We start from the raw sequence: 71,429 nt of genomic DNA, 5'->3' as shown, positions 1-71,429 counted from the left end.
ACCTCAAACTTGGCGAAGAAGGAGCTGGCATACAGAAATGAGGATGTTTGGGGATTTTCTTCTATGAAAGGGCCCCTGAATTGTGTTACTGCCATATTAAAACACCATCTTCTTTGGCTTACCTTGGAAAGAAGTGGATGAACACCTAAGAGCCCAGCTGTGCGGGAACCCTAGGAGGTTGTGGTGGTTTCTGGGACAGGATGCTTCCCCACAATTTTGAATTCCAACTGCCCTGTGCAGATGGCAAAGCTTGCTTTCTTCCCAGTGTTGGAAACATTGGTCAGAGAAGCAGCACATTAAACCCATCCATCCCACACATTCCTATATCCTTATTCTGATCTGGTGAATTTTGGACGTGACAGAGTTTTCCAGGTAAACTTTCCTCCTGAGTGAAGATTGTCTTTTTTTTTTTTTGGTCTCCATAATTTTCAAAAGGGAAACTGCTAAAAGGCCATCGAAAGCAAATCCTTAAAATGGTGAATCTTTACAACTTCTCTTTAAGTTTAGAGGTTACTTCATGCCTCCTTTAATTTTTAAAATTATTTTCATTGTCACCTTTTCCAGACTTGTCAGGGCTTGAGAAGAAAAAAAATAAAGTTAAGTGAAATCAAAGTAAATGGAGTGATCTGAAAGGAACTGCTGTCAGCAATGATTTCCGGAGCAGCTGCTCTCCTGTCCGTCTCCTGGGAGTGGGGAGTTTGGCACTACCTTTATTCTGTCAGAGGGAAGTATAGGCACAGCCTCTGCTTGGCCCAGATCAGCTAAAAACTCAAAGCAACCACCCTTTCCAGATAACCAAAAGTAATAACTCGAATGGCATCTTGGTATAAGGAATTCCGCCCCCCCGCCCCCCCCCCGGTCTCCTCCAGCCCCCTGATCCACACTTCCTGGAAGATATTCCAGGTTCCCGGAGTAGGGACCAGAAAACTCGGGTCAATAACCTCTGACTTGGACATTCAGCAGATGGCGAAGAAGGACTGAGGTGATCAATGGGCAAATCAGAATGCTGATATCTCACTTATTTTTATCACTTAGGAAACTTTTTGATTAATATCCTTTTTCCTTCCCCGATTAAAAAAAATTAACCTTAAGTTCTGGGGAGGGACTCTACAGCAAGAGGAGAAAGATCAGAGGATGAGTAAGGAAAAAGCTGCACGCGCTCTCTCCCCGTGACCCCTCCCCATTACCCCCTTCCCAACACACAGACACACAAACTCTCACTCTCTCTCTCCCTCCGTGCTTCACCCAGGGTAAAAATAGCTGTCCAGGTTTTATTTATGCCGAAGCAGCAGTGAAGCGTGGGCCTCCCTGCAGTGTTCACTGCGTTGTAGCAGCTCACACTATCAGGTGACGCCTCAGACCTCGCATTCCGCACCACTCGTGGGTCAGATGCCCCCAGTGACCTCAGAAGTTTTTACTGTAATCATCAGTATCGTTCTGAAAGGAAAATCCCGGCTTTCCGAGTCCAGATTGCCGGGCGGGTCCCCCGCCCCGCGCAGGCCTCAGCGCCCGGGGCGCGGTTCCCTCCTCTGCGCAGGGAAGGCGCGGCCCCTTCGTGCAGCCCAGCACGTCCCGCGCGCCGAGGCTGGGGCAAGCTCTACTGCAATGGGAACAGTTTTCCCAGGGACCTTGGGAAAGGCTCTGGCCCTTCCCAACGAGGCCCAGGCACCTCCTGCGTGGGGTCCCTTTCGTTCCTGGCAAGATTATCACATCCCTAGCAGCCGCACAGATTTCCCCAGCGTGGGGTAGGGAGTCCCACCTACACCCAGCGAAGGCACTGGGGAGACCGAACATGCGCATGCGCAGAGAGGGGCCGCGTATGCTCCAAGCCCTGGTGCTCGGGCTGCAGATGTGGCGCATGAGTCAGTCCTGCAGCAATGGGGCTCCCAGCTGAGGGAGGACCCAGCTTTCTTAGCTCTCCTCTCCGTTCGGTTTCCTAGCAGCACGTCGGGGACATTGCACTATTGGAAGAGAGTCGCAGAATGCTAAAGGCACTAGCTCCTCAGAGGATTCCTGTTTTATCCCTCCATTTTACAGATGAGGAAATTGAGGTCCAAAAAAAGCAATAGGAAATAACCAATGCTGCATTTCTGTATTCTGGCAGCTGGGATCAGATTTGGCTTGTATTACCATGGTTCAGGCACTCCTTCAGTACACATTTATCAAGCACCTGGATACTGTGTACTAAATATTATATGTAGGGCACAAAAGATAACTATGAATACGTCAGTTGTATACCAATGACCACTGAGACGGACCTAGGTTTGATGTGATGATTTTCTGGACTACACTACTAGCTGGATGACCTTAATAGAACAATTAACCTATGCCCTATTTCCTGATCTGCAAACAGAAGATAAAAAAAGACCTACCTACTCTGGTCTCTGGGCTTAAATGAGGTAAAGTACACATTGCTTGAGCACGATGCCTGCACGTGGGGGTCACTCAAATACTCCAGTGTTTTGAGAAGTAGGAGCGCTAAGCACATCGCCGTTCATGAGACAATCACGGTACTCATTACCAGACAGAAGTCAGGCGGAAGGAGAGGGAAGGTACTTTCCCGTGTGCTGCACTTGTACACACTCACACGGGGTTGCATGACCTGGCAAGACAGGGAAAGGAGGAAACGGCCTCTGTTTATCTTTCCTTCAGCGGCTCCCACCCTTTCCCTCCCTCTCCCCTTCCTCCCCTCCCAACTCTCACTGTGACTCACCTTGGCTGCCAAGATACACCGGGACCTCTTATCAGGGTGAAATGTGTTCTGCAAGGTGGTATAATTTATGTTTTATTGCCTACTTTATCACAGGGTCCTCTCGCCTTTTTTTTTCTAGGCAGGACAGGCTCAAAAGGGGAGCAACAGGTTTAAGTAGATAAGAAGGAATGGTGGTTAAATGCTTCAGGTGTCAGGCTGGAGTAGTCCAGAATCACCGATCACCAGAGTCGAAGATCATCTGGTGATCCCTCACCAGATGATCCCTCAAAGATGATCCCTCGTGTTAATAAAGAAGTGAAAAACTGAGAAAGGTAAAATGTCATCAAGTGTTAGACTCAAGTGAAAGCCCCGGTTTTGAGTGTCCCCCCTGCTTCATTCATCCATCCTCTCACACGGCCTTGGGTGATACATTATGTCTGGCCAGACACAAGTTTCTGTATCAGTAAGCAGGGAATGGGGAAAGGAAAATGGCAATCCAGGAGGACTCCCAGGTTCTTCGTGCGGGTTCATGGATGGTGATAACATTTACTGTGAGAGCAATTCAAGGACTAGAAACTGGTCTGAGAGGGAGATGGCGAGTTCGAACATACCCTTTATGCCTGTGGGACTTCCGGGGAAGAGAGCTAAGAGGCAGTTAGCAACGTGGGAGCTAACGGTGGGAGAAAGGCCTGGGGGTGCCCTTGGGGGACGGTCAAAGTCGAGGTGGTCACTGAAGCCGGCATGGGGCTGAGATGGCCCAGAAAGAGCAGGCAGAATGAGAAGATCATGGAATGGATGAGAACCTGACCCCAACAGACACCAGCTTCTAAAGATCAAATAGGGATCTTAAGGAGTTGGGCAAAGAAGTGCAAAGAAAACCGGGGGGGGGGGGTGGCATGAAGCAATCCACATGAAGAGATCTCTAGTTAAGGAAGTGGTTGGAAGTGGAAAAGTGCTGCAGAAACGTCCAGCAAACAAGCACTGGAATGTGCCCGTTGAATTTGACAATGAGGAAGTCATTGATGACTCCTGTGACTTCAGTTTCGATGGGGACATGAGAGCAGAAACCAAGTCACACTGGGTTAGAAGTAAATAGAGTTCAGGAAGATGAGCCGCAGGGGTACAGGGCATAGCCCACCGCTTCAGGAGTTGGTTGGGCAGGGAAGGGGAAGTTACAGCTGAGAGGCTGTTTTTTCTCAGTCTTTTTACTATGGGAAACTGAAACATGCTTATAGAGAAGCAGGGAGGGTTAACAGGGAGACATAAGGCAGGCTCTCAGTATAATCTCCAAAGGGGTGAATGGAAAGAGAGGGCATTCTGACTCCAGATAACCTAAAGGAAAGATCCTTCCTTCCTTCTTTTAACCTCTACCATGTGAGAGGAGGCAGTGCACTCTAAGGTTTAGCAGTGGACTTGGGAATCTCTCCAAAACAAGCTTTGCAACTGGTATCAGGATCTAGCCACGGCAGCAATCTGACCATCACATACATTTAAGCAACCCCATTTGCATGTGGAGCTGTGCCCAATGCCACACAAACAACGTAAAATAGATGTCATTGTCATGTCAGTCAGGACTCCACATAGCAAGTCACTAAAAGCCAGCTGCAACCAGCCAAACCAAAAATAGAATCCATTGGTTTGCTAAACTGGGTAGACTGGCTTCAGGCATGGTTAGATTTCAGATGCTTAAAAGATGTTGTCAGGAATAATAGGGATAGTATTTTGACATTTCTTTTTTATTTATACTTTTCAATGACAGTTCACATACACTATTATATTAGTTTCAGGTGCACACCCCAGTGATTAGACATTACATAACTTAGTAAATGATCATCCTGATGAATCTCGCACCCATCTGACACCACACATAGTTATCAGACTATTGTTGACTATATTTCCTGAGCTGTACTTTACATCCCTGTGACTGTTCTGTAACAACCAACTTGTACTTCTTCATCCCTTCACCTTCTTCACTCATCCCCCCAAACCCCTTCCCATCTGGCCACGATCAAATTGTTCTCTGTATCCCTGAATCTGTTTCTGTCTGTTCATTTGTTTTGTTTCTTTAGATTCAATTGTTGACCGATAGGTACTTAGTGACATTTTGCTGTTTACATAATTTTTCTTCTTCTTCTTCAATAAGACCCTTAACATTTCATGTACTACTGGTTTGGCGGTGACTAACTTCTTTTGTTTTTCCTTTTATGGGAAGATCTTTATGCTTCTATTACCAATGATAGCTTTTCCAGGTAAAATAACCTGGGCTGTAAGTCCCCGCTTTTCATCACTTTGAATATTTCTTGCTAGTTCTTTCTGGCCTGCAAAGTTTCTGTTGAAAATTCACCTGATGGTGTTATGGCTACTCCCTTGAAGCTAAGTAACTGCTTTTCTCTTGCTACTCTTAAGATTCTTTGTCTTACGTTGGCAGGTGTGACTCAGTGGACTGAGTGTGGCCTGCAAAGCAAAGGGTCGCTGGTTTGATTCCCAGTCAGAGTACACTCCTGAGTTGTGGGCCAGGTCCCTAGTAGGGGGCATGTAAGAGGCAACCACACATTGATGTTTTTCTCTCTCTCTTTCTTCCTTTCCCTCTCTCTAAAAATAAATAAATAAAATCTTTTTTTAAAGACTCTTTGTCTTTAACCTTTGGCATTTTAATTATGATGTGTCTTAGTGTGGACCTCTCGGGGTTCATCCTATTTGAGACTTTATGTGGTTCTTGAATTTGTGTGTTTATTTCCTTCACCAAGTTAGGTAAGTGTTCTGTCGTTATATTCTCATATAGGGTTTCTTGCTCACTCTCTTCTTCTGGAATCCCTATGATGCAAATGTTGGTATGCTTGAAGTTATCCCAGAGGACCCTTACACTGCTTCCTTTTTTTGGATTTTTTTTCATTTTTGCGGTTCTGATTGGGTGTTTTCTGCTTCCTTATCTTCCCAATCTCTGAACTGATCCTCTGCTCCATGTATGCCACTGTGGATTCCCTGTTGATTCCCGGTAATGTATTCTTCATTTCAGTTAATGTAGTTTTCGTTTCTGGCTGGTTCTTTTTATGTTTTCTAGTTCTGTTTTTATGTTTCCTATCTCTTTGTTGAAGTTCTTACTAAGTTCACCTACTCTTCCCCTCAGTTTGTTGAGCAACATTCTTATAACCAGTGTTTTAAACTCTTCATTTAGCAGATTGCTTGTCTCCATCTTGTTTAGTTCTTTTTCTGGAGTTTTGTTCTGTTCTTTCATTTGGGACATGTTTCTTTGTGTCCTCATTTTGGCAGCCTCTCTGTGTTTGTTTCTATGTATTAGGTAGAGCTGCTATAGCTCACGGGCTTGGTAGAGTGACCTTATGTAGTAGGTGTTCTGTGGGGTCCAATGGCACAACCTCCCCGATCGCCCAAGCTTGGGTACTTGAGCTGCACCCCAGTGTGTGCTGTGTACATCATTCTGTTGTACTTGAGACCTGATTGCTGTTGGCACATCAATGGGAGGTATTTACCCCCAGGCCAATCAGCTTCAAGGACTGGCTCCAATCACCAGCCACTTACCTCTGAACACCGTGGAGAATCAGCCATGGAGGAGTCCAGCCCACAGAGCAGGACTTATGTTCATTAGGACGCTGTTGCCCACTGAGTCCACTCCTTGAATGTATTACTTGTGCAGGTGGTTGGGTGGTGGTGCTTCAACATGTTCTGAAGCTGTCCACTGGGCGCACTGCTCTGGGACCTCCTGGGAGGTACAGGCCAATGTCAGCCACCACCTGTGTTCTGCATGGGTCCGGCTGGCATAAGCTACAAAATGATCTGTTGATTGCTGATATTTGTGCTGGGGTTGGGGGTGCCAGGCAAGGTCAAGCTGTGAACCAAGGTCATCTGCTGCTAATGCCAGGTCTGGGCCACTTAGTGAAAGGTATGGGGAACACTAAGGCCAGATGCTACTTGTTTGAGAGAGTTTAGGAAAATCTGAGCATGAGCCAAGCCAGGCCATTTGTATGGAAAAGTCACTAGAAAAAGCTTATTTCGGACTGAAGGTTGGGGTGGGGGTAGATTAGAGAATCACAAGGGCAGGACAAACAATGTAAGCCATGTTGATGGAGTCTCAAATATGGTGTCTGTCTGCCAGCTCTGTTGGGGGAGGGCTCATCAAAGGAATAATGGCCTCCGCCAGCACTTCTGTCTGGGAGAAAGCTGTCTCCAAAGCTCTTGCCTTGATACCAGACTCCCCATATATTTTTGGTGCCTTTCAAGCTACTGCCCCAGTGCTGGAGCCCAGAAGAAGTGAGTCTGAGTAAATCGTGTACAAGCCCTTTAGGAGGAACTGCCCAGGTCTCCAGAAGCCTCTGTCTCACTCAGCCTCAATTGCTGCTGGATTTTACAGCAAGAACTTATAGGGACTTCTCTTCCTGGCACTGGAACCCGGGTCTGGGAAGCCTGGTGTGAGGCTGGGACCCCTTGCTCCTCACGGGGAGCCTCTACAGCTGAGATACCCCTCCTGATTTTTACCTCCACGAGTGGGTGTGGGACCAGCCTGTTCCGCATCTCCGCCCTTCCCACCAGTCTCAATGTCGCTTCTTCTTTAATTCCCAAGTTGTATGACTTCCTTTCAGCCAGATTTCAGGCAGTTCTAAATGATGGTTTTTCTGCAGTTTAGTTGTAATTTTGAGGTGGTTGTGGGAGGAGGCAAGAACCATGTTTACCTACTCTGCCATCGTGAGCAGAAGCCGAAATTTTCAGTGTGTTTTTCTCTTTTGCCCTTCGAAGTACATGAATTCAGTCTCCTCAAGCTGTTCGTCTGCCTAAAGTGAACTTGCACCTGAGCATTTATACGTACGCTGACCAGTGTGGATAAACAATGTTTTAAAATCATAAATCAAAGCAGGACTTTTCTCCTTTTAAACGCTCTCATCACAGTGATTAAGTTAATATTAATAATTGAATCCAAGGAATATACTCAACTTCACGTCCAGTCTGGTTTAAAGCTTAGTGCGCTGCCCAGAGAGTTCCATTTAGGAAATGCTCAGTCTCTTCTCTTGTGAGTGTGAAGACAGCCGTTTTAATTTTTCTCTGTGTATTATTTCCTCTTTTTAAAGTAAACCACCCTCTCCTAAATCCAAGAGAAACTAGGTAATCAGTATTTGCCCGCAAAAACACCTTTTTGTAATAAGTAAAAAGTTTATTGCAGGAGAAATGGTAAAGGCAGCATCAGCTTTCCTTCATGGACTTTTATTTTCAATATTATAAAACACTCCACGTAACTTTTTTTAAAAAGTCAGTCCTTCTGTAAAAACAGATATTTAAGGTCTTGGGAAAGGAAACAGAATCATCCATTTTACTCCAAGTGTTATGCTGTGTATTTTCGTCAATAGTATTATTCCATAAGGATACCTTGAAATTTATAGTATATAAAACTTAAATCTCAGAATTGAAAGAATCTTTGGAAGAAAAACGTCATTGGTCACAATAAGGAGAAACGAACTCATCACACCCCGGAGTCTGAGTCGCACCGTCATTCAGCAGGGGCCGGCTTTCCCTGTACGTGGGATCCAGACACTCGCTGAGTCGCCGCGTATTTTTCACACACTCTGTAGCTTCTCTGCACTGTGCTGGGCACCGGGGATGTGAAGGTGACTAAGGTGGACTCCTGTCTGGGAAGGAAGGAGACAGGTGGGCAGCAGGGAGGCACTGAGGGGTGCAGACCGCCGGGGGGCTTACAGCTGAACTGTCAATTTCTCAGTGGGGTGGATGGTTCAGAGGCAAGCCAGAATAATAATCTGCCTGAAGGCCTGGCATTTCTCACAGTGCCCAGAGCTGTGCTGGGGAAGCACTTGTAGACATTTTATTGCCCTGGCCAGGAAGAAAAGTTTGGAAATCCTCTTTGGCAGCCCTGAGGCAACCGGGCATTGTGACAGTTGAGAAATGCGAACTCCTGGTTTTCCCAACACCTCAGTACGTGTGCTCTGGCACTGCTTGCCAAGGCCCTGGGCCTTCCAGTCATTCATTGAACGGATAGTTATTGAGTACCAACCATGGGCAAGATGCTGCTCGAGCAAAGCAGACTAAACTCTCAGGGAGTATATCAGTATATCAAAGTGGTAATAAGTGTTATGGGGGAAAAAAGAAAGCAAAAAATGAGAGGACAGGGAATGTGGAGTTGGAGGGTGGGTTATGTGGCACAACATAGGGCCTTTCAAGAATCCCGCTTGGAGACCCGCCTTCCCCGGTTCCCGAGCACCTGCGGGTCCCAGCTGGAGGAGTATTAGGAGTCTGCCAAAGGAAGTGGCAGGGCACCCGGCGCCAGGGCTCCTGGGACACGGTTTGCTGGGGCCACGGCAGGCTGGTGTGCCTCCCCACTCCCCAGAGAGTCTTGTCATCTGCTGAGTGGAGCTAGTGCAGCCAGAGGCTGGGAGCTCGTGCCTGGGGAGGAAATGGAGTCATTTATTCTGGAGGTGAGGGGAAGGTTTGTTTGGATATAGTCAGGTCTCCTGGCAGCATCTGAGGGAGAAGGCTATTCAGGTCACTATGGAAAGCTTTGGCAAGGCCAGGACAGAAGGTCAAGGCCTTGGCCAGGAGAGCTGGGACCAGGGCTGGGCGTGAGTCCCCTCTGGAAATTAGAGTATCAATCAGGAAGGGAGCAGAGGCCAGGCCACTGGAGTGGGCTGGGACGGACAGCTGTATTGGGGTGGGCACACGAGAGCACATACCGCACCCCACTGGGCACCAGGCTACAGGGGCAGGGGTGGGGGCACAGAATAAAGAACTCAGGGCCAGGACTTTTAGGCTGGAGCAGAGGGTTGGTGCAGGGTGATCAGGTTGTAGGGGCTTTGGAAACTGACCTACTAGCATTGGCTTTGTGCTGTAGCAAAGACTTGCTTGTTGTGTCATCTGTATAAGCACCGTGGTGCTTTTAACCATGAGCCAAATGACACTAAGTAAATTGCAAGGCTATTGGGAGGGTGGCTAGGGATGGCGAAATGGCAAAGAATCCCCAGTTTTTTTATGACTGAAGCATAATTCCCAATAGAATCCAGGCAGAAAGTAACTTAAGCTGCTGGGGAGGAGGAAAGTACACACGGTAAACAGTGACCGGCACAGTGTGCCCTTCTGTGTGCACGCCAGGGTCAGAACAGCTTGTCATGTTACCACTTTGATCATGGGATTTGGATCAGAAAGAACTTGGGGTTTGGACTTCGCTCGGGGCTTGGCTCTTGTCTCTGTCACCTGTTGGCTGTGTGACCTTGGGGAAGTTACTTGACCCTCTGTGCCTTCGTTTCTTCATCCGTACAGTGGGATAGCGGGAGGGCACAAGCTGCAGTCGGTGCCGGGATGCAGTCACGTCTGCTGAGCTAGTGGGGAACCCCCCAGGGGCGGGGAGCCTGCGTTTCCTGAGGATCTGCGAGCAGCCATGCGCAGTGAGCTCACCAAGCGGCAAAGTGTCTGTGTGGAGAAAGGAGCTGTTCTGAGTACACTGTGGCTAATCTGTCCTTGCCCTCCCCCGTGTTGGATCTGTTCCCGGGCAGGGCTGTCACTGAACGTTAACAGGATTGTTTGCCAAAATACTCAAAAAGACACTTTGTTGCACGGTCACCATAAATGAGCATAACTGGAGAGAAAGACGTATTCTGCCCAGGGCAGCTTTGCCTTGCTGAGATGGCGGAGCAGGGACAGGGGCAGTGGCTGGCCCCTGGGCAGTGGCTCCGGTGAATTCATGTAAGACACCCCAGGGCTCCCCAAAAGTGCCGAGGGAGAGGAGCTTTGCTAGGATTAAGTTCTCGGGAGAGTTGATGGTAACAAACTAACATTGGGGGGATTCGTTTTGACATGGCTTCATTTGCTCCACACTATTCAGGAAATTTTGGTCAATGCCAGTCCAATGGGATCAGACAGGGTGACCCAGGCACAAGCCTGGACGTAGTGACTACCTCGTAAGTGTCTGATTCCCCTCAGAAGCCAGCTAGGGAACCCAGTGGAGCCCAGGACATGCCTGGTGTGTTTGGGGGATTGGACAGCATCCCCGTGGCAAAGATTTTTAATCCAAAAATAGTCTGACACATATCTTTTCATACTTACTATCTGTCAGTAAGGTATACGTGCTAAGAGAGATGTGAATTATCTTCTTTCTCAGTACTTTACAGTTTACAAATACTTTGATATTCATTTTATCCACATGAGCCTTTACAACAACCTGACAATGTGGGAGACCCATTTACAGACGAGAAGATTGAGTTTCAAAGAGGCTAAACAATTTATCCGCAGTATTGCAGCCAATAAGGTTGGAGCTGGACTCAAACCCGTTCTCTGTCTTTGGTGGGAAGCTGAGACCAAACAAATGCACTGAAACCTGAGTTTCCGATGAGAAGAGCCAGAGAAGAGGCCGGGGGAAGTCATCTGGGCCCGGAGCTGAGTCCAACCAGGGGACGGAAGGCTGGAGACAGGGTGTCAGGAAGGAGGCAGCAGGGGCGTGGGGAGCTCCCAGGGTCTCTCGCCTGTGCCCCTCGAGCTGCCCAGGCTCGTCACATTTCAGAGAATATTTGTGGGCCCTTTGAAGGAAAATGCAACTCACTTCCCTGCAGCACCCAAAAATCACGACAGAGGCTTTGCTCCTATTGCCTTCTGGGCCATACCTGTCACCGCTCCTGACTTTGGTGACTGCTGGTCTCAGGGTCTGTGTCCCACTCATGTCTGATTCCTCTTGGAGAATTATTTATGACATTCTGAAAGTACACGCAGCTACATACTGAAATGTGCCCTTTGTTAGCCAGAAATGGTGCTCATTTCAAATTGCGGGGGGGGGGGGGGGGGGGGGGCAGGGAAAACAAACATGAAAGACAAGAAAAGAAAGGAGCTTCTATGGGCAACGTTCTGTTCTGGCACCTTTCACACCCATGGTCTCTTTTCACATTCACTGCGCTGTAACGGGGAAGGTGACATCAGTTCCACGCTGGCAGTTCAGGAAAGAGGCGTTCAGAAAGGCGAAGCAACTTGGTCAAAACCACACAACCTAGGACTTGAATCCAGGTCTGATGTCAAGATTCCACTATTTATAATTTGTGGCATTCAGATGAAATTGAGAGGACACACACACATAGTTTAATCGACGGCCAAATGATTGGCCCCAATTTTTACTGATTCAAGTTTACAAACCATGCAGTTTCAAAACTACCAGCTTCAGAAGAGCCCTTGGATCACTGCCATGGTCAGCATCCGTGGGACCCCAGCAAGGACTGGATTTGTGACTGAGCTGCTGCCAGAGGACCCAGCATGGAGCTTTCTGGAAATGAGCTTTCACCTCTGACCCTGCCCTATTGAATATGAAGTCCACCTCGCACTGTACAGGGGACACGGAGGAGATTCCCAGGCGAGCCGGACTGATGTCCTCAAACTCTGTTCAGCACAAGCACCGCAGTTGGACACGCCCTATGTGCTTTCCTTTCTCTGGCAACCCCGGTTTTGACAGGAGAGCAAGAAATACACCTCGCCCTTGACAGGAGCAGCGGGTGACACAAACAGGTGCTGTGCTGGGTTCTGACAGCACCTGTTCTGTTCGATGCCGGTCCAGGTGAGTCACCACATTGTCAGCCAGGAAGATATTTTAAGACATGAGAAATCTAAGCCAGAACAGGAGAAAAAGGTGAAGGATGGATTATTGACAGTGGCTTTGATGGTGGCTGGTGTCACGGCGCTGGGAAAGTCATCTGAGGTTAGAGTGTCACTGTCCAGTGCTTGGCTAGAGTTTGTGACCCGGGAGGCTGGGGGCCACCCTGATGCAGGCGTGGCACACGCAGACCCCCACCCGAGCGGGCTCCCGCTGGTGGTTGGGGTGGGGGCCAACAAGCTGTAACTCATGTGGATGGATGGCAGACCTGTTCCCTCTAGATCAGCTTGCAGGGAGCCAGCCTGCCCCTGCCGGTCACCTACCTGCCATGACGTCACTGGAAGTTTCGGAGCAGAGCCATCACTTCCTGAACCGCCTCACCCTCTGCTGCCTGGTTCAGCATCTGGCCTTGGAAAATGCCCCCATCACCAGTCTCTTAAACATGATTCAAGGCTGGGTCTTATGCCATTCTGAGAGGCCGGGGGAACGTCAAGGTCTGCCAGAAGCTGGGGAGGGAGGCCAGTAGACGGCCCCGGGAAATGACTGGAACCCACTGTTCTAGGCCGCCTTCCGCAGCCTGGCATTGCCTGGGAGGACAGCCTCCTCGGCCAGCATCCACGCTGCAGAGCTCTGAGTATCAGAGCTCTGCACTGAAGGAGGGCTCTCGGCGCTGCCAGGATGCAGCTCCGAGCAGGGAAGTACTGTCCACTGTCACCCCCCAGGGGAAAACACCCCGGAGGATCCGCTCATACTTCCCACACACGGGGCCCTCTCCCCTCTCCTGCTCCTTTTTCCCTGGCCCTCGCCTGGGGGACTGCAGCCACTACAGGGCTGTGTCAGGGCTGAGGGGGCTGAGGGGGCTGAGGGGGTTGGTTACCTTGCTATCTGCCTAAATCCCCTTAACTAAATTACACCTGCAAATAAATATAAAAACAACCAAGCTCCAACTTGGGCCCTGCGGTCTCCTCCCCCAGATTCTGACTCAGAGGCTTGAGAGCAGGCTTGTTTTTATTAAGGTTCCAGGAAAATCAGTTGCAGGGGATCCTGGATCACACTTTGAAAACTGCTGGGTCAGAAATTAGCCCGTAATTGTATGGGATGCATCTGGTATGAGCGGTAATTCATTTAGTTTCTTGAAGTAGTGTAGTGGGCTGAATTGTGTCCTACCCCCCAAACTCACATGTGGAAGTCCTAACTGCCAGCACCTCCAGATGTGACTGTGTTTGGAGATAGAGCCTTTCAAGAAAGAACTAAGTGAAAATAAGGTCATCAGGGTCGGCCCTAGTCCTCTGTGACCGGTGTCCTTATAAGAAGAGGAAACTGAGACGCAGACACGCACAGAGGGAAGACCACGTGAAGACACAGTGAGAAGACAGCTATCTGCAAGCCAAGGACAGGGGCCTCAGAAAAAACATGCAGACACCTTGATCTTGGTCTTCCAACCTCAAGAACTGCAAGCAAATAAATTCCTGTTGTTTAAGCCTCTCAGTCTGTGGTGCTTTGTTATGACAGCCCTCGCAGATTACTGCAAATAGGAACTGATTTCCCCTGATAACCATCTCAGAAGGTGGAAAAGATTTCAATCGATTGTATAAACAAGGCTGGGTTGCAAAGCAAAAGGACATGAACCCCAGCCCTGGCGTCGCAGAGGTGGCTCAGCCCACTCAAAACACAGCTTCCACGTCAGACATTCCTGCATAAAGAGAGCAGAACTTTCTTTCCTAGCTTACCACCTGAGCGACTTTAGATAAGACAACTACTATTACTATTATTGTTATTATCATTATACTTAGCAAATATGTTCATAGTGCTTACTATGTGCCAGGTAATAGTCTAGCCACGGGGCAACCTCAGTACAACCATGTGATATTGATGCTGTGCAGGTCCATCATCCCTTACTGAAAACCGTCGGGGCCAGCGTGTTTGCTGTGTGGGAACTGGGGGATTTTATTAAAGACGACACAGAGCGTGTGCTGTAGACGGTGTCACGCCCTGCGGCATCTGCCACCGCGTCCTCCAGTCCTGCTAACGCCCCTGCAGCGGGGCGTGGACGCGGCACAGTAAAGACTGTCAGCGGCTTGTGTCAACGCAAGACAGTTTTCATGCCAAATGAGGTTATTTCAGGCCAGCTTGTGCTACCAAATGAGTTCTAAACACAATGTTCTGGGTATTTTGAGCTTTTAAGGTTTTAAAATGGTGGACCTACACTGATCCTGTTTTACAGATGAAGAAATTGAGGCGCAGGGAGGTCAAACAATGTACCCACATTCATTCACCCATAGATGAGAGGGCAGAGCTACCAACCCGAGCATTCTGGTTCTGGAAACTTCGGGTCTACCTGGCAAGGCCCCTCTGTACCGCCCACCTCTTGGGGCCTGACCCAGCCATAGAATGGGAATCACACAAAGGGTGCAGCCTTGCTAGGACCAGGTGCGATGTAGTTAGAGTTCCGTTAAGGGTTGAATTGTGTGCTTCCCCCCTCATTCATATGTTGAAGAACCCAGTACCTCAGAATGCAACTTTGTAGGGAAATAGGGTCATTGCACATACAATTAGTTAGATTAAGATGAGCTCATTAGCACGGGTCCTAATTCAATATGATTACTAGTGTCCTTATTGAAGAAAGAAGTCTGGGCGCAGAGACAAACATGGACCCGGGGAGAGCACCACATGGAGATGAAGGCAGAGAACAGGTGATGCGTCCACAAGCCAGGGGACACCCGGATGGCCGGCAAAGCATGGGAGGTTAGGAGAGAGGCCTGGGACCCTTCCTCTCACCCAGCCCTCAGAGGGAACCAACCCTGACCACACCTTTATCTTGAACTTCTGGCCCCTGAATCAGGAGACAAACTTCTGGCCACGAAGTTTGTGGCTCTTTGTTACTGCCACCCTGCAAATGAATGCCGGTTTCTTCCACATGTGCCAGATCTCGTGTGGCACACTCAGATTGCTAGCTAATCATATGTATTATCTGTATAATGGAGAATTCAGATTCTTCCTGGAAAAATAAACTCAGTGCATTAGATGATTTCTAAGGCCTCTTCCACTTTCCAGGTCTAATATTCCATGTTTATAACAGGAGGATCATTCAACTCTGCTTGTCACTTGCACCCATGGTCTAGCTCTTAAAGCATTTCTTTGCTGTTTTAAAGATGAGCTCATGTGAAAGTGGTCTTAATCAGCAAAGCAAAATAAAGCAAGAAACTTCCTTCCCTGTGTTGTGGGCTGCGTCCCTGTATATTAAAACCAAAACCATGTGGGCCCTAATTTGCCTTCTGATGTTCTCGTGTGTATTATGACCTCCATCACCAGGGGGGAGAGAAGGGGGTCGAGTCCCTTCCACTTGAGTCTTCAGGTCTGCTGAGTTTAACCCACAGTCCATGTTTGGGCTACAAATTCTGCAGAGAAAGGCAGAAATCTAAGTGAGAAGCTATTTGCTGTGTGTTAAGAGTGTATCACTGGAACCTTATTTGGGCCTGGAAGGTTTGGGTTCTTCAAGTGGAAATTTGTCTGCTTGCTGTCATTTCACTGAGCAGATAAGAGCAGCTCTGAGAGAATCCGAAAGGCTGTTGAACACTCTGTTCACAGAGCAAGGCACGGCTGGGCCAATGTAGGGGAAGTGGTAAAATGCTGAACTGTTTTCCTGGGGCTTTAGTTACGGATTCTCGACTGTCAAGCTGGTTGGGACCTTTAGGCCTCTGGCTTCCAGATTCTGTACATCAATTCAGAAAATGATTTGCTGCAGATGGGGTGTGGCCCCTAAGTCCCCATCTATGGAACCCGAACTTAATGTATGTTCACAGAAAGAGCTTCAGGTTGCCTTTCAACATCCATTTTGCAGCTGCTGTTTCCGAGGCTGCCCCTCCGCCTCTCCTGTCAGCCCCCGCCTTTTGTCTGGAAGGCTGTTCCCAGCTGCTTTCCTGGAAGCTCTTTTGCTCAAGCCAAGGGGCCTCCCTCATCCCCCGGTTACCCAGGCCCCAACCCAGAACAGGCGTGGCTTTAACACTTGCTGAAGGCTTCTCATCTTTGCTCCCTGTTTCTGGTTGTTCTCTCATCAGTTTTAGGAGAAGTATGTCTTTTCCTATCATGGATGCAGCTGGTGAAATTCTGCTGGGATGCAAAATTGGTTGCAGGGAGGAAGGTGTCGCTTTGGGGAACTCATGGTCAGCGATGTGATCCAAAGCCAGCCTAGGAGATGTAATTAAGCAAGAGGAAGTGTCTAAGAGACGGAGCTGCTCAGGAGTGGAGACCACATCCTTCGCTTTTGCATCCTCGGTGCTCCACCCAAAGCTTGGCAAATAGTAGATGCTCAATAAAATTATTTGTTAAATGAATAAATCTTGACTTTCTTTCTCTTTCAGAAAAGCCTCTGACATGGGTTAAATCCAGGAATCATGGCCACAAATAAGGCTGGCAAACTCTTCTGCTTCGTAATAGCTCTTGTCAGTCATGTCCAACAAAAAGGTTCCAAGGCCAAGAGGCAGAGGACAGGTCCAGGTCCAGCTCCGCCACAACCGGAGACCCCAGCATCTTCCGCCTCCCTGCACCTTGGTGTCCTCCTGGCACCATGAAGGCCACGATGCCTGCTCTGCCTGCCTCATGGGATGGCTGTGGGAACACGGCATGAGAATGGGTGTGAGAGGTCACTGGAAATGTCAAGGGCCGTGCTGAAGGTATTTTCGCTATTATTTTTACTATTACAGATACTTGCAGAGCTGAACTGCTCCTATTTATGTTTGACTTCCCCAGTCTCTCCTTCTCTACACGCTCATGTGCCAGGTTTACTTCCTACCCCAGCTAAAGGCACACTCATCCAGGTACACCTGCCAAGTGCCAGCCTCCTTGGAACTCAACCGTCTGCTTACTCCTCAAACATTTCTGCACCACAGGTGGCAAATGACAGATTAAGTCCTGGGAGATTGGCTGGCAAACAGTTGCTCTGAGATAGTTCTTGAAGCCACCAAGAGCAGAAATAGTAGAGTATTCTCCCCAGGGGACTGGGCTTCCCATGCCATCCTTCTGTCCAGAACAGGCCCGGAGTGGAGGCAACTTGTGGGCAGCAGCCATCCAGGGTCCAGCAGAACCCAGGCAGGAGCCTGGCCTCCTGACTTCCGCGCGGGGGCTTCCTCCACTCCCCACGCCTCTGCTTCTGGATGGATCGAGGCTGTGTTTAGGTGGTGCTTTGCCTCCTCTTGTTTTCTGTTGCTAAGGTAACTGCACGAGCAATAAAACGAAAACAACCCACAAGGTCTTGCTGCCTCCACCCTCATGGCCAGACGATTCCCATCTCTGCCGGAGAGCCATAGGCAGGCTGATCGACTCGGTGAAGCATGCGTTGTGGGGTCGGCCCCCCAAGGAGAAACGGCTGAGCTGTGTGGCAACCCGCACCCTCTGAACACCCTTCCCAGGCAGATACGATGTTGAAGGCGGGGTGGGATGAACAGGGCAGAGGATGAGGGACGGTCACCTGAACGTGCCAGGAGCCAGTATGTGACAAGGCTGACATTGTCAGAAGCCTGGGTTCTAGCTGCGGCGCCTTGTATTACACGGGGCATCTACAGAAGGAGAGGGCAAGGCGGGCAGGGGAGGGGGGCTCTCACCTCACCTCTGAGATCTGTGCCCCTAGCCCTCCTGCTCCCTTCCAAGATGAGCCCTTCCAAGCTTTCAGACAAGGACCTTCCTTAAGGAGCAGCGTGATCCCAGGGGGCTCCTCGAGGTCCACAGACAGGAGAGGGAGTCAGAGGGAGGGGAGGAGGGCTGGGCTGACCACTCCGCAGACGCGGTGTTCACTGCCAGCCCTCCCTCCTGCCGCAAGGCCCAGCTCAACAGTGACCTTGCTGAGTGATGCAGAAAACAACACTTTCTCCTCTCTCCTCGCCACGGATTCTCACCTGCACCTCCCCTGTGCACCCAGCACCTGTGTAACCATGTATTCACCTTCTAAGTAACCTTTATTACACAAATACTAATAGATGCAGGCCCACTGAAGAAAAATTAGAAACAAACACCTGTAAAGAAGAAAATAAAAACCACTCTTTAATCAGCCACCTGGCAATAGTCACTGTTGGCATTTGGGGGTTCTCTTTTCTCTGCCCGCTTTTGGCTATTCAAAGGCCAAGTCCAACTCTCACCTCCTCTCTGTGGATTCTCTCAGCCACACAATGCTTCCCATTCTCAGGAACTCCGTTTGCGCATCGCCAATAAGCGGACGAATAAACAAAGGAGTAAACAAATGGGTGAGGGGACTGAGGTGGAGAAAAACTTCTCCTACCCCAAGCCTGCCCCACAGGAGGAGCCAAGGAGGGAAGCGACATGATCAGCCCTCACCGGCAGGCACGCACAGCCTTCCCCCTCCTCCCCTGGGCAGCCCTCTCTGCTCCCCCCAGAGCACAGCCAGTGCCAGCGAGGGTGTGGGGCCCAGAGGATGGGCCAGACCTGGACGACGGTCATTAGTGGAAAGGCAGAGACTGAGGACGGATCCCTGCCGGGTGACTTGGAAATGTCACACAGCCATGGCTTAGGGGAAAAGAGGATTCCTAGAAACAGCCATGTCAAGGTCACCACACGTGTGCAAGGTTTTAGGCTCAGCAAGCAATCTGGCGGATACAAAGCCTCTTGTAAATGGGTTCTAAGAAATCTGATTTTAGCTGCGCCACTGACGGGGGAGTACGTCCCCAGAACGTGCCCCTCACTGGGTTGAAGATGATCATTGATTGATCTGGAGCGGAAACAGCAGGACGCCATCAAGTCTTGGAAGGCAGCCGGGCAAAGGCAGAGAATTAACAGATCGTTATTATTAATTCCAATCCCACAACTCCCTGAGGCCCTGCAGCAAATTGCGGGCTCTCTTAACAGAAGTTTAAGTGGAGGTAATGCTTTTTTTAAAAAATGAGGTACATCCTCATTCTTAACTACAAAGACTACCTCAAAAAAAATCACACGTATTCATCGATCACACACAGGTCCAGGAGGTGTTAGGTGCTTCAGGTTAAACCGAGGGAGTAGGGGGAAGGTTTGCACTCACTTACTCTTCCACCAGTGAGCCTCTGGGCGGGGGGTGGGGGGGGTGGGGGGTGGGCGGGGGCTGGTATGTTGAAAACCGGATGTCAGCGGCCCCCACTCCGCACTGATAGTGGTCTGTTGGGGCCTGTGGCTGCACAGCGCCTAGCGATGGCCCTGCATCATGAGCATCACAAGCCACTACCAAGAGAGAGGAAGTCTTGGTCCCTTGCACTGTTTTGCTTCTGACCGCTATGCTTTCCCTGCTCAACCTCAAAGCAGCATTTGGGTGCCAAGGGAAAGGGGCCGGAATACTGGAGTCCTCCAGACCCGGCTCAACCCCCACCTAACCCCTGCCAGTTGTGTGAGCTTGGGCAAGCCTCTCCAAGGCTTCAGTTTTCTTCTCCACTAACTGGACGCTCTCCCTACCCCGCAGAGAGGCTCTGCCAGGTAACGGAAGTACAATGACGTTCAATCCATAGTAGCCATTTAGCGCTGTCCAAACTAAATTCCACCCAAGCAGTGGAGTCGTGATTTTTTAAGCCACAAACTCACACATAGTTATTAAGGATCTATTTTAAGCAGGAAGATTGAGAGAAACCTTTTCCACCCCTTGTAGGAATGAGGATGCAGGCAGGGAGTGGATAGGCTCCGAGGCACTGTGCGACTCTCCGGCAGCTCAAGTATCCGAGATACAGGGAGTGAGAGATAAAATGTTCCTGGTGTCTGCAACTTTGGAGATAAAGGCCATGAGTGTGGGCAGATGGAGGCCCCGAGGAGACCCCCGGCCAAGACCCCAGGGCCACCTCACGGGTTCCCATCACAGGCTTCCTCTCCACACCCTGCTCTGTTCTCTCCCGTCCCATGAGTTTGCTTTTTGGCTCGTGCAGGTACTTGCCTTCCTGAGAGGCACTGAGGGCCCCGAGCATCTTCAGGTTATCTGTCCCCGGGCCCGGCTGCCTCCTCACCAGACTCTGACCTCACCTCGGCGTCAGTCTTATCAGGTGTGGACAGAATCGTCTCGTTCCTCTGGGTGCTCCAAGCCCAGGATCCTCCCCGTACCCGGGCGGAGGAGGGCCAGGCACCTCTGGGACTGAGCATGGCGGTCACCTGCCAAATCTGGAGTGACCACAGGCCTGGGGGAGCTGCAAGCACAGCCTTATGGCCCAGAGTCGGGGAGGAAGTGAGAGGTTTATGTAAGTGTTAAGGAGGAAGAGAGCAGACGCTGGGCCGGGCCAGGCAGGAGAGAGGGAGGAGGGTGACAGGGAAAGACAGCAGGTCCCCAGCCTGGATCCTCCAGGGCACAGCAAAGGACAGCAGGGCAGGATGAGGATTTGGTCTCCTGGGAACTTGTTTTCCCCCCTCGGAGCCCAGAGATCTAGCGGAGCACAGTCTTTCGAGAAGAGGGCCCGGCAGGGACTGGAGCAGACCGCGAGGGAGCTGGCCGGGCGTGGGGTGGGGGAGTGGGCCTGGCCTTAGCTCCGGGGCACCTGGCCCAGGTACCGCTGTGCGCCGACCCCTCTTCCGTAGCGGGCGGGGACGCTGGACCTCAGCTGCTGTTCTGGTCTGCTTAGGTCTGCCGGCGAGAGTGCTCCTGGGTGAATGGTCCGGGTGAGGTGCGGGCGTGTGTTCAGTGGGAGTTCATGCCACTCAGGCCCCTTCGTCTTCTGCCTCTGCCACTCGCTAGATGGCAGGGACTCCGGCCTCCACTGGCCTTGTGAGAGTCTGTCCGTGAAGATAACACACCAGAACTGTCCCAGAACCGTGGGTGCACAGGTCCTAGAAGCTTCGCACGTCAGTGTTTTTATACATCTGGGGCTTGGAAGGGAAGCAGGGGCAGAGCCCCCCACCCCCACGGAGCCCACGGAACTCCAGGCCGGTCCCGTGTGGTGAGGGCGGGGCGGGCTGGGCCAACCTGAGAGGGCTCAGGCCGGGACTGGTGACTTCAGTCTTGTCGGCAAAAAAAGACCGCTGTGGCCCAGAGAGAAGGGGAGCCTGAGGAACAGGAAGCATTTCCTTCCCTACAGGTTGCGTTCCGTGTGTGGAGTCACGGCACTGTTACCCTGTGAGCCACAGCGAGATTTCACCCTGCAGAAATCCTCATGCGTGTGTGGATGAGGGAGCCTGAGGTGGTCACTGCAGCGTTGCTGGGAATAGCAGAAGCCTGCACGCAGCCTACATGTTGTCGGTAAAAGACCGATGGAGTCGTCTGCAGTCTGTGCGAACAGGGACGCGCTATAAAGGAAGTTCCTCATGCCCTGCTAGGAAGTGGTCTCCAAAATACGTTGTTATGTCGAACACAACCAGGTTCAGAATTGTGTGTTGTCATTTGTTTAAAAAACAAGGAGTCGTAGATCAAATTCAAGAAGTTCATCATCACCAAGCCCTTATTATATGAAATGTTAAAGGGACTTACCAGAAAAAGAAGATAAAAAAGATGAACAGTGAAAGGACAGCAAACTCACAGTTATTAAGAACCACACCTAAAACAAAAGCAAACTAAGAGGACAGCTAGATCAGGAGCAGAACCATAGAAATGAAGATCACATGGAGGGTTAGCAACAGGGGAATGGGAGGAGAAGGGGGGAGAAGGTACAGAAAATAAGTAGCATAGAAGGTAGGTAGAAAATAGATGGGGGGAGGGCAAGAATAGTATGGGAAATATAGAATCTAAAGAACTTGAGACACGTGGTCATAAACTAAAGGGGGGAAGGTGGGGGAGGGGTGTGAAGGGTGGAGGGGAATGAAGGGGGGAATAGAACAACTGTAATGGCATAATTAATAAAATATATTTTTTAAAAAACAAGGAGTCGGGAAAGGAGGATTGTCTTGGGAAGTATTTACAAGCTGGTAATATTGTATCCCCCAGGAGGGAACGTGCCTGCTGGCTGTGGGAACTGGGGTGGGTGGAGGTTCAGTTGACTTGTGCTGTGTACCAGCCCAGCCCAAACCTAGTCACCTGACACAGCCACCCTTGTATCCAGCTCACATTTCTGTGTGTTGGCTGGATGGGCGGGGGCTTCTTCACCTGGTCAGGTCAGAGTCCCCAGAAGCCGGAGGGCAATCCCAGTGAGGCACACTTCTCAGCCTTCACTTGCATGATGCTTGGTGAAGTGCCTTTGGCCAAAGCAATTCACAAAAGCAAGTGCAAATTCCAGGTGGAGAAATAAGCTACGTTTTTCAATGGGAGGAGCCACAGTGTATCGTGGTCATTGGTCTTCATCTGCCCTGTGGCAGGACAGAGGCAGGATGGAGGGTATTTCCTCTTTTCAGACCTTTGGACTTTTCACATTCAAGTCAGGTCAATATTACCTATTCAGAAGGAACTCAAATTAGAAAATTTAAAATACGTGCCCTGAGATTAGCTTCAAAATAATCCCGTGATGAAGGAGAGGGTGCGGGGCCAGGGGTAGGAGGAGAGAAAGAGACTCAGGTGGAAGAAGAATGGCCATGAGTTGACTGGCAGAGCTGAGTGATGCATGTGTGTGAAACTCAATGATACTCTTCCCCTCTGTAGATGTTAAAATTTCTTGCAACAGAATTGAAAAAAATTTAAAAGACAAATACCCTGATTGAGGCTTGCTTAGGCCCACCAGGCTTTTATCATCCCCACCGATCTTCCTCACTACCCCGGAGGGGGAGGGGTCTGGTTTGGCCCAACAGCAGCCTCCTTGAGGGTGCAGATACGATATGAGGGGGTTAGCTGTGGAGGGGGGCAGCAGGGCAGCCCCAAGCAGAGAGGGTGAGCCTTGAGGAGTTCTTGGAGAGCAGAGAAGAAAGGAGATTTAGGGAGCGCTCGCCATGTGGGCAGGAGCAGTGGCTGTAAAATCCAAGGGTGGGACGGTGTTGGTGGTGGCTGGGGAGGTGTAAATTACTTGACTGTTTCAGAAACACAGACAGAGCTTCTGAAACAAGAAGAGAGCCTTCCAAGGATTCCAGAGAAAAATTACAGAGCACATAGAAGCATCTGAAGGAAAATAACTCAGTGACAAAGAGAGATTCATTTTCTTGCCTCTTCACTCATCACACAGGATGGCCACGTGCGTGCACAGGCTGTGTGCCGTGGGGGGCCTGGAGTCACCCACGTGGCCTGAGCCTGCCTCCGAAGGGTCCCACCTCAGAGCTGCTCGGAGGGTGCTAGGCACCCGACCAGCCCTTCTGTGGCAGACAGAGCAATCCTTCACCTCTCCTACACAGTCACGCAGGGTCCCTAGCTCAACCTAAGGACTTTCCCCTGTTCCAAAGGCCTAAGAGCTTTACCACAGGCTGCACCCTCTGAGGCCACGCTCCCTCCCTTTCAAGTGTGTGTCTGTGTGCACACCTGCCACGTTCCTCCGGCGCACAGACGACGAATTTTCTCCAAGGGAAAAAACACTATGGTACAGCCTCCAGGTGCAGAAACAGATGGCTGAGGGCATTGTGGTGTTTTCTTTAAAAATAGTAAAAAGAACCGTTGTTTTCTAGTAATACACCCTTAGATACCTACAGACACGATGATCTTAGGTTTGCTTCAAAGTAGTCTGGAGTTGAGGAAAGGTGCAGATTATTTTTTGCTCCTTTTCAATTACAGTTTGCATTCAGTATTGTTGTGTGTTAGTTTCAGGTGCACAGCATGGTGGTTAGACAATCATGTACTTCCCAGAGTGGTCCCCCTGATATTTCAGGACTCCTCTGCGCCGCACACAGCTATCACGGTATCACTGACTCTATTCCCTGTGCTGCACTTACTGCCTCATGACTACTTTGTAACTACCAATGTGTACTTTGTAATTCCTTCGCTTGTTTCCCCAGTCTCTCAGCGGCCCCCCCTCGGTCAGCCATCAGTCTGTTCTCTGTATGCCTGAGTCTCCTTCCATTTTGTTTGCTCATTCATACTGTTGTTTAGACTCCACATAGACTTGTACGTGAAACCATATGGACTTGCGTCACTTAGCGTAATACCCTCTAAGGTCCATTCATGTGGTCACAAGTGATATGTTTTTGTTCTTTTCTATGGCTGAGTAATATTCCATTATTTATATGTACCATAGCTTTTTTTTATCCACTCTGTTGATGGGCACTTGGGATACTGCCATAGCTCAGATGTTATAAGTAACACTGCAATGAACATAGGGGTGCATATATTCTTTTGAATTAGTGTTTGAGGTTTCTTCAGATATATATATCCAGAAGTGGAATCACTGGGTCATAAGACAGTTCCATTTTTAATTTTTTGAGAACCTCCCATACTGTTTTCCACAGTGGTTGCACCCATCTGCGTTCCCACCAACAGTGCAGGAGGGCTGAGATGAACATTAAACAGTTCTGTCCACAAACTGATCATTACTGAAGCTGGTTAATGCTTACATAGGGTTCTATTTATTTCTTCTTTTTCTCCCACACTTAAAATTTCCATGATAAATAAATTTTTTAAGATTTTATTTATTTATCTTTAGAGGGGAAGGGAAGGAGAGAGGGAGAGAAATATCGATGTATGGTTGCCTCTCATGTGTCCCCCGCCGGGAACTGGCCTGCATCCCAGGCATGTGCCCTGACTGAGAATCGAACTGCGATCCTCTGGTTTGCAGGCCCGAGCTCAATCCACTGAGCTACACCAGCCAGGGCCATGATAAATAAAATTTTAAAAATCAGTAGAGTAGAATCACTGGGTTAACTTTACCTCAACCCAGTGATTCTGAGGCATGAAGTAAAAGCTGAGGGGTGGGGTGAAAACGTTTCTTTGGTACATAATTTTGTAATTAAGAATTTGAGAATTGGCAAAAGACCTGAGTAGACACTTCTCCAAAGAGGACATACAGATGGCCAATAGGTGTATGAAAAGATGTTGAATGTCACTAATCATCAGAGAAAAGTAAATTAAAAGCACAATGCGATATCACCTCACACCTGACAGAATGGCCATCATTAATAAATCGACGAACAACAAGTGCTGGCGAGAATGTGAAGAAAAGGGGAGCCCCGTGCACTGTTGGTGGGAATGCAGACTGGTGCAGCCGCTGTGGAAAACAGCGTGGAGATCTCTCAAACAATTAAAATTGGAACTTCCTTATGACCCAGCGATTCCACTTCTGGGTATATACTGAAGAAACCCCCAAGACTAATCCAAAAGAATATGTATGCCCATATGTTTGCTGCAGTGTTATTTACAATCACCAAGATGTGGAAGCAGCCCAAGTGTCCCCATCAGGGATGAGTGGAGAAAACTGCTGTGGTACATTCACACGATGAAACACTACTCAGATGTGAAAAAGAAGGAACTCTTACCCTTGGCAACAGCATGGATGAACCCGGAGAGTAGTATGCTAAATGAAATAAGTCAGTCAGAAAAAGACAAACACTACGTAATTTCACTGAGATCGGGAATCTAAGGAATAAGATAAACTAACGAACAAAATAGAAACAGACTCACAGACACGGAGACCAGACGGACAGCGGTCAGAGGGGAGAGGGTTTGCGAGGCTGGGTGAAAAGGTGAAGGGAAAAAAAGAGAAAACTAACCTCACATGCAGATGGCAGTATGAACAGCACGGTGAGCACCAGGCAGGAGGGGCGGGGGAGGGAGAAGAGGATACAGGGGGTTAAGTGGTGGCAGAAGGAGACATGACTTGGGGTGGTGAGTACACAATACAGATGATGTGTTACAGAATTGTACCCCTGAAACCTATGTAATTTTATTAACCAGTGTCACCCCAATACATTGAATTAAAGGGTTTAAAAAATCTGAGAGTTTAATGAATTAAATATGTAAATAATTTTTAAGTGAGTTTTCACGTGCCCACTTCCTCTGTGTAACTGAGAGCTCCCTACAGGGGCTAGCTTTTATTCATATTTGTATCCCTGTCCCTTAGCACAGTGCCTAGCACACAGTAGGTGTGCATAAGTGTTTGTTGAACAACTGAATGCTTGAGTATTATCTCCTATCTTATGCAAAGCACCAAGATCCTGCAGGTGCCTAGACTGCTTCATAACTTGAATTGAAATCAATACTACCAACTTTTTTTGTAGCTGCTACCAAACAACGAATTGTTCAATTCCTAAAATATCAAAATTGAGAGGAACTTCGAGTCCAGTTTGTACAGTCATCTCATGTTATGGACGAGAAAACCAAGGTGCAAAAAGGAAACACGACCTTTCCCGGGCCACACCACTTAGGACAGAATGTAAGCAGCAGTTCAGGCTCTGGAGCCCAGTCTGGCCTCTTTTCTTTACACCCCCAACTCTGTGTCTGTGAATCCAGCACGTGCCCACAGCCCTGTTTTCCCAGGTAAAGAAAGAGCCCTTTGAAGAGGTAACTATAATTGTCCCACGGCCTTGGGTCACTGTGACCCTACAGCTCTCTTCAGAACAGTGCTTTCCTCACTAGGTCATCTCCCTTACGTCAAGAAAACTTAAAATTCAAAAACTTAATTTCAAAAACAAACAGAAAAGTGGTTATATGAGAAAGGACTTTGGTGCACATTTTTTCAAAGGGGTGAATTCTCTCAAGTGTCTTTGAAATATGAGTCACTTTTTAGCATTTCCATCTACATCCAGCTTGGCAGGAGCAAAGTGACTGAATAAAGTCAGGCACAGCCCAAGCCACAGCCCCACAGTCCTGTCCGGTCAGGTGTCACAGGGTGCTTTCAACATTCCCAAGCCACCCCCCCCCCAAAAAAAATCAATTAAAGATAACACACCAAGAGTGTACATAAATGGGGAAAAATATCTCAAGCTCCTGTAATAATAAATATCTGTTGGTTTAATAAAAAGTTTTTAAAATAAAATGTTAGAATCACTGTGCCTTGTAGTTTAATTTCATTGTTGCTCAAAGCAGCATAATTCTAATGGTCTTGTGTCCTTCGTGTTCCGGGCTTTTCCAGGCAAAACATTTGCAGCTCTGTCTAGTGCCTCTTTCAAGAATCTTGTGACACTTCCATCCCCCAACCTAACAGAGGACGCCAGATTTCTTTGCTGTTAAGAGGATTACTGAGCCGTTCCCTTTATATAATCCAGAAGACTCTGGGAATAACAGGGAAGAGCAAACAAGAGATGTCAAGGAGAGAGGTTACAAGCAAGGAGTGGACTTCAGAAAAGCTCTCTAAGCAAGCTGAGGTCAAAGAATGTTCTGTAGGGACACTGATAAAGCTGGGGCTGGGGAGGCAGTGTTCTGGGAGCCATTTACTTAGGCAAGCAGAGGGGTTAGCTTACATCCATCCATCAAGGGTTAAGCTTTAAACCCAAGAACTTCGGGTGAGTCAGGGCCAGAGCCCTGAGAAGAAAGGAGACACCTTATCTCTAATCAGCCCTGCCTCAAAATAGCTCTCTCCCCCTCCGCAGGCGGAGACTCGTCATCCCCGGCAGGCAGCGCAGCCCAGCGCAGAGGAACAGCGTTCCGAGGTGCCCCAGCCGGCCCCACTTAGTCAGAAAGTCAATGAGTGTGCTTTATTCATCTCTTGCACAAAGTTAGATCTCTCTGCGTGAAGCAATGAATAATTTAGCAACCCTCGAATGGCTTGCATAGAATCAGGATGTTCCCGTCAGGAAAGACCTTACAGCCTAACCTGGATCAGCCTGTCATTTTACAGATGCATAGAATGGGACCGGGGGAGATGACGGGATTTGCGCAGGAACACGCAGGGAGCCCGTGGCTGCGTGGAGGCCCAAAGCCCTGGGCGACACTCTCTTCTGTCGGCAGTGCCGCCCTACTGATCTGAAAGAAGAACGAAACACTCCTGCCCCTGGTCAGTTTTCCTTCCGTTGGTAAGGATGCTCCGAGGATGCTCATTTCCAATGCTCCGAGACTCCCCAGGTCGACACTCTCGCAGTCAGCTCTTGTGAAATCCTTTCTTTGTGAGTCTCTCGAACTTCCCCTTCCATCTTCATAATCCAGACGGCTCCACTTTTGAGGTTCGACATATATAGGCTGCCACGGTGGCGTTCTCCTGGCTGCAGGAAGAGACTGTCACAAGTGGGTGATTGAGGGACTTGGGAGTTGCTTGGAATGGGGTCAGGCAAAAATGCCCACCCGTCTCATCAGCTGCGCAGCCCTGCCAAGGGCGGTGACTCACGGCCCGGGCCTCGCCCTCCCAGTGGCCATCTGTGAGATGGCACGGCCCAGACATTCCTGCTGCCACCCTTCCTCCGTGGCCATTTGCACTCTGTGCCCCCTTTGTGTGTCCTGGACACAGTGCGGGCTCTGTCCGGAGCTGCAGGAGACGCCCGAGGCCTGCCCAGGGGCGGGGGCCAGCCCAGGGCTCGCAAAGGCTGCTGGGACCGGGCCCAGTAACCGGGACCTAGAAGGTGGACAAAGGGAATGTGCTCTTAGGAAAAAGCTTGGCTCCAACCAGCTTAAAACAGTTTTGTTTCAGCTTTATTATGACACAGGACTTTGTGTCAGGGACTGAAGAAAACTAAAGTGCTAAGAGGCAGGAAATTGAGTTTCAACCTCTTTTCCGTGCCTCCGTGATTGTCATCTGTGACATGTTCCCATTGATTTCTTGCATGAGTCACTTGGGCTGGACTTATCGCAGCTCTTAGGTGGAAATTGGTTCCGCAGTTGTGGGATTTTTCTCTACTGGCTAGACTCCCCGTAAAGGCCCAGGGCGTTGTAATTCCTGCAGGGCTTTCTACCGCAGTGCCGGGCACATGGCAGGCACTTAATAAATGTTTAATAACTGTGCCCTACTGATCAGCATCACAATTCTAGACTCACTTTGTGCTAAAGATGGTAGCATGAAAGTCCTCACTTTACTCAAGAAAAGGCAAAAGAGCAAAGAAAAAATAACACCAAAGGTTTACACATGTGAATGACAGAGCCTCAATTGCGGGTCTTTTCAAACAAAGTCCTGCCTTGCCTATCTGTCTACCTACCCACCCACCCAGGATGGAGACAGAAAATATCATGCTAAAGACCCACAGGCTGACCTCAGTGAACTGTGAGGTTGTATTAGACCATTGCCTGAGGGTCTTGCTTACAATTTTTGTGTCAGTTTTTTAAAAAGGACATTTTTAACTGTCCTTAACTTATTACATGAGTTACATAAACATTCTCTTACACTTATGGAATTATGAAAAATATGACCTTTTTCTAGCAAGAGTTCAGTCAAAATCAATTGTTTTATCAGAATTAAACTGGGTTCCTTGGTAGTTGAGGAACTAAAAATAAGATGCAAATTCATGCCTAGCAAATCAGATAAATCTCTCTCATTGTTCTGACTAATGTCAACTCAACATGCAGTTTGAATATCTCACTAACATGCATATTCATGTTCAAAGATCGTCCTATAAAAAGAACTCCACCAAGTATTCATTGAGTGCCTCCCGGGTGCCCAGTGTGGTTCTGATTGGTCCTTTAACTCTGCCATTAACTTGCCATGGGCCCTTCAGACCCGCCCATTATTTTTGAATGCCAACCATGTGCCAGGAACCTCAAAATATACTCTGAAATTAATGTAATTTCATTAATTCTCATGACGATCTTATGTAAAAATGAGGACTTTCATTTTTACTCAAAAGTACACAGCTAATGAACGACAAAGCTGGTATTTGACCCAGATATTAGTGATTCTAAAGCCCATACTACTCCTGCTATACCGGAACTTCTCCATCTTAGGTCATGTTAGTATTAACCTAAAGAGCTTTAGTATAATACTGAAACCTCGGGCCCTCCTCAGGCCAATGAAATCAGAGTATCGACCAGCGTGAAGAGCCACTGTCCTAGGAAAGCTAAGCTTCAGGTTCTTCAACTGTAAATTTGTTACTATAGTGCCCTGGCTGGTGTGGCTGAGTTGGTTGAGCATCATCCTGTAAACCAGAAGGTTGCAGGTTCAATACCCAGTCAGGGTACACACCTAGGTTTGGCCCCTGACTGGGGTGCATAGGAGAGGCAACCAGTCGATGTTTTTTCTCTCACATTGATGTTTTTCTCCCTCTTCCTCCCTCCCTTCCTTCCTCTCTCTCTAAAATCAATAAGCATGTCCTTATGTGAAAATTTTAAAAAGTAATAAAAAAAAGTGTTACTATAGATTGAGGCTGTCCAACTCATTTTTACCAGGGGCCACATCAGCCTCAAAGTCGCCTTCAAAGGGCTGAATGTAATTTTAGGACTGTGTAAATGTAACTACTCCTTAACTAAAGGGTAAGGAGCTCGTTGGTGCTGCTGCTGGGTGGGAGCAAGGTGCCAGCAGGATTAAACAAGGCAGAGGGCCAGATTCAGCCTGCGGGCCTTGTGTTCACCACCTGTGCCATAGATCGTTTACTTACTAGTTGTTAGTAATAAGAAATAGAAAAAAGGGAATTGGGCTTTGAGTTTAATTAACTGGGGTGCATCGGCCTGCTTGCTTAGCCACGAAGCCATAGCATTTACAGACTCATTTGCACACTCAAGGGAACTGGCTGAGAGGACTTGATCCTGGGAGCACAGGAAATGCCCCGGGAGCACTTGCTGGGAGATGCAGGGGCAGGTGCTTAACCGTAGTGGCCTGTCAGTCTGACTAGGGAGTGGACCTATCCAAAGCCCATGAAAGCTTGGGAAGTTGATTAGCTGGTTGGTTATTTTGAAAAAAAGCACTTGGGCCCTGGCTGGTGCGGCTCAGTGGACTGAACACAGTCCTGTGAAGCAAAGGGTCACCGGTCTGATTCCCAGTCAGGGGCACATGCCCGGGTTTTGAGCCAGGTTCCCAGTGGGAGGTGCATGACATGAGAAGCAACCACACATTGATGTTTCTCTCCCTGTCTTTCTCCTTCCCTGCCCCTCTCTCTAAAAATAAATAGATAAAATCTTTAAAAAAGAAACGGGAAAAGCACTCGGTCTTTCCCACACCCGAGCTAATCTAATCCCAGGGGAACAAAAGAGCGCCCCCCGCCCCCGCTCAGTGACCTGCACTCGCCCCGTCTGTCCATGTGCCGTCTCACCCTGGAACGCACGCAACCCTGTGGCTCTAGCAGCTCTCAGGGCCTGTGGCAGACTGTGTGGGCTCCGAAGGACTAAGCCTTAATATGAAACAGAAGCTCTGGACACTGGCCTTTGTGTTGGCCTTGCTGAGGACTTTTTCCATGGTGGGACGGAAGCAGATGAGACACTGAAACCCAAGGGGCAGATTTCCAGCCTAATAAACCGGCCACGTCACCAACTCCTGTGTGCCTGTGTCCTTGGGATGCTTTCCTCGCAATCCCATGGAAGAGCCCGATTTCCCACTGACAACTAAGTGAGGAGTTTAGGTGGTCATCTTGGACGTCCTTTTTACTTCTGTAGTCACCGGAACCATGAGCACAGCAGTGTGGGGCCACTTGAGAAGCCCCCATCTGTATGTGGAGGAAGCAGTTGTCTCCCCCCCTGGGAGATACCCTCCCAACTTTCTGCTTGAGTGCAGGCTGTCAGTGAAGATGGTGACACTCAGGGGAAAGACTCCGAAGCAGACAAATGTTTTATAGAGTTATGAAGATTAATATATACATTTAGAACAAGGCCCTCCAGTTCTAAGATTCCCCGCCACCTTTCTCTCTTTCTGTCGTCTTTTCAGGTCAATCGTAGTTTTTAGGTAAAATCCTTACTGCTCCGAACTATTTTAGTGCTGCCCTCTACATCATGACATCAAGAAGTCTTTTGAAATCTTTATGACCTTTGGCCCAGAGTTCCTCTAACAGAAATATATTCTAAGGAAGCAAACAGAAAGCAGAAAAAGCTTTGTGAAAAAAAAAAGAAGTCCACTGCATTATTATTTATCATAGTGGAAAATTGGAAACCACTTATATGTTTAAATGTAGGGAAATGATTTAGTAAAATATGGTATAGCCTACTAAATGGAGAGATGGCCATTACAAATGATATTTACATACACTTTTAAATGCTGTGGAAAAATATTAACACATGCTATAATGCTGAAAAAAGCATAGGGTACAAAATGACAATAGAGTTAGCTTATGAGTTAAATTACATAGAGTTGAGTAATCTTAACTGTGTACTTATTTTTATACATAGAAAAAAGAATAAAAACACTATTACTCAAAAATGAAAATATCGGAAATTAGTTTTATCATCAACCTGATTTTCAGTGTTTGAGGAACTGAATACAAGACAGTTCTGAAGCAGACCCCATCCAGAGAGATTTTATATCTGTGCCCAGGTCTACGCCTGAATAGACAGAGGACTTACAAACGGCAGAGTGGAAACATGAAATCACAGGTTTTAGGTGTGGGAGGCAAAGACAAATGCAATTTTAGAGTCAACATAAAGAAAAAGAAACTAAGACAACCCAATGGCCAAAAGCAACTCTCCTCCAGTCCAGCAAGGCATCAAGAAGGAAATGGGATTCGCAAATAAGTTAATTGATGGCAAGCAAAGTTGCCATTTTCAAAGTATTTTATATTCGTTGCCTCACAGGGTCCTCATAACACTCGTGGGTGGGTAGGAAGCGCAGTGTTGGTATTACTCCCGTTTCACAGGTGTGGAATGAGCCCCAGGCAGGTGGTGTGACTGACGCCCGTGATGGCTGCAGCTGAGCGTGGCCAGGCCCAAAGTCCCCTTCTTTCCTTCCATTGCTGGGCCAAGACTGGAGGTGGCAGCTTGGGACAAGGTGGTGCCTCTGCTGGCCGGGGGTGCTCAGGGGTCCGCAGACTGTCCACGAAAGGGGCAGACCACGTGTCTAGGGCCCTGAGACCTGGAAACAAGCTCACGTTTGTGTTTGGCAACCTGAGGCCACAGCATACATGGCAGGTTCTTTCAGGGACACAGTCCCTTGTGCGTGGTCCACCGGGTGCTGGCTGGCTTCTGTGCCTGCAGCCGAGGCCCTCCCTTTGCAGGAGTCCCACGGGGCCTCTCCCCCTGGTGCACTCAGAGGGAGCTCAAGTGCTGCAGCCCCAGCAGGTGCCAGCCCGGTGCCTGTGACCCTGTGCTTCGGTGTTTGCTCTTCCCTGTCTATCTTACAAACTGAACCTTGCACTTTTGCGAACAGCAGTGTTTGCTCAACAATCCGAGCAGCCCAGGGAAGATTGCAGGTGGGCTCCAGGCTGTGGGTGGGTAGGAGGCTGCACATTGCATTCGAAAGGCGGGAGATCCAGGAGTCCCTCTGGCATGCCGGGGATTTGGGCTGAAGGCTCCTAAAGCTTCTTGAGGCCAAGTTTGATAATAAAGGGTATATATACTGGGCCACAATTCAGTGACTAGGTAGTAAATTTTGACCGTCCGAAAGCTAATACATTTAATGAAGATAATATATTTAGGAAGACTGTGTTGCTTCCTCTGTTCTTAACTTTAGTCTCACCCTGCTTCTTTTAAATTCAAAACATGGGTTCCCTTTGGGCTGTTGTTCACTTCAGAAAGCAAAGCAGGCTATTCCAGCCTTTGTTCGAGGTAGAACTTAATCCCTGTTAAGTGGATTTTGTTTTGTTTTTCTAAATTTGAAAATCTTGGAATTTGCACACCACCTTTCATTTCAACCCCTTTGGTCCAAAAAGAAGCACAAAATCATATTTCTCTTTCCTTCCACAGCTGCATTTAGATAGCCTGCATACACAGAAAATCATTCACTGTTAAATGTACTCTTACTAAAGAGCTATTAAATAATGTTTATCTTTGCATTGGTGTGGGGTGAGGGGCAGTTAGATGTTGCCAAAACAATCAGAAGTCGTAACCTGCAAGGAACTAAACTTTTCCTTCTCTGGATCACAACATTCTCTTCAGGATAAGATCGCTGCAGGATTCAATAAAGATGTTTTCTCAGATCATTTATCCTGTGTCATTTTAAGAAATAGTCAGGGGAAGAACAACTTTAAATTCTCTGTAAGATTGCCATAGACATTCATTTGTTGCTTAATTTAAAAAAAAAAAAACCTTGCAGATAATTTTCACCTGGACTTCAGTGCTTGGGTAAAGTTTGGCTATGCTTTTCTTTTCTTTTTTTAAATGTTAATCAGTGAAAAGGAAAAGAAAGCCACAGAATGCATTGTACAGTTCTTTTTGCCTTCCCTGCCAGGAGTCTCAAAGCCTAGTTTCTGCTCAGTGTCAAGTGTCTCCCCTAGCCTAGATTTTTGGGATTAGTTTGCATTCTTTAAACCTCGTTGCCCCTGGCCATACCAGATTTTTCTCTCTGATTTATTTATCCCATCTTTGTTTAAGGTACCTGTATCTTCTTTTATAATCCCCCTCAAAACTTCCCAGAAGCGTGTGGATATAAAAATTTGTTACTCCAGATACCCTAAAAATGTTCTTTCAATCTGCCTTACACAGCATCTGCAGTCCGTGCGGGCATGTTTTCCCCGCAAGCCTCCCAGAGGCCGGCCCCAGAGTGGGAGCCAGTCCCCGTGAGCTAGACTCTGCCCTGCTCAGTCCCCTCCAGAGAGAGAGCGCTTGGAGTCTAACGTTTGACTGTGGGGAGTGAGTCACTCACACGCTTCAGTCCTAGTCTCACTAGCAGCAACTGCCTTGCAGCTGTGGGAGCCCCACCCTGCCGCCGCCCGCTGCAGCGCAGCTGCCCGGGACGGGCTGGGACACCACAGCCCGTGAATCATGCCTTATTCCCCCCCCCCCCCCCCGAGCTGAAGCACAGGTTTCCTTCATTTCAAGAGTCCGGAGTGTTCACCTCATTGTTCAACAAAGCCTAACATCTGTGCTTCCTGCCACGGAGCAGGAAGACCTTCTCATTTCCCCAGAATGTGTTTGTGCGGCCCAAGGAGCCTGCCAGTTGGGAGGAAAATAGAGTTTGCAAAGTCACTCAAGAAGCGAGTGGGAAAAACTCTTTTTGGTTCTGAGGACCCTGGGAGGAAAGGCTGAGGGAGAAGGGGAAGAGTGGGCATTTCTGTTTTATTTTCCTTTTTCTTTTTCCTCCCTGCCCCCCACCCTTGCTCAGAGAGTGGGTATTTCTTGACCCTCACTTTGAGTCAGGCACTGGACCAAGTACTTGCCTACTTTTTTTTTTTCAAAAATTAGGTATCTGGGTGGGCACATGGATACCCACCTTCCAGCCGAGAAAGCAGGCTCAGGACTAAAGGACTTGCTCAAGTTAAATCACTATGCAATGGCGCATTCTGGATTCTAACCCACTTTGACACTGGGTGGGACTCACGGCCTGTCCGCTGTAAATGCTGCTCACGGGGAGCGGAGCTGCTAACAGAGTCCCGCGGACTGAGCGCACAGGGCTCTACCGCGTAGGCCCCGCGCAGACTCGGAGGCCGGGGCGCCTGGATTCAAACCCCAGTCCTGGCCCTAGGTCCATGACCTTGGCCAATGACTGAATTTCACTGGGTGCCTGTCCCATGCATCTGTAACGTGGGGAGAGCTGAAGGAGCAAAGTAGTTCATCCTGGCAGGATACCCACACACGGCAGGTGGTAACTACCGTCCTCCAGGCAACCAGCATGCCCCGGTGCTGTTTGTCTGCAGGGCAGGAAATGCCTCTTTCTCGCCTGGATGATGACGGTGTTTTAATGTCCACCACTTCGAATGGCAGACCCAAGAGTCGGGTCATCTTTGAAACCCCTCTGGAGTTTTAAAAAAACTATTGATGCTTGTGTTCTGATTCTAGAGATTCTGATTCAACTGACACTGGAGCGGCTTAGGCAGTGGCTCTCAGTGTAACAGCAGAGCTTGTGCCACCCGGACCTGCTGAATCAGACACAAGCTCAGGGAAATAAATCCTCTGGGTAAACCGATGCCCACGGAAGTCTAAGAGCCACTGCTCTAAGAGATGGCACTGCCTCGGCCTCAGTTCAAGGCCAGATGCCTGGGGCTGACCCAGAGAACCCATCTATTCGCTTACACTGAGTGGGGAACTGCCAGTGGGCTAGTCTCCCAGGGCCGTGGTGTGTCCTGGCTCCGTTAGCCCATCCTCTCTCAGGCCGGGAAAGGCAGGTCCTCCTAAGAAATCTGTGTACTAACCATTGAAGGACATCAGGCTTAGATAGGTGAATTGGTATACTTCATTATGGGGTTCACACAAAACCAGCAACCCAAAATACTGGTACTAAGTGCCTCTGAGCCCGTGTTACCCAGACTTCCGTGGCTGCCAGCCCAACGGCATCTCTCCACTCCGAGCGGCCCCTCCTCTCCCAGGCACCGCAGGGAGGGTGCGACTGTCCTTTGCCTTGGTCACTCTCCTCTTTCTCTGCTCCCCCGACCTGCTCCCTGCCCCATAATCGCCAGTCTTTCTTTTGCTGATGCACTTCAGGACGTTTTTGTTGGATCTCACAGGCCACACAGCCACTCTGTCCCTCCTTGGGACTGGCTAACCGTGCTCCGAGCCCTGATGTGACCCTCTGACACTCAGAGACGAGGGTGACTGGTTCCCTCTTTTTCTGATAGAGCAGGTCTCCAGAGCGCTGAAATCCCTCAGCACCTGTGCCTTGTTCCTGCGCCTTCGGCCATCATTAGTCTCTTCTGAAAAGAAGAAATGCTTTCTTTAAACCTTTGCATTCAAAGCTTCTGCCACTTCAGTAGAACCTGTGATCAGCTGTTTCCCCGATGTCATATACTTTATCTTTCATGATCTGATTAAAGAGAAATACCACAGTAACTTCTAGTGGAACAAATGCCATCTGTGTGCATTGGGGTTGTAACCTCACACAAGAAAGCACTCATGTTTTCCTTCTGCCTCAGGTAACCATCCCCTGGGACACGCACAGTAAAACTTTGCAATTGTTTAAAACAATCCACTCACTTCTCAATAGCTTCGTCTCAGCTTTAAGCAAGTGAACAGAATCACCGAAGCGAGGGGGAAGAACAAGAGAACAGCAGCGAGTGCACGGGGAGGAAAGCAGAGGAGAGAAGAGAATGGGCTATGGGGAGGGCGCGAGGAGGCGGCGGAGGGGCAGGCCCGCCAGGGATTGGAACACCGGGGCTGAGGAGCTACTCAGACAAGTATTAAATGAGGTGCTTCTCAGACAAGACCAAGTTCAAGGAGTTCAGCATCACCAAGCCCTCATTATATGAAATGTTAAAGGGACTTATCTAAGAAAAAGAAGTTAAAGAAACATGAACAGTGAAAGGACAACAAACTCACAGTTATTAACAACCACACCTAAAACGAAAGCAAACTAAAAGGACAGCTAGATCAGGAGTGGAAACATAGAAATGGAGATCTCAAGGAGGGTTAGCAACAGGGGAGTGGGAGGAGGAGATGGGGGAGAAGGTACAGAAAATAAGTAGCATAGACAGTAGATAGAAAATAGATGGGGGGGCAAGAATAGTATGGGAAATATAGAACCTAAAGGACTTGAGACACATGGACATAAACTAAAGGGGGGTAATGGTGGGGTTGGGAGGGCAGGGTGGAGGGGAATGAAGGGGGGAATAGAACAACTGTAACAGCATAATCAATAAAAAAATAAAAAAGAATAAATAAAATATTTAGGGAAAAAAATTTGACCTTGACAATGAAGGCAGAAAGGGAAACTTGACGAATTCCATTACTCGGTAGCAGGATGAGAAGGGTGGGGCTTTCCTCTTGCTTCAGAGTTTCAGCTGATCCCTCAAAGCTAAGAACCAGGCATATGATGTGGCAGTTACTCAGGCTGAAGGAGCTGAGGCCATGTACACAGACCTCTCTGAGCAGTGACCCAAAAAACCCAGCCCTGGGACCCTGAGCCCATCTCTGGCCACAGGGTGCAGAGAGGAGGGGAAGAGGCCGGTGGGAAGGGGGTGAGTGGGGGGACCCCTTGCAGGAGAGTTGTTGGAATGCCGAGAACGTGAATCTTCACCTCAGGCCAGGTGGAGGGGAATCCAGGTGGGCTGTCTCCCAGGAGACTGACATCCTGCCTCCTGGCTGGTCACAGCGGCGGAGACCTCTCAGTGCCACGCGGCCGTCACAGGACTGAGACAGACCGCAGGGAGAGGCTTCTCAGGAGGGCCTGACCTGAGTCCCCAGGAACTGAGGGGAACAGAGGCCAGAGCCTGGCCGCAGTGATGTCTGCAGTGTGATCTGAAATGCTGCGCACGGGCAGGGCCACGCTGTGCACCTGTTAAGCTGAACCCTCCCCCCAGAGACGGCCGCCACAGGGCATTTAGGTATCTTCGTCTTTGGGCAAGGCCAGAGGCTTCACTAACTAGCTTAATGAATGGTTAAGGGGGATTTTATTTGGTGAAATTAATAGTATTCAAGTTATGTGGACTGGCCAAATATTTGAGACTCCCCTCACACTTGGATGAACTGAGCGGACGTAGATCCAGGCGCTGGAGCCTGCGCCTTTAAGATACCAGAGGCCTGATCCCTACATGGTCCCATAGCCAGCAACTGGCTGCGAGGAACCTGGTCATCTGATGCTGACCATACAGTTTATTTGAATCTTACATCGACAGTGCCATAATGTTTCCTTTAGATGACTCGTCTATGCAAAGACAGATCCAGGGGGCGTGAAGGACACACCTCACCTACTTCTACATATTGCCAGCTACAAACAATCCAGTGGCAGAATTGGACTAGGATGGTCTGTAACAATGAAACTTACCTGGGAAAATCCGAAGGTGGGACTTGGGCTGGAGCTGCGAGGGATGGGAGAGGGACAAGGCTGGGTGGGGACGGTGGGCACCTGCAGTGCTTTGCAAAGCGGAGAGGTGCCTTCAATGTGGCTCAGACAGAGGCTGTGGAAAGTGCCACCGTGAAAGAGACCCCACCCAAGAAGATGGAGTGAGGTGTTCCGAACAGAATGTTGCCTTTTTTTTGTGGGGTGCACTGTTGTGGAGGAACTGGGGGAAATGCTCTTAGGGGGTAACCAGTGGCTGAAACACCTTGGGAGAGAACTGTGTTTCTGGAGGTCTCCCAAATCCTCCACGAGTTGGAAGCTATTACTGGGACACCTGCCGCATTCCAAGTGGGTCCCGTCCCACCTGGAAGGAGCCCGAGCCCTCACAGGGAGTGGCAGAGGAGCGGAGGAGTCAGGTAGGAAGCTGGTCCAGAAGCTGTTTCTCTCCCCAGCTCACCCCCTGCACGGCTGCAAGTCCTGTGCGGGCCCAAACTAGGTGGGAAAGCTTTGCATTCAATGAGAGATTAAAGCTTTGCTGTGTGACTGGACTGGACTTTGCACGCCTAAATATGAGATGCTTGTTAATACCTGGAATTGACCAGAAAAAGGTGTAGGATAGCCTCACACTTTACCTACGAGAGTGGGAGAATAATTCAACAGAGGGAGCTTAAGAGGTTGGTGATGAAAGATGGAGCCATTTAGTTTTTATATCCAGCTGAGTCCAACTTGCTCGGTATCTACAGCTTTCATTACTGGATGAAAGGGGCTTGGTATCTTTACTGTGATTTTCAAAAGTACTTATTTTTATATCTCATTAATTTGCAACCAAGGGCTGGCGAATTGGTTTTCAAGAACATGCTTTATGACCGCAAATGACACAGCAGTGGGATGGAGAGGTGAGGTGACATGTATTAGTTGCCTAGTACTACCATAATGAATTACCACAAACGGATCGGCCTAAAACAACACACGTTCATCATCTTCCAGCTCTGGAGATCAGAAGTTCAAAATGGGTTTCACTGGGCTCCAGTCGCGGTGTCGGTGGGGCTCTGTTCCTTCCGGAGGCTCTAGGGGGAGATGTGTTTCCTTCTTTCCCAGCTTCTCCAGCGCTCCCACGTGCCTTGAATCAAAGCCCCCTCCCCAGGTTCAAAACCAGCATCTTCCCATCTCTCTCCCTGACTCTGTCTCTCCTGCCCCAGTCTTCTGAGGATCCCTGCGACTGCGTAGGACTCACCCACATAACCCACAGTAATCTTTTTAACCTCACGATTCTCAGTTTATCTGCGGGGTCCTCTTTGCCATGCATTGTGCCGCAGTCACGGGTTCCGGGAATTAGGGGGTGGAGAGCAGGAGGGGTGTGCGTGGCACCGGGCTTCCTGGCGCATGCGTGTTTTCCGCTCGGAGAACCCCCTCCCCCTTGCTCACTGGTTAGCCAGGTATAACGGAGGCCTTGAGGGAAGAGGTTCTGTATAATCCTGGGGAAATCTTTTCATACTTGTTTCTTCATCTGTGAAATCAGAGAATTAGCTGTTCTCTAAAGTGTCTTCCAAATCTAAACCCTATGCTCCTTGTCTCTCTGGCAAAATAAACATTTGAAGAAATCTAGCTGCTTGACTGGAGAAATCAAACTGATGCTTCGGTGCACATGGCCAGTCCCCCAGCCCAGCCCCGAGCCAAGGAGGGCTGCCAGCCTGCACTGTCCCACTGCACTGTCCCACTGTCGGGAGAAAGCAAGCAGCCCTCTGCTCTCCCAGAGGACACGTGGGTGGTTCAAAGTGAGAGGTCTCTGCACCCAAGGGCAATGCGTTGTCCTATTGTTTCCTGCTGAATCACAATTGAAGGCCTTGGGCAATGCTGCCAACCTCAGAGACTGCTACTGACTCAGCACCGCCTCAGCGTCCAGGGGAGTCCCAGGGGAATGAGTAACTGCCCTGCAGGGCCTGCTCCTCTCAGGTCGGCACGCAGACTCCCTCTGCTCTCCCTGCAGCGCCAGGCTCTTAGGGCAGCAGGTCACAGAACACGAGATGGAAGACATCATCTCACAGATGTCCTTCCCATCATGTGATCTTGAGCTGGTCGTGTCTTGTTTTTCCAGCTATTCTGATAAATCACACTGCTTTGGCGGCCTACATCCGTCTCTGGTCTGGCTTTAAAAGTAAGGTACACTTTGTACCCTCAGCCCCATGGGCCTCAGAGAGACACCTGGCTCCTCAGGACTCCTCTGGGCCACTCTCTCCTCCATTTCTGAGGTGCTGTCATCTATCAGCAAGAGCGCTGGGACATCGGCCGGGACTTCCTGTTCCTGTCCTCGGAGAAGCTAGCGCATTCAGCAAGTCACATCATCCCTTTGGGCAACATTGGGCCTTGACTCTATTTCCCCCAAAGTCCCTTCCAGCGCCAATATGAGGGGATCACCTTCCTCTGTCACCGAGCTCTCGAGTCCGTGGGTCTGGCTCAGCCTGGGGAAAGCTTTCCTGGGATTAGCCTTTTCCAGACAAACCACCCCGTCTGTCCTCCCAGGAAGGCACTGCGCCCACAGCCTCAGGAAGGCCCAGGCTCAGGGCTCCTTTCCTCTCCAGAGCAGGTTTCCCAGTCCCTCTGCTCCCAACCTGGTGTAGACTGTCAGCTCTGCTCACCAGTCTCCTGACCGGTCAGGGGTGGGACCCAGAAACTGAACTGTGACTCTTATTCTTCATCCACGTGACAGGCCTCTCACTCCTCCTTCAGCTGGGCCTGCCTAACCAGACCAGCACTGATCATTCCGTGTGTGAGTGGGGAGAGAGATTCTGGCCTGTTGGTGGCTCTGAGGGCAGATGCTGTTCAGTGGGTAGATGTCACCTTTGTCCCTGGAGTGTCTGGAGCAGCCAGGGCCCCACCCATCCCACTGCTCCAGGGCTCCTGTGTAATGCCATGGCCCCGTCTCAGGCCTGGCTATGCTTTGCCAAGGACTACTTATTCCCAGGAGCTTCTTGGCTCCTTTGACTCACAAAGGTTTCTCTGAAAGAACCAGCGCTGAGGATTGCAAAATTTTTGCCACATCCACGTCAGAGTCGATTGACATCTCACGTTTCCCCTAAAAAAACGAACAATCTTTTTTTGCTCATCCAGCAAGGACAAACCTGCCTTTCCCTTCTCACATGGGTCTACGCACCATTCTCATCAGGAGGAGACTGTGTGCACTAGGTGCCCACAAGGCCCAGCTCAAACGTGGTCTCCTTAAGAGGCACCGTTCCTCCTGGGCATGTGGAGGGGAGACAGGCCCGTTGCTCCTGCCAGGAACGTGCACTCCACCAGGCAGCGTGCTGGTGTTCCCCTCCGGAAGCAGAAAGCCGCCTCCAAGCCGCACCATCTCGTGCTCTGTGTTGCTTCTGGTCTTTCCTACTTCGCTGCACCCACTTGTCCAGGCCCTCCACGCAGGTGGAGCACTTACTTCCTCTCGCCCTGCCCAGTGAATGCCTTTTGTGCACCTTTGATGTCCTTGCTCCACTCTCCAGGGAGGGGCAACGTGTCTCCCACCTGCAGGGGGTCGCGCAGGCAGAGTGAACAAAGACATGCCTGGCCCCAGGGAGGCTGGGGGTGGGCCTGGTCTGGAATGCAGGGTCCCCTCTGTCAGGGTGTGGAAGGCTGCAGGCAGGACTGAGCCGCCCACAGTGTCAAGGGTAGGTCTGGCCAACGGGGCCCTGACCTTGTCTGCCTGGAGGATCCGGCCAGGCCGAAGCTCTGAGAAAGGAAGGAGAACTGCAAGTAGAGTCAGGACATTCTGATCGGCCCGCCCCTGCCACTGTGTAACCCAGACCCACAGGACACTGTACCTCCCAGGGTGAGCCTCTCATCTTGCCCTGAGTGGGGCAATAACTGCCACCCCGCCCGCCTGGTGGGCGGGGCTGATGTTGTCAGAAGCAAACACAGCACTCACAGAGGAAATGCTGTGAGAAGCACAAGCCCTTTGTGAGTCAGCCGTTGGGAGCCCTTGCTGTCTTTCCCCACCACCTACCCACCACCCGCCACCCCTCCACCCATTTCCCACGAGCATCTAGTGAGCTGGTGCTGCCCCCTAGTGGCCAAAACGGCTCCACAGAATTCATTTTTATTACAAACCTAAGAAAAATGAATAATGATGAATACGTAATAATGAATTTAGCTTGGATTATATCTATTTTTATATCAATAGGATCATAATCTATAATTTTAAATAGATATATTTGTGATAGAGGAAGTGGCCCACAGAAGGAGAAGTGTCTAATGCAGTCCCGGACCCACAGTGAGAAGTGCCTCCCAGCCCACCCTTCCCCAGCCCGCTGGCGGCTGTGGGCTGCCCCTGCACAGCCTGGCTGGGGCCGGAGGGGTGGCACTTGCCAAGGCTTCCCCAGAACAGCTGGTATTTCCCCGGAGATGCTGGGGACAGGATGGAAGAGCAGGTGAGAAACCAAAGCACTTAACTCTTCTTCAAACCTTTTAAAACCTTTTAAGATCCCTCAAGCTCTTAAGAGATCTTGTGTTCGGGTCCTTCCGCCGTGCAGGACCAGTAACTGCTCTGTACCAGTGGCCTCCTCACACGTACATGTTCTTAAGGGCTGCTCGCCACAGCAACTGTCCCTATTTTCAGAGGAGAAATTTGGGGTTCAAGAGGTTACAAACTGGTGAGAGGGGAACAGCCTGCACCCAGCTAATCTGGCTTTAAACCCCTCCTCTCGTCCCAGAGTTCTTGGAGTTGAATTACACGGGCTCTGCTGATTAAGAAAGCAGAATGGGAACAATCTGAGTGCTGGGGAGGAAAACACTTGGAAAAGAATGAACGAGCCTGTGCCTCCATACCAGTGAAATGAATAATCTCATCAGCAGTCGGTCTCCACTCGTGATGACTAATCTGCGGCAGACTCACGCCCTTTGACCTGGGCAGCTGTTGTCCGTTTCCCTTTCCATCATCTGACCCAGAGTCCTGCCCGCCTGGGCCCTGCAGAGCCCCTTCACTCCCCTCACGGCGACTTCTGGAAGTCCCCTCCTAAGCTCCGTGCCCTCGCTGTCGCTCTCCTGAGCAGGCAGGATGGTGGGCTTTTGGAGACTCTGCAGAACTGAGAAAAACTCTGTCCACTTGGTAATAGGAATCGCCTCACCTTGGGGAAACCAGTGAGTGCAACACCGAAAAGTGTGGAGGGTCTGACAGGGGAGGAGCAGGGGAACAGTGTGTCCCAGAGGCCTGCGAGGAGGACCCAGGAAGACGGGTGATAACCCACCACCTAACCCACCACCGGCACTGCTTGCTCCGGGCCGGTTTCCCAACTAGGGCTCCTGCCGCCCACAGGGAAGGGGAGTGACGTCCAGGCCTGCGCCCTGAGAGGCTGGGATGCACGAGCCTGAGTGCGGAGAGCCTTCTCCCGGGTGTTCGTCTCCGTCTCCGGGGGGAGCTGCGTGAGGCTGTTGTGCTCGGGTCCTTCCGCCGTGCAGGAAAAGTCACATTTTATCAACATCACCCCTGTGCGAGCCCCCTGCCTGTTCGCACACTGCATCGTGTTTGCCCGCGAGGAACTCCCTGTGAACTTGCGCTCACTTGCCCTGTGTTACATATTAGTACACTGAGGCTCAGAGAAGCTGAGAGATTTGGCCAAGACCACAAAGCTAATGGGGAGAGTACTGATTGACTGCGTGATGAACTGGAGCTCTAAGTTCCAGAAAACTCCGCACCCTCGAGACTGCGGTTTACCTGACCCAAGACACCTCTGGATACACCTCTGCTTTCGGCCTGAAGGGAGTCCCTGAGCACATGAGGCCAGAGCATCTGACCTGCCCACGGATTGGATTTACACACTGAGTAATCACATAGCTTAGTTATGCATACATGTGCCTGTGCTCATGGTTGGCCTCCGTCCCAGTTTCCTGTCCCCTTCCTCCACCACACAGGAAGGCCAAGTCGTGACTGTCAGCCCCTGTGGCCTCATTTGTCTGTCTGCCACAGACATCTGGGCAGCTCTGGGGTCACTGACAAGATAAGAATGGAGAAAACATGGGCTTGGGTTGAAGTTCCAGCTCTGCCATAGTTTCAGGAAAAACCGTCCAGATTCTAGGATGGGAATGGGAGTGAGGAGGGTCGGGTCAGAGTGCTGTGGTCCCAGCCTGCCTCTGAGTGGAGCAGGGCAGGGGCCAGGGCCTGCCCTCTTCCAACAGTCCTGGCCTTCTGGCCCAGAGGTGAGAAATGGGCTACTGTTGGTAGCTGGCAACCCTCAGCTCACGGGACACAATTTCAGGCTCCCAAACAAGATTCAGGTGGCTCCTGTTCCCTTCCTCCTCTCCCACACACTGGTCTAAAACTCACTCTGAAGGCTCTGGCCATGAGCCAAAGATGGCCATCCCTGGGAGGGGACAACACTGGACTGTGCCAGAGAGCAGCAGTGTGGCATAGGGAAGAACATCCCGTGGAGCCCATTAGGATCCAGGCTTTGCACATGGTCTCGTGGCCTCTGTTTTCTCACCTTTGACATATTATAATAGATAGTAACATACCTGGACAGCTGATAGTTCTGTAGGGCTGCTCAATGCACTTTTTTACATAAATTAACTCATTTAAATGCCCACAATAGCCCAATTCCCTCACTGGGACCGGCGAGGTAGGCATGTAGGTCAATCACGTACCCAAGGTCTTATAGGGTATGAGTAGCAAAGCCGAACTTTGAACTCAGCTGTGGCAATGTCCCTGCTCTTGACCTCTATACCATGTAGGTCAATCACGTGCCCAAAGTCTTATGGAGTATGAGTAGCAAAGCTGAACTTTGAACTCAGCTGTGGCAATGTCCCCGCTCTTGACCTCTGGTTCCTAGGGAGATAATGAAGCCTTCCTCTTAGGTATGAGGGCAGGCTTGACAGAGACCATGCACCTAAAGCTCCTGGCACGGAGCAAGGACTCAACTGATGCTTCTCCCTCCCTGGCCTTTCACAGTTAGGAGGAGATGGTCACAGACAGCCTCTCTCACCCAAGGTCTGTCTTGCACATATAGTTGCTCAGCCAGCGTATGAGGGATGAATGAGAGGACAGATTGTGGTAAGCTGCGGGGCAGGAGGGAGGGGCACACTATAAATCAAGGTGTGTGTGCAAGGCCCAGGTCAGAGGGCTGAGGCTGCGACAGGTGCCCTGGTTTTCCCAGGGCAAGCCCTGAATGCTCAGGTGCCACCTCGCTGACTGGGGCTCTGGTTCTGTGCCTTGGACTTCAGCTGTTACTGCCCCTTGTATCGAAGTTAGCCTCGGAGCTCACCCAAAGGCCCGGGAGCCCCAGGTGACTGGGAAGCCACTGGGGAGGAGGAGGTACCTGCTCCCTCCACTTGCTCAGCTCTAGTGCTGAGCAAGTCCTGAGGTTGCTCACTGGGGCTGGCAGCATGGGGTGGTGGGTGTGGTGTGGGGGCTGGTGTGAGGAGATAGGGGGGCTTTGTTCCAGGCCTGGTATAGCCTAGGCCCATAACCCGCCCCCCGCTGCAAGCAGTGGAGGTCCCATTCCTGCTCTGGCCTGACTTAACCACTGGCAAATGGAATGTGTTTCTTAGAACCAGGAAGGAGGTTTCTATAGGGACATGAAGAGCCCAGCTTCCTTGGTGGACGGCCTCAAGCCAACCCAGCACATTGCAGCCAGAACCCGGCTTCGACAACACAGGCTGTCTGGGCAGTGGTTACTGAGGTCCATTCATTTCTGTTTATCGAGACTACACTGGCCAAGGTCAGGTGTACTCAGGCCAAAACAAGCAGACCTTGACTGGGCAACATACTGAAGTACTGGTTTCAGCATGTTCTTTCTGAATGTCCCTCAGCTCAATTGATACATCGTGACCAGGACGGTAAGATGACAGAAATGGACTGTATTTCGGTTTATAGGCACAGCCTGCGCATGCAAGGCCAGGTGAGACACGGCCACTTCCCCACACAGTGAAGTCTCTGATTCCCAATTGCTTTGGTGTTTTGGGAGTAGTGGTTTAAAAATCCTACTCAGAATAATGAAAAAAAAAAAAAAAGAGAGAGAGAGAGAGAGACAGATGAAAATAAGAGACAAAAAAAAAAAAACCTGAAAGGAAAGAAATAAAAATTAAAAATAAAAATCCTACCCACTGTTCAGTGTGCTCTGCTCCTTGCAAACACTGTTACCACCCAAGACTCCAGGACAGACCAGTCCACTGTTCTCCTTCCGTTCCATGTGACTCGCCCAACTGGGCTTTTCTTGTTCAAAGTCTGCAAAGGACAGTCAAGACCCTGCTTCAACCACTGGCATTTAGAAGGGTTCTGGAAATGACAAAATGGTTTCTTTGCATCTTCAACATTTGCATCGACAATGAATATTTATGAAGTGCCCACACCCAAGTTGCTTGCCAGTGCTGAACCCAGATAAGAGGAAAGTTTCTTTATTCTATTTCAGAGGAGGCTTAGTCTGTAAACTGTGGGGTTTTTTTTTTTTAAACTTTTGAAAGCCTTCCTTTTTCTGAAAAAAAAAAAAATCATGCTGTTTTTGCAAATGAAAGAGTAAAACTTTTGCTAATGTATAGTATTTCTTCAATTATCATTTGGGTTTGCAGAGAGTTTTCTGAAACCCTCAAATTACCTTATTTATTTGCACTAAAAATACTTAGTCATTTGAACATCGGTTGAACTCATGACTTGTGGTAACTTGTGAATTCAACAGATGGTTTCATTTTTTCCGACCCATTCTCCCCTTTTATCCACTCCACCCAAGAACAAATCATTCAGATACTGCACTGCTCCAGTGAGTCATGAGGGATCTCTCACTGACCAAGTTCTCTGTCACCTGCAACCTTGCGCTGTCCCCTCGATCTCTCACTGACCAAGTTCTCTGTCACCTGCAACCTTGCGCTGTCCCCTCGTGGTGAGGACAGCATGGGCCGGCTCCTGTGCTCACCATCTCCTCTCCCCTCGAGAGCAGGGGCTGCTGGGCTGGTCTTGAGCAGGTGGTGCGAACAGCCTGTGAGGGCCTGAACGGCCCCAGGTCTGTGGGCACCAAATGTCCTGTCAGGTCTCTCCGGGGTGACATGGCTCTGCGGACTTGGCCTTTGTCTTGTTTGAGACACAGGGATGCAGACTGCCTCACCGAAGGGAGTCAGCCTGGGGAACTGGACGCCTGGAAAGGATCATGACTGTTTCAGGACTTCGTCGAAACTTTTAGCCTGAGGAGAAGCTCCTTCAGTGGGGGGCTGGGTTTTAATCCCCTAGCTATTCTTAGAGCCTGTCCCATTGCTTGACACTTGGTACATATACTTGTGAACTGGGGCAGTTAGTCTTTTGTCATCAACAGTCATTCACTGAGCACTTGGTTTTGGGTCCCTGGTTAAGACAAGGGATACGAAGAGTTTGTATAAAGAACAGTCTCCACTCTGATCAGAGCCTAGAGAATTAGGCCAGGCCTGAGAGATGACACTTGCCAGCCTACGATGATGTGTTTTCATTGCTCCAGGAATAACACAGGCAGTAAGAGGCACCAGCGTTTGGGGGAAAAGGAGAGAAGCACTGAGCATGTGACATCAGGGTCAGCTTTACTGATTAGTGGAAATGGGGCTATGCCTTTAAGGAAGTGACATATAATAAAGTCTATCATGTACCTCCTACCCTTTATGGATATCACTAATTACCACAACATTCATGCCAGGGAAGTGTTATCATTGTCTGCCCACCGGTGAGGAAACCCAGGCTCAGAGGAGTTAAGCAATTCTGCCCAGAGCCACACAGCACTGAGTGGGAAGACAGGCTCCTAAGGCAGGTCACTGTAATGCCACAACCCATCCCTTTGGCACCAGGCCCCACCAAGGAGGAAAGGTCTCAAACTCCATCAGGGCTTAATCTGAAGCGGCTTCCAAAGCAGGCCACAACTGCGTCTAGGAAGAAAGGACCCAGTAGGGAAAAGCTGGTGTCCTCAGGTTCTCTGAGCACAGGGCTGATCGGGACGGCGGTGGAGTCACGGGGTCACCGGGATTGATCTGGGGTCTTGGCCCGAGTGCAGGCACAGTGGGCAGGCTGGGCAGAGTGGCATCGGCACGACTGCTGGACGAGCTCCCCACGGTACATAGCTGCCGAGCGGCACCCACTGCCAAGCTGCAGACACCTTTGAGGACTGCAAATCTCATCATGAAGACACTTCATAAAGACGCCAGGGATCCCAGGCTTGGATACAGAAGCATTTCAAATGGGAGTCTAGCGAGGCCGCGCTGGTAGATACACTGTGTAACGAACGGTTCAGGAGATGGACTCTGGGTTTGAATCCCAGCTCCACCACTTCATACCCATGTGAAATCATCTCCTCATGGATTTCCCCCCTACCATAGCATTTTTGAAAAATGTTAAATTAGTTAATACACGTGAAACAAAATGTACCTGAAATATAGTGCTTGTGTTATGTTGGGGATGCTGTCTGTAGTCCTCCGTCAGCAGAATTTAGCAAAGGCAGGTGCCTTTAGAGTTGTTATCAAAGGTTCGGGCCTGGATTAAGGACCTAAATGAGGCTTAAGTGGACGTGTCTGAAGATGCTAGTGGTCCTTTGGATACAGACAAATCCTTACTGTGAATTAGGCTTGCAGGTCAGCTGATGCTCAATTTAGTGAGACATCTTCTATCACATGTAGCTGAACAGTGACCTCTAGTGGCAAAGACATTTATTACAATCTTGTACTGCAAACTAAGAGCCTGTTGTAAGGAAAGAATAGATAGGAGCATGGGAACCGATCACTCATAGTCCTGGACCAAAAAGAAACTACAGCCATGGGAAGAGGAAGAGCCTCAAAAATATTCATCTCAAAGGAAATAGGACATAGCTTGAAGGGGTTCCCATTGGCTTCATCTGGGATAATTTATCATTTGATAAATGATAGCAATGGGTTATAAGCCACAAAATGAGTCCCTACTGATATACATAAACAAAGGAACAAATGAAGACAGGAAAGCTCTTCCTTACAGTGAGATTCCAACTAATAAATGTAAAAGAAATGTTAGAATTAGAAAATCATTTTCAGTGTTTCAGGCAAAAATCATCCATGGATGCCAAAATTAGTAGCTAGAATTATAATGAAAATTAAAAAAAAAACTATCTAAAAGTATCTCCCCCATGAAATACTTATTAGTTACAAAGGTAAAAATAGCAACATTTAAGTAGAGAACACCGGCAGACACCACCTTATCCAAAGTTAAGATCAAGGTAACACCAGCAGTAAGGGGGCAGATCATGTGCCTCCTACTCTGCTGCACTTAGGACCCAACCAGAAACACGAAACCCGAATCTGATCACGAGGAAAGATGAGACAAACCCCAGTTTACGCACATTCTACAAAACCACCACCTTACACTGGGAGGCAGGAGGGAAAGAGCCCTGTGGTGATGGATTGGAATCAGAGGTTTCGAGGGAAAGGAATGAATAACCCCCAGTACCACTGAGCCGACCCAATGCCAGAACTTGATCCCTCACTAAAAAAAAACACGTTCTTGGAGGAATGGCTTGTTCCAGGGCTGAAGCTGAGATGGTACAAGGTAAGCCCGGATTATCTCGTCGTACAGGAAAGTAACATAATGCCCCCAAACTAATGGGGACACATTGAAAGGTCAAGGGAACTGGCTTACCAGGACTTCTACTGGCCCAATTTGAGATGATTTCAGTATCAGAATGAAAAACAATAGGAATGAATTATAATGTCAAATTTTTTAAAATTTGAGTCCACAGATACTTAAAAAAAAAAAAACTGCTAGAGAAGGGAAAGTTCTTCTTTACAGAAAAATGTCAACCGATAAATGTTTAAGCCAGCTAGAAATAGAAAAAAGCCCACCATTTTCTAACTACTATTTAAAAATACTAAAACCTGATTCAGGAAAAACCATTCATGGGCAGTAAAGCAACTGGTGAAAACTAAAGGCACGGGAACTGCGTTCGGGTTTCACGCCCAACCCCACGGGGTGCAGATTAAAGGTGCCTTTGGGGGCACACAGTACAATGATATACCACAGAACCGTACACCTTGAAACCTGTGTGACTTCATTAACCCCAGTGAATTTGTCACCCCAAGGAAGTCAATTTTAAAAAAAGATACCTTTACAATCTTTTGTAGTCAGCTGAACACTAGTTCAGTCAAATGATCAAACTTAATGTCACTGATAAGGGGAAAATTTGATGTGTGCCCTCTTAGTGACACACTGAGAACATATCATCCATGCCTACCAAAAATGTTTAACCTGAGTCCAATCATGGGGAAGTTTAACAAGGCCTGAGAGATACTCAGCAAAATCCAATGCATAATCTTTGACTGAATCCTAGATCAATCGATCCATAGTTATAAAGGACATTCCTATGACAGTCTAGAAATTCAAATATAAACTGTGATGCGTAACACTGAGTACGTGATCACCTGTGTTGAATTTCTTGTGATGACAATTGCATGGTGGCTCTTAGGCAAATATACTTGATCTTTGGTGATACATGCTAAGTATTTAGGGGAAAAGTAACTCGAATGATTCGAAAAAGAAACAAAATTTAAAATGTGTCCATGTGTGTGTGTGTGTGTGTGTGTGTGTGTAGAGAAAGAGAGCATGCGAGGGAGATATTAAGCAAAATATTAATTGTAAATGAATCTTAGGTAATGAATATAAGGATATTGGTTGTGCTGCTCTCGCAATTTCATTAGATTTGAAATTTACCAAACCATAATATTGAAAAGATAAATTTCCCCCAAACAAAAACGTCAAAGTCAAAGACAGACTGAAGAACTATTTCAGATGAAAGGAAACTAAAGGTAACATGCAATTCTAGACTGAATCCTGAACCAGAAAGGTGGTATGAGCAGGAAAATTGGCAGCATTTGAAAAAGATCGATAGTTTTGGTCATTATATTCATTCCCTGACTTCAGTCATGACATTGTGGGTCTGTAACACAAACACCTTTGTTCTGGGGAGTGCACACTGACACAAGCAACAGGGCGTCAGGACTACGGCATCACCTGGAACATTATCGGAGAGCCCACCAGGTGCACGTACACAGGCAAACAGAGAGAGAGGGTGATGAAGTGTGGTTAGACGAATTGGGGAATTCTGGGTGAAGAACACAGAATTCTTTGAACTCTTTTTGCCACTTTCTTATGTCTGAAATTATCTCAAAAAAGTTTTTTAAACACATTCGCTTCAATGTCTTTCAGCATCATTTCTATGTCGCTGTAGTGAGTTGTGTCCCTCCGAAATTCATGTCCACATAGAACCTCAGAATGTGACCTTATCTGGACACAGTGTCTTTGCCGATGTAATTAAGATGAGGTCACACTGGACTAGGGTAGTCCCTAAATCCAATGACTGGTGGCCTTATAAGGAGACAAACACACGGAGGAAAAGGGCACATGAAGACGGAAATAGAGAATGCAGTGTCACTGCTACAGGCCAAGGAACGCCAAGGATTGCTGGAAGCCACTGAGGCTAGGAACGATGAAGACAGAATTCCTTCCTAGAGCATTCAAAGGAAGCAGGGTCCTGCCAACACCATGCTTTCAGACTCCGGCTTCGAGAACTGTGAGACAATGAATGTGTTTAAGCAGTTACCCGCCTGCTTAAAACAATGACGCTCTGGTCTGCAAAACACCTTAGTCTGACACCCACAAGCTTCTGATGATGCTAATGATGATTTCATTCATCAAACATTTACTATAAGACTGACACTGCACTAAGTACATTATATACATTGTTTCTCTTAATCTTCTAACATCTGAATATAGCAGGTTCCACAGCTAATTCTACAGATGGGAAAGGGAAGCTTAGAGTGGTTAAGTGGCATGTACAAGATTGGACAGCAAGTAACCTGAGAAGCTAAGCATTGATTCCAGGCAGTGTGAATCCTGAGCTCCAGTGTTAGTTCACCAGTCCACACACAAGCTCCCCTGACTGAAGCAAACAGACCAGTGTCTGCCAGCACACACCCAGCTGCCCTGAATCCACACCTCAAACCCCGCGTCAATGCCACGTAAATTCTTCCTTCTTGGGCTTTCAAGTCCTTCCCGTCCTGGGCCCAGGCCCTGCTCCCTACCCTCTAGGGAACCTTTCCAGTCCACCCCCACCAGGCCTCAGCAGTCCCTCTTCCTTCTCTAAACTCAGCCCTCATCGTATTGCGTGCTTAGTGATAAAATAACCTCAGGAATACTTTGGATGTTATTTGGCTTTAAAAAAATGTGTTTGCCTCCAACTAAATAGCCAGTATCCTGCAAGCAGACATTAATTATACATAGGCATTTACCACATACATATCTAGACAGTGAAACTTTCCCTTCCCTTACTTTCTTTAGGCAGACACCTGACAGCCCATGTCAGCTTATAAGCAATGACAGCAGACACTTAACTAACATTGGCAATTTAACTACTTTTGAGTAAGTCAAAAGCTAATTTGCTGACTCTTCATATGAATTGTGTATAAAGTACGGTCGGCTAGGAACTGAGAGACTGGCTAACCGATTTCACCCTGTCACTGTTACTCTGTGTTGCAGTAATTATCAAGTGAGTAAAACCTGTTTTTTCTGAAACAGTCCAAGAACATAATACATTTTGAACAGAAAATCAGTTTTGTAGCTTAGAGTAAAATATTGAACCTCATGGTGGGTCTCCGTACAGAGATCTGGCATGTCATATGCTATACAGAAAAACAGGAAAAATCCATTTGGGGAGTTTACCTACAAGTGCCCCAGCAATGCGAGAGCTGCTTCAGGGAGCAACTCTAGTTTGAAAAGGTTAGCTGTATTGCACCGTGGTTACCCGGGAGACGCGGAGCACAGTGGGCCACACGAACAATGCGGCATTCACAGGTGAGGGGTTTTCGGATTGTTCTATGTCAGGGGTCTACTGCAAGGGCCAGGCAGGTAACATCAGTGAGCAAAAGGAGCACCACTCAAGAAAAACAGCATTGTCTGCACACTGATAAATGCAAATGGACACTTGCCTTCAGTGTATCGATTAAGAGGGAGAACAAGGAACTGTAATGCACTGGAGTGTGCACACCCCAACCCGTGGGCTACGTGGTGTCAGTCAGTTGCTGCCTTGAGGGATTGATTGATTGACTACTCTAGATTGATTGACTAGATCTCATGACTACTTCCAATTAAAGAGAACAAAAATGTTAGCTACTCCATTTAAAACAAACACTACAGAAACCAAATACATATGCAAGCGAGGATGTGGCCCATGGCTCATTGGTTTGTTCGTGCTGGGCTGTTGTTTACATGTCTATCTTCCCCCTTAGTCTGTGAGCTCCAGGTACCTAGAATGGCAGTTGGATAAAGAACACGTTTCCATAGTTTTTTGATCCATTCATTTACTGATGGGCACCTAGGATGCTTTACACAATGGAATTCTAAGCAGCAGAAAGAAGGAGCTACTACCCTTTGCAACAGCATGGATAAAGCATTATGCTGAGTGAAATAAGCCAGGCAGTGAAAGACAAATGCCATATGATCTCACCTTTAACAGGAACCTAAACAACAAAACAAGCAAGCAAGCAAAATATAAGCGAAGACGCTGAAACACAGAACAAACTGACGGGAACCAGAGGGGAGAGGGGAGGGAATTTCAGGGGAAAAGGGGAAGGATTCACAGGAACAAGTATAAAGGACACATGGACAAAAACTAAGGTGGGGGGTGGGGCTGGGATGGGAGTAAAAGAAAACTGTACTTGAACAGTAATTAAATATTTTAAAAAAGAACGTTTCCACTTGAAATTCAAGGGCTTAAAAGTTTCAAAAAATTAGTAGGATGTAAAATGCACTCCTCAGTATTTATTGCATACCCTGATACAGCCAAAGCACTGTTGTGAGATTAGGAAAAGGGCATGCAATAATAAGCTGCATTCCTGCTGTTCTCTTGAAACCTAATGAGTAAGAATGCAAAGCCTGTATCACAGAATCCGGGAGGAGCGCATCCCAACCAGGGAGGACAGACAGCAAGTGCTCAGAAAGAGGTGTGTGTCTGAGGGAGACAGGAGAGGTTGGTTCATGGAAGATGCTGGCAAGGGTAAGCTCCCGTACAGCAGAGTCAGGGGTTTGTATTTTACGCAGTAAAATGGGAAAACCATTAGGTTTATGTGTTAGAGTAACATGTGATCAATGCTTTAAAGAGATCATTAGCTGTTTGAAGAATTGTGGCAAAGGGCTACAGGCAGGGTAGGAATTTCTTCTCTAGAACTGGGTCAGAATTATACAGAGCAGAGGGGTCAGAGGCACGAGGGTCAAGGGGCCACCTGGTATCCAAGTGCCCAGTGTTGTCCTGCTTTATGATCTTGTGCTGTTCAGAAATCATATCCAATCCCAGTGAAGCAGCATTTTGAAAACAGCTGTATTTAGGACTGTGTCCACAGGAAACAATCGAAGTAGTTGGATGTGTTCTAGTGGGGTTTGGATTGCAGGAGTAAACATAAGAGCCCCCTTATACTTGTCGAACACATACACTATACAAAGTGCTATGAAGTAAGGGTCAGTCTGCAGTCAAGAGATCAAACCTGCTAAATTACCTTAGCAGAGGAAGGACATCAGGTGACATGAAAGCCTTTTTTTTTAAAATCTCAGAAATGAACTAAATTCAAATGGTTACAAAGTCAAACTGTGACCTCCAGCCACACAATAGCTACTCTGTAGATCTAAGGGCTCAAGGTCCACACAATGAATGCTGCTCTCCTTTCCTTACCAAACCCCATGTACACCGTCTCTCCAGCTAAACCATACCTCCAACGTACCTAGGCATTTAACGTGATTCTTAAAAATCTGGTTAAAAAAACACCCTTGACCTTCAGTTATCTTGTACAACCCAAGATGAATTAAGAGATAGCTCTTAGGACAACGAATATTTGTTATCAAATTACCTTGTTTTGGGGAACTTTCCTGAAAGCTAACTTTAAATTTTTAAGTAACACCTTTGATGTAGATTGTGTGCATTAATAATGGGGTTAATACCTTATAGTACAGTGACATTTAGAACCATAAAGCAAAACTTAGAACATCAGAAGGCATTTAAGAATTCCACTGGTTTCCTTCTCTTCCCCTCTAAAAATGAATAAATAAGATCTTAAAAGATTTTTTTCACTGGTCTATAGAATTAGGATACCAACTGAAAAGGACAAAAGTAGTTACCTTTGCTCAACAGTTGGATCTGATTTAGCACCATGTTGTAAGTTCAAGGTTAAGTTCTGGTTTGTTGACGTCGGCAGCTTACTTTAGAAACAGTACCGAACACTGACCTAACATTCGATGTTACACCACCGGGCTCTGCTCACGCTTCCTTTTCCCACACGAGAGGACGCCCAACCCCCCCCCCAACAACAACAAAAAAACCACCCAGGCTTATCTTCTGGAGGGCGGGCTGTTGCAGCACAGGCTTCCCCACTAGGGGAGCATTCTAGGAACCCACCTGTCATCAGTGCACCATACCAGGTGGTGTTGCTGAGAGGCTGTGCTTGGCCTCAGTGAATTTTCTCTGCATTCTCTCAATGCAGCATCTGCCCACCTCAAAATGAGTGATTTACAAGTGCATCTGCCCACACCACACTGTTCAGCAGTTCTTCACCAAAAAAAAAAAAAAAAAAAGGCTCCCCCACTACATGCCCCAACCTCCCTATTCACCTGATTCTGCCAAGTGACTTTTGTTTCCCCAGATGAAAAAAGTCCTCCAAGGAAAACATTTTGCTGACGTGGAAGAGGTGAAACAAAAAACGAGCACTACATGGCATTATAATTGCACTAAAAGCAACAAAGTTGGTTAGATCAGACTGACTTGAGCAGTGGAAAAAAAGTCTCAGAAAATAGATGTACTGCATTGAATAGAGAGTATTTGAAGGTGACTTAAGTTTAAACATGTAAGAACACACAATTTTTAATAAATTGTTTTTGGGGGTTCCACCTCATATACAGGGAAGACTTTCACAATAGTTCCCATTGTAGGTTAGAATTGTTATTTCAATAATCTCAAACTCTGGCTAATAGTGGAAATAGCAAGTTTGTCAGAAAATCAGCACAGCCATTTTACTATTAAAATTTTGCTCCTTTTAATAATTTATTTAAATAAGGTATTTTGGAGAAGCAGTTTAGAAAAACAAGATTTGTATTTTATTTCCTTGTAAAAATCTTTACACATGCAGACAAACCAGTGTTAAGAAAGTATTCACCATCATTTAAACAAATAACCACTTAAATAGAACAGTGTCTGCAATTTTATCTGTATAAAAATAAGATACATTTTTATAGAATTCACACTCCAGTTCTTATAGCAATAAACAATACACAACTATAAGTACAACTGAACCTGACCATGGTTTTCAATTAGATACTGCTAGGGCATTTTAATGTGCCAAAAAAAAAAAAAAAAAATTAACATACTTCAAGAGAAAATGTCCTCAGTGTTTCTACAGACCTAGAGGGTTTTAAGAAATCAAATCCTAATCAGTTTGTCTTTAATGTTCTGACTACGAGTCCATACATCACATTGAAGATAACCAGGAATCGATGCAGGCTCAACAGAAGAAAGTCAGCGCCTGTGCCTGCCATGTCCTGAGCGACTGCCACCATGGTGCTTGCCTTTATGGGACCTCTCAAAGGAGCGAGATCTTTCACGCCTGTCCCTATGATGTCCCCTTTCATGCCTGTGTTTCTTGGCAGCATCTGAGTGATCCCGAGACTTGCTCTGAGATCGAGAGCGAGACTTTTTCCTTTTGTGACCATGTCTATTTGAACTTTTTAAATCATCTCTGGTATGCTTGGCCTTAAGGTGAGGAGAACCATGATTATGATGTCTTCTTGGGCTTTCACTGTGACTGCGGGACCTGCTTCTTGATCTTGAGCTGTATGTTCCAGATCGACTCCGCCTATTATTGTAACTTACATAATAAAAATTTGAGGTTTAGATTTGATTTCTGGTGGACAGATTTACTCTGGTGGCGCGCATAACAGGTTCAAAACAAAACTACTATCAGGCCTGTACTGACAACCGGCCAGACAGAAGACTTACTCAATTTCTTCCCCTTCACCCCCTCCCCTCCAACCTGTATCACACGAACCTTAAACGAGTGTTTAAGATTTGGACTATATGTCTATATTCCAAGAAGAGTAATTAGCAAGTTTTATAGAATGTTCTAGATAGCTAATGCTTTTTATTGAGTATCTCCCATATTCCCCAAATAGCCACAAATAGACAGCAATCTAATTAAAAGCTAATCAGAAGATTCTTTGGCTATGGTCAACTTATTGGTTAAAAAGTGGTTAAACAGCCACATATTCTAACTGAGGTCAGAGAGAAAGACAATGTTTTCACATCATATACCCCCATAGCACTTTGGCCAATCCCTATACTTCTCAAACCCGCCCCCCTTTTTGGCAAAAACAATGCCATTAAGGCATACCAAATAAACAAATAAAGCCCCAGACATGCAGATCATACTACCAAACTCATTTTTCTTAACTACCCTTATGTAAAATGCCTAAGTCTAGCCTAACTCATTCAACTGTTTTTTAAAAGGGTAACTTTTAGCCCTGGCTGGGTAGTTCAGTTGGTTAGAGCGCTGTTCCCTATGTCAAGGTTGCATTTTGAGTTTGATATAGCATCAGCCAATGAACGCATAAATAAGTAGGACAAATTGATGTTTCTCCCCACACCCTTCCTTTTTCTTTCTCTAGGATCAATAAATAAAATTTTAAAAGAGTAACTTTTAAACACTCCAAGATTGTTTTCCCAAGAGAATCTTTACTTATACTTACTGTCTCCTTGGAGTATGTGATCTAGAATGTGATCGTGTTCTTGACCTTGATCGACTTGCACTTCTGCTATTTCTACTCCTCTTGCTGTCTTTTCTTACACTTCAAAAACAAAACAAAACCAAAACCTTAGTATTTTAGTGTTCTAGAAATTAATCACATAAAAGATCCCTCAGACCAGTTTTCTAACTCAAGTATACGCACCCATTATAAGGGCTTTTGGAAGCCTGTTGTCTGTCCTCAGGTTCTTTCTTGACCGTCTTCACATTAATGGAGATTGGTGACTTCTCTTCAGCCTTTACTTCTCTTGGTGATGCTTAAAAAACAACATACAAAACCATAACAAAGACATTCTGATTACTGGATTTAACAGAGAATCAGAAGTTGTTTGTAAATATAACTCAACCTAAACTTATCATGCTTTTAATTATGTCTTTAGTTGACTATCAAGAGTAAACAGTAACAACATCATTGTTTTCTTGCACCTGTTACATGCTAAAACTTCTTAATAACCACACACCTTCAGTGCCCAACTCATTTCAGTTCTGAATAAATCTTACATGGTTTAGAGGCTGGAGAAAATCCACCGAGGGTTGAAAGGGCTGGTGTTCCATCAGGATTCAATCCCTTTGCTTTTAATTTGGCTTCTTGTAAGGCTACTTTTCTTTTCTCTACTTCTTTTTCCAGCAATTCATAGTTTGGCTATTGGGGGAAAATAAGGTTACTTTCACAGTAGTTTATAGTCTTATCCCTGAGAAAAGTATGAACACAAACACGGGTAAACAGAATTACCTTTTTTCTGGTATAAAGCCTAAGGGTTTCTATGCAGATATCCTGAATCTCCTCTTCTGTAGTGCCGAAAAGAAGAAACCAGTGGGGACGAGTTGGCAAAGGAATCTAACCATAAAAACAGAACGGTTTCGATTAAATGTTCACTTTTCACTAGGATGACTGCTTTATCTGTAAGACGAAACACACTATATATACCTACCTGAAGAGCTCTAGCTGCAAGGTAGATACAAGCACATGCTATGGTCTCTGGTTGAAATCGAACAAATACATTGGTTCGAAGACTGTCATTCATATAATTCCTGAAAAATATTTTAATCATAAGCTCTGCACATAAACCAGTTCTAATGTCTACATAAAATTGGAGACTCAATCTACTTTATTCTTTTTTCTTCTCATATTTATATTCATATCTTCACACTCTAGCATATAACAATTCTTAACTCAAAAATCAATGAGATAAGAATTTAACACTAGAACAATTGTCAGCATTCCAATATATGACCGAAGTCCTTTAAAATAATTGTTATTATTCCAAATAGAACTTATTTCTAAAGTTGTAGAAATACATTTTTATGGAAAGCAATGCTTTGAAAGTGAATTCTGACACAACTAGTTCAGAAATGATAAACCACTCCAACAATACTTCAAGCCATTAATTACCGACCATCTCTCCTTTATCCACAATGAAAATCAATTGTCAATAGCAAGTTCTTTAAAAAAGTCAAAAGTACTGTGACAGGGGTAAAAAGGTAAGCACTCACTGAGTTACATTAAGAAAGCTAAGCTACTTCAAAAAAATCGACACAGGGATGTGAAGAGCAATCAATATATAAAACGACCTTGTGACTAAGTAAAAATAAAAGCAATAAACTTCAGTTTAATAAACTGCTCAAGTTTTAAAGTAATGAACCCTCCCCACAACATTCCTGGAGTACTGATTTTACAATTGTTTAAAACGTTAAAGGACTGTTTCTTAGAAGCTAAAATCTGTTTTATAGGATATATATTAAAAGTCATGCATTTTATAAAAACGGTAAATTTTCTATTATTAGTATTTACTGAATCCAGAAAAAGCATGGCGGTCATATGTCCAGAGCATAAAAATTAAGTCTTGCAGACCATGTGTCTTGAAGTAGTAGTTGTGCCTGGACCACAAACTCCTTGTTTTACTTTACCTTTAAATAAGCCAGCATTCCAAATCACACATCTGCATCTCTAAAGTCCAAGTTCTAAAGAGCTTATGTTAATAGCTCTTTTAAAAATCAAGTACTCCCACCCTAGCTGGTGTGGCTCAGGTGAACTGAGTGCCAGCCTGTGAATCAAATGTTCCCTGGTTCGATTCCCAGTGAGGGCAAATGCCTGGGTTGTGGGCCAGGTCCCCAGTAAGGGTGCACGAGAAGTAACCACACAGTGATATTTTTCTCCCTTTCTCCCCACCTTCCCCTCTAAAAATAAATAAATAAAATTTAAAAAATAAAAAAGCACTTAATTCGCTTATTGTCGGCAATAACCCAGCAGCTACAAATTCAATCAGTATGGAAATGGTGCCCATTTTAAGCTACAAGCTGTGATTCCTTTGGTAAAATTCATGCTATACATACTGAAAATAGAAATCTAGTCAAACTCTTCACAAAAAAATTACTTAATTCATAATGGCTGGATAACAAATTTATCAAAAAATGAGCTATTCATTTTTTCAGGTACTATTCATAGTTACAGGTACACATTAAATACATAGGCATGTTGAATAGTTACTTCTAGAAGCAAATATACAAATCCTTTTGACACCCCGACAGAACTAGAAGATGCTGCCAGATGGATATGGACCACTTCAGTGAATCTCGGATGAGAGCTTGCACTGGATTGGCTGGAGAGCAGGGCAGCCAATCAGGCCATCCTGAGGTCATGGGCTGAAGTGCAGAGGGCAGAGTTCTATGACTTACCATCATGGACTACCCTTTAATTAAAGAGTAGAAAAAAGAACAAAGTTAAACTGAGTTCTCCATTAAAAGTAATTAGTCAAGCCAAGAAAACAGGAAGCAGAAATAAGCTTTATTTACCTTTTGATTAAAAAACAAACAAACAAAAAAAAACCAAAAAGCACGAAAAGAAACTCATCTCATTATTTTGGAAAGGGAAAATGAAACTTACTTTATTTCTGCTTCTGTTTTCCTGGCTAAGAAAGAAATGTAAATAAAGCAACTTACCAGGCAGTTTGAACCAGGGTTTGATTACGTTCACATTCTAAGACTTGTAAATACATAACAATGATCTGAAGGACAAGGGGAAAAAAACCTCAATTTAGCACATCATTGGTTCTTTCAGAGTACACAGTTCAATGAATATAAATAACTGAAAATGTTAGGTCCAAGCTTTAATTCTTCTATAAACTGCAAATGTATCTGAGTCAATGTGGGTTATTATGCTACTAGATTTCACAAAAATTGTATTTAAAAATGTCTCAAAATTATATAGAAAAATTAAGTTAATTCAATGAAAATACCCATTTTTTCATAAATGCTAGGTGGTAGGCACTGTGTTCTGCAAACAAAATAAAACTAACAGACCACAGCATTTAATTTCCCAAGATACAATTCTCCATGTCCCACAACCTTAGATACTGGATGTTTTTAGGGTTATACAATGGGTATGATACATATTGTAGTATTCTAAGTGGGCATTACTTTAAGCGATCAAACACCATTCCACAATGAAGCTCATCACACTATACACAACTAGCTTTACCACAGTTCAGATGAGGTATTTCAGGATCTTATTTTATTATTCCCATTTTACAATATCAGAGATGTGCCAAAGCCACACACTAATGGCAGAGACAAGTTTCTATTACAGACAGTCCTGCCCTCAGAGGGAGCTATTACTTTGCTGATCACATTCAAGCTGAGAGTTGCTACAGAAATCTCTAAACATTCAGTTAACAGTGAGCAGCCACGCTCTGAAAAGTTTACCATGTAACAGATAGCATGCCAGGTTCTTTTGTGTGTACACACACAAGCACAACTTATTACTTTGAACATCATCATCTGTTTCTAGGTAGGGAAAACTGGGTTAACCAGAGAGGCAAAAAGAACTTATCTATGCCTACACAATAAAGAGTGAAGATCTGAACCCAGGTCGGACTCCTGTTTTTCTAAAAAATTTCAATATCCAAAAGGATGCTTTTAAAAGTCACAGTTAACTCTCAAATATAAACATAAATTCATATAAGATAAAAATTTAAGAAAATCCTAATACTTACGAATATAATTTCTGTATCCTACAACTCACCTTATGGGGATGCTTGACATGAACACAAAATCCCAACTCCTTTAGCACCCTCCTCTCTGCCTTGATAACTTGATTTTTGGTGTTAATGTAGTTCTGATCAAGGATCAGGGGGCTTGGAGTCCTATAGTTTGTAAGAAATAAAATCAAAAATGTTTTGCACATCCAAAAAATTTTATTTGTGGCATCTCCGTTTTCCCTTCCAACCAACTATTGGCAACAGAAACCAGCTTTTTAAACTCCTGCAAACAAGTTAAGGCATTAATCTTGTGCTGTCCAAGTTATGCTAATTAACTAAGTATATACACCTTTCTAAATTCCTACAGAAACTAACTCCACCCTGCAATGAAAAGAATCCACTCTAATTCTCTTGGATTTATCCTTGTTCATTTCTCATATGGATATTATGGGTGTGCATATATATAAATAAAAATACACAGATTAACTTAAGTGATAGCTTGATTATCACAAATTCTATTAGTCTCCTAACTGTTTCAAGTGACAAATGTGCTTTTGAAAAGATTTACTCTAAGACTGCAGAAGATTAAAGATGATTTTACTTATTTTATGAAACATTAACTCTTGGTTACATATGGCCAAAATTAAAATTATGTGAAAAAATGGTGGGTAGTTAATCCCATCATTTAATGGGCAATTTGTTTAAACAAATTATTTTAAGAAGCTATAGAAAATCTGCAAACTAAAGATTCAGTTCAATTATCAAATTCAGTTCAGTCATATTCTATCAGATTCAAAACTCAAAGTGATCAATAAAAGCCATGCCTAAATTTGGTTGAGCTGTACTTATTAGGCAGTATGTTTAGCATGCAATGCAAAGGCAAGACCATGAGGGAACCAGAACCACACTCAAGGGTCTCTGTGACAGATTAAATTTTGATAGCTTCCAAAGTTATTATGCAGAGGTTGTAATTCAATCAGTGGTTCGATGCTTTAGAAATAGCACGTTCAATTAAAAGGCTATCTTATTTAACTCTTGAAATTAAAAACTGGTTTCTTTTATTTGAACTTTAATGCTCAAAAGTGGTTTCTTACTGAGAACTTTTTTGATCAGGACTTGGACTTTCATGTAAAAGCCCATAACATATCCTAATGCCCTTCATTTGATACATTTTTAGATCTAACCAACAAAAAATACACCTTTGTTAAGATATATAGGTGTATATATATCATATATATGGGGTGCATATGAGTAGAACATTTATTTAAATACCTTCTCATACTCAATTCACTTTCAGTCAAAAGATTCGAGTTTTTTAAGTCATTCTGAATATTTACCCCAATGCACAACTCCTTTTACCGTGCATCACAAATTCAGAAAAATGTAAGTTCATACTTTTTGAAAATCAAAAACCAATTTAAATACATCCACTTGAGGATTAGAAAACAATCTGAAATAAGCTATATTAACTACTCCTGTACTGACATTTTATCAGAGTAGAAATCATTTCCTTATTTTCTCACACTTAAATGAAAGCTACAATGCTTATTACACTATTTCAAGTTATTCTATTTTTTATCAAATTATATTAAACAAGACCAAAGTTGACAAAATGGAAAATAGCGGTTACTTAGGTTAACAATGCTGAAAATGGCCTTCACTCAGATCAATTCCTATTACTGATATGAAAAGGTGTGAGAAATGAAGCCACCAATTGGAGAGGAGGTTAATTTCTTATATAGTATCACAATGAATCAATTTTTATCAGGACAATAAGCTACAACTTAACTGCTCTTTGAAGGGAAAAATCAAATTTAACTTACATGAGAGCAATAAATGTATATATGAAAACATATCCCAAAGATATTAAGGTTTATGAGTTTTCAGGTTTCACCACAACAGGAAATTAGTTAAATCCACCTCAAGCTCTTCCTGATGATTAACTATCTAAACATCCTCCTTCAACAGGCATTAGGACAGAGGACACCCTTGGTGAACACCACTTTAACTCTTAACCCGCTGCAATTCAAATAGCAAAACTGCACCACTGGAATCTGTACAAAAATAAAATCCTGTAAAAGCACTTTTGTCTCATTTTTTTACCCTATTTATGTTGAGCAAGCTCAATCTCTTATACCTCTTACTAAGCTTACTCTAGAGTTGCCTGCAGCAAATTGTTAGAATTCGTTTTTTCTTGTAATTAACCAGCTACACATGTGAATTACAACTACTACCTGGTGCCCAATCAGGCTTAATTATTCATTAACCCTGCCTTTATTGAATTCTTATTTTCCCTTTACTCTGCCATAATCTTTACTAACTTTTTTTTGTTTCAATATCCAATTAAAATCAATTAAGGAAACCAAACCCATTATCCATTGATTATCCATCAACTACATACTCAACTTCTTGTTTAGGCCTACTATTAAATGCAGTTTCTCGGAATTAACTTTATGAGTGCATAATCTAACACCTTCATTTTGTTCAGAGTAAATTTTACCTCAAAGATCAAGGAAGGCTCAATAAACATGTAATTTAATCTTATAAAGATTCTGTAGAAGAAAACCACATTGTCCAGATAAACCAGCAAGAAAAGGTTCAGGAAAACTGCCTAAGCCAAATGGTTTATTTATATTAACAATGTATCAGTTAGTACTTTCTGTAGCAACAAGCACATTAAATTGAATTAAGGTTTGCTAGAATGTCTTCCTTTCCAATTAGGTATACTTTCCAATAAAAGTTTGAAGGGGGGGGGCATTTTAAATCTCTTAAAAAGAAACCATCTATTCGGAGAGAAAAAAATATTCATTATCAACAAACAACCAAACCTGACTCTCTACCTCCCCCGTTAAGTTTGTCACATTTTTCAAATTAATTTATATGAAAACAACAATTTCCAAATTTTAGTCTTAATAGGAAATTTTGGGCTTTGGTCATTGGAAGTTTATTATCTGGCCCCTCAGAATAGCATTTTTTCCTTTACCATGATTTAGTTAAAATATACCTTGAAAAAAAATAGGATTAGGAGACCAAAACATAGTTGTTTCACTCATGCAGTATAAGGACCGAGAAAATTTGGAACTTGTTCTTCAAGGAACTATACTAAAATGAGTTGTTTAGAGGGAGGTAGATTGCTGCTCAATACCCAGAAGTTTGTGATACTTCGAAGAACCACTTTTTTCTTAGTGGGATCAAACAAACTGAAGGCCACCTTAAGAGGCACCAAAATAAGCTGCAAAGGGATGTTTGACTAAAGATCCTCTTTAATGATGACAAGATCACATAAGACTCTTCCAACTTTCACCCATGACCTACGTACATGGCGAAAATACCTCACCACATGCACCACTGACTGGCTGCACCAGTCTGAAAACTTCTTCAGACAAACAAGTCATAGTATGAACGTGGGCTCCTTAAAACTACAGAAAACCCTTGATTTGCTGGGAACGTGTTGTATCCCCAAAGCAAGTAATTGGAAACTATTAAAATGAAAAAGTAACCGTCCTTTAAATTCAGCCACTCATTCTTTATTCTGAGCTTAAAAGAATTACCAAACTGTAAGAACAAACAAACCCCCCGAAACAGAAAAACCACCAACCACCACCACCACCAACCACCAAAAACCAATGGGGAAGTTGAAAAATCCAGGACGTCGCTTGGGCATTGGTACTTTCTAAAAGCTGATCTGATGACTCTAATGTGTTGGCAGGACAGAACGATAACCTAAACACCACAAAATGATGCCTCCTTTGTAATTTCCCAAGTTCACACAATTTAAATATTTTATAGATATATTAAAATAATAACATTAAAATAAACTGGTAAAGCCCTGGCCAGAGTTCAGTGAATTTCAGTGTCATCCCAATCAATATACCAAGATTGTGAGTTTGATCCCTGGTCAGGGCACATACAAGAATCAACCAATGAATGTATAAATAAGTGGACAACAAACTGATGTTTCTCTCCCCCAACCCTTCCTTTAAAAAAAAAAAAAATCAATAAAATTTTTAGTAAACTGATATTTTACCTAACTAAAGTATAATACTAATAATACTTTCTAATGACATTATCCAAAGAAAATACTAAATTACAGTTCTAATAACTTGGACAGCAAAGACTAAAGCTTATAACAAGAAACAGGAGTTTTTCTAAATGGTTCACCAGTGGCCAACCTGTTAGTCCCCGATTCCAGTGACCTATTCTCAGAGCACTGGCTTCTCCTTGGGGATTTTCCATACTTCACTCACTGTTGCCATGACGACAGCTTCATCTCTATGTACCACTCCACATCACCCAGGCTTTGGTAAATGTAGCTGGTCGCTGTATAGTCGGTTGCAAGGGAAAAAAGAGTTGAAGTTAATAACATATACAAGTTACGTGTCTGAGTAAACTTGTTATATGCACAGAAACTTTTACATCCTGCTTTTTAAAAAGCGGCTTCCATGCAATTAACAACTCCTTTTAAATTTCATGCTAGTCACTTCTAAGATTGAGACAAAAATCAGTCTCTCCATAATGACCCCTCCCCCAAAACACTGTTCATCAGACACAACCATCAGGTGAGATGTTTTAAATTCCAAGGCTTTTACAGTTAAGACCTACTCTGACATCAAGGAAGAATACTCTCACAGAAAAATTTCAAAGTAGATAATCATTGTAAGTGATAATATAAGAGTGAGCTCAATAGTTCAAATAGAAAACTTCCTTAAAGCAAGCACAGAATCCTTTGACTAGAGTTTTATCAGTCATTTTGTTTTAAACACCCTAAAGAATCAGCTAGATACCTAAATAAATTTTAGCTCAGACAATACTAAATACCAAATTGAAATCTTCCCAATTTCCAGGAATTCCTCATCAAGAAGCTACAAGATATTTTAAAGTGAAATAAAAAACTAGTCTATCCCTGGATATGGTTAGGATGAATGAGAAGAGATGGCAGGAAAAAAAACATGTAAGAAAACTGAAAAATGTGACAACCATCTGAGTAGCAATGTTTCAGACTTTGTAACTAACCTTTTCCAGGTTACTTTATATTTGCTTGTCACTGAACAGTTCTATTATGCTAACTTCCAGATTCAGCCTACAAAAACCACTCATGTAAGATACTAAATTGGCACTAACCAACACCCAGCCCCCCAAACAACTTAAAATCCTTTTATGACTTCCTTTCAAACTCAGTACAGGTTTGTCTAACGTCATCACAATTACTTAAGTGAAAAGAACTAGTCTATACCAACTTCTGCAGCACCTACTAGAAGTCATCTGAAGACACGGAGGTGCTGCACCAAAATTTTTGGTACAGCCTCACATGAACACGTTAAGTCCACATAAAGTATTATGACACAGCCACAACATCTATAAGACACTATTTGGGCTCTATTTTCTTACAAAAAAAATGGCCCTTATCTAAATGAAACCCAATCAATTATTTTTCTAACCCAATCACTGAGACTGTATCTGATCCAAACAAAATACCTGTTTAATCCCTTTGACTTCAAACTTTATCATCCTGCAGTCCTTTCAGATCCGGTATTATGCGATATATCGTAGTTCAATGTTGAGAGGTACTCTAACAACAGCCAACCTCAATTGATAAAGAGTTCACTGAGACTTCCAAGTAGAGAAACAATCTACACAAAACTTTGCCACAGTATTAACTTGAACTACAGTGTTTAAACTTCCAGCCTTCAGTTTTCCAGAAAGGGATGGGGAAAAACAACTTACAGAATACACTCACACTTGAGCCAACCGTATTCCCTTCTTTAATCTTAAGCCACAGGACTGCTTCACAGCACTGTTAGGATTGTCCACAAACGCAACTGCCTCTATAAACTTTAGATAGCTGGTTAATTGTGGTTTCTTTCATTAAGTTATCAGTGTCTCCTACATGATTTTCAACACCTAAGTAAGTTTTCCTGTGCATGGGTTTTAACTTGAGAGAAAAGAATGTTTTGATGATTGGTACACAGTACAGTAGTATCAAGAGCTGCTGTGTTCAATAATGCCAATCTTACCTTTTTCCTCTTAACTGGCGTAGGTGGTGAAATACATTAATCACATCTCTTATTCTTCTAGGTGCTTCTTCGATTTTTGATGCAAGATTAATACAAGCCATGGCAACAATCTGAAAAAAGCCAATGATTCAATAAAAACATTATGGCACTATCATATGTAGTTAGGAAAAAGTGCCCCTCCCAAAACCTAACGAACTTATTTTGACTAAGCAACTTTAGCACACAATTGGGACAACCTTTGGTGAAATAAAATTACAACTGACCTTTCCAAGCCACAAATTTACCAGCTATGTAAGTGGTACGACTTATCTTTATTGCTTAATTCCTCGACTCTGAATCCAGAGTCAAGCTCAGTCTCACAGTAGTGTCTCATTTGGTTAAAAATTCTAATTACCGATTTGAAGTGTCTGGATCCATTTTCTACTTTCTAAAACACAATCCGAAAGTCCGCACTTCCTGGTGGGTGAGAACTAGGTACAAAGGCCTGAACTAACCACTTCCTTTCTGGAAAAGCTTACACTACCCCCCTCCTTCCTATTTCCGGATGAAGAAATCTTTTTTCATCCGCCCCCGCTCTGCTTACCTCGAAACTGTGTTTGACGAAAGACTTGGAGTAGAAAAAACGATGAAACAACACCTGTCCCGTTGCCATCGCCACCTGCAGACAAGAGAGAAGAACGGAAGCGCAGGGGTCAGGCGGGCCCGCACCAAGCGTCGCCGCCATTTTGTGCCGCCGCTCGTTCCCCTTCCCTTCCCCACCGCGAACAGCTCGTGAGCTTCGTCTCCCCGCCCTCCCGCCCACGGCAAGCAACGGCTCCGGCTGGGACCCACGGCTAGAAAGCCAGAGGGTACCTTCCACCCTGCTGGGACAGGCCGGTACTGGGGATACAGCGGAGGGGGGGCATGGCGGGGAGTAGAGGCGCGCCCGGCGGCCCGGGACCGAGGCACTGACCTGCGGCAGCCGGAGAAGAATGCCAGCGGATTGGATGAGCTCGCAGCCCAGGATGCGTAAGTCCGTCTCGCTGGGCAGATCGAGCCCGTCCTGCATGGACGGGGTGGGTGAGAGCCGCTCCTCCGGAATCAGCGAATGGTCGATGGTGAGCGAAACTTCCGAGTAGAGGCGGTCTCCGATCAGAATCCCTCCCGACGTTGTTGTAGTCGTGGTCGTCGTCCCGGAGCTGGAGCCCCCCGCACTCGGGGCGGCCGATGAGGCTGCGGCGGCAGCCGTAGCTGTCGGGTGAGGCCCGGACGCCATAGTCTCAGCGAGCTGCACGCACGCCTAACGCAGCCGGAACCCGGAGCGAAACTAACCAGCGTCCTCGGCGCGACGGATATTCCCGTGATCGCCGCGTTCCGAGCTGCTTTACGCAGCGTGCGCTTCCGCTCATACGTCACCACGTCACCACGCCCTGCCGGCCCGCCCTAACTAGTCTCGTTGACCATTGTCACCGCCCACAGTGCCTCCTCGCGTACAGTATTGTGAGCTGGAGCTGCTTTGTGGGACCCTCGGGTGACCTGGTGACCTGCTGGGGCCCCGGAGTGGTCTAAAGTGGCCCTAAGATCTTTATAGCTAAAACAGATCCAAGCCGCTTAGTTTGTAATATTTTTAGCCACAAGGATAATGGAGTTTTACGAGGTAACTTCTTCCGAAGTTAGAGTTGGCAAAATTTACTGTAACCCCTGTGCGATTTTGTTAATTTGCGTAGAATATGTGTCCTTTTGCTCCCTTCTCTCGCCCTCTCCTAACTTTCCGAATTTGGGAGGCGCAGCTTCAGTGTGTGCACAGAGAAGCTAGGGCCGACCTTCGCCCCCTTTGACGGGTGTAAGCAGTGCACCCTGCTGTCGTGTAGGGACGGACGAACTTAAAGTGACCCGCACGGAATCTGGAAGGAACTGTTTCACTGTATTTTCAGAGAACACAAATGTGGACCACATCGGTTCCGCCCCAAATCTTGTGGATGAGTGTTTTCTATCAAAGGTCAAGGTTTAATGAGTGGGAGGACGTTTGCTCTCACTGCTTGCCCTGCGAAACAGTGACAGTGCCAGGGTTTTCAGTAATCTGGAAAATCCCTAGTTTCCAAAAATAGTTTTAGGATAAGAACCTTACAGAGATAATCTGATTATGCCTGAGAGTCTTGGTTAGAACAAATAGGAGAAATCGATCTCATTTATATTTTTTCCTGTGATAGTAGCTAATAATCCCCCAAATTTCTTGAAATTTGAAATAAAAACAGTGGTACTGAACGAAACTACTGGAGTCCAGAGTTAGAGAAAAAGGACTTCAACCATCTTGGTTTACTTCAACCAACTTTCTATCCCACCTTTGAATTTCTTAGAGATTGTCTAGGGATGAGATTCCCCAATACTTTTCTACTACATAGTTCCGTTGTAAGGCTTAATTTGTGTAACTGTGAAAATAGCATTGCAACTTTAATCTGTAGGGTAAAGGGAATTTGAATACATTTCTATTTTGTCACTGATGTCACTGAGATAGGAATAGTAAGAAGCTAGGAAAATTCTTTGGCCAGCGGCATGGGGAAACAGCTGAACAAACTGACCCAGAAATTCACAACCAGATAAGAAGCTACCCTCCCTGGAGATAACCTCTAGGCTTCAGATGTATTTCAGCTCCAGGCCCAGAAAAGTAGCAAAACTAAGTGGGCAATGCCAGGACCAGCTGCAATGACTAATGACTCTCTGCCCTGGCATTGGACTAGTAAGTGAAGACCATGATCCTGAAAGTTTACACCTGGAAAAGGTGATGAATATTCTATTGACATCTTCCCCTAAGACCTCCCAGACTTTAAAAACTGTCAAAGCAAAGGTCCCGGTACATGTTGCCCTTCCTAGAAGCATGCTGCTCTTTTCTTCTCCCCCTCTTCCCCAACAGGCTGCCCAGGATTCCCTGAAGACTTGTAACCAGGTGAGAAACGGGCAGTGGCAGCTTGTCCTTAG

At 46.4% G+C, this 71,429-nt stretch overlaps 1 protein-coding gene across 3 annotated transcripts; it reads right to left on the bottom strand.

Annotated features, from left to right (window-relative positions):
* Window positions 1–56,723: 56,723 nt before the first annotated feature.
* On the bottom strand, window positions 56,724–69,824 carry CCNL1 (cyclin L1). 3 transcript variants are annotated; one of them, XM_037126345.2, is made up of 11 exons: window positions 69,427–69,824; window positions 69,058–69,132; window positions 68,475–68,584; window positions 62,505–62,625; window positions 61,424–61,488; window positions 59,416–59,515; window positions 59,217–59,321; window positions 58,985–59,126; window positions 58,629–58,740; window positions 58,428–58,526; window positions 56,724–57,550 (listed from the first exon to the last, which is right to left on the bottom strand). In XM_037126345.2, exons 1-11 carry the CDS (start codon window positions 69,727–69,729, stop codon window positions 57,202–57,204), a joined length of 1,581 nt encoding a protein of 526 aa, XP_036982240.1. In that variant the 5' UTR covers window positions 69,730–69,824; the 3' UTR covers window positions 56,724–57,201. The 3 variants fall into 3 exon arrangements, with proteins under 3 accessions (XP_036982240.1, XP_036982242.1, XP_053513764.1); XM_037126347.2 differs by lacking the exons at window positions 56,724–57,550; window positions 58,428–58,526; window positions 58,629–58,740; window positions 58,985–59,126; window positions 59,217–59,321 and adding an exon at window positions 61,160–61,173 and having other exon boundaries at window positions 59,429–59,515; XM_053657789.1 differs by lacking the exons at window positions 56,724–57,550; window positions 58,428–58,526; window positions 58,629–58,740; ... (1 more) ...; window positions 59,217–59,321; window positions 59,416–59,515 and adding an exon at window positions 59,941–61,173.
* Between the last annotated feature and the right edge of the window lie 1,605 nt (window positions 69,825–71,429).

Source organism: Artibeus jamaicensis, unplaced genomic scaffold (assembly GCF_021234435.1).
Source record: "Artibeus jamaicensis isolate MK-2021 breed Jamaican fruit bat unplaced genomic scaffold, CSHL_Jam_final scaffold_474, whole genome shotgun sequence".
In the NCBI taxonomy this organism is placed as follows: domain Eukaryota; kingdom Metazoa; phylum Chordata; class Mammalia; order Chiroptera; family Phyllostomidae; genus Artibeus; species Artibeus jamaicensis.
This window is presented reverse-complemented; position numbering and strand designations above follow the sequence as displayed.

Excerpts from the sequence above, each read along its gene's own strand:
- CCNL1 (XM_037126345.2), bottom strand. The coding sequence starts at position 69,729 with ATGGCGTCCGGGCCTCACCCGACAGCTACGGCTGCCGCCGCAGCCTCA. Across the intron at positions 59,516-61,423 it reads ACCCTGGTTCAAACTGCCTG|GAATTATATGAATGACAGTC; the intron begins GTAAGTTGCTTT and ends AATATTTTTCAG. Across the intron at positions 57,551-58,427 it reads TCACATACTCCAAGGAGACA|TTACAATAATAGGCGGAGTC; the intron begins GTAAGTATAAGT and ends TTATTATGTAAG.